The sequence below is a fragment of the Erythrolamprus reginae genome, chromosome 3, assembly GCF_031021105.1.
Source record: "Erythrolamprus reginae isolate rEryReg1 chromosome 3, rEryReg1.hap1, whole genome shotgun sequence".
NCBI lineage: Eukaryota > Metazoa > Chordata > Lepidosauria > Squamata > Dipsadidae > Erythrolamprus > Erythrolamprus reginae.
The window spans coordinates 104,488,595-104,560,683 of NC_091952.1; the positions used below are offsets into that span (position 1 = coordinate 104,488,595).

At 46.9% G+C, this 72,089-nt stretch overlaps 1 pseudogene; it reads right to left on the reverse strand.

Annotated features, from left to right (window-relative positions):
* Nucleotides 1–4,742: 4,742 nt before the first annotated feature.
* Nucleotides 4,743–46,352, reverse strand: LOC139165370 (mucolipin-3-like; annotated as a pseudogene).
* Between the last annotated feature and the right edge of the window lie 25,737 nt (nt 46,353–72,089).

Sequence of the window (72,089 nt, forward strand, 5' to 3'; positions counted from 1 at the left end):
ATAGACATAACCATCTGAAGCTGAGGATTCATCTTGTGGTGGCAACATTTACCTCCAGTCCTGACCAGGATTAGAAATCGGGACCATGGGGAGGAGTAGCAGCTTCACCTACTCACCATGGCCACACAATGACAAGTTCGCGGCAGCCCGAGCGGTGACCTTCCTGGGTGTAGATCAGAGGCGGCCTGCTATTGGTTCATCACTAATGATCGGGATGAATCCTAGAAGGTGATTGGTCAATGAGTGTTCCCTGTGCTTCCACTCTTCCTGTCGCTGATAGCTGGCAGGATTGTGAGGGGAATGTTTATGTTCGGATGGAGGCAGCTGGCCGGATAAATGGCCTACATGGGCTGTATCCGGCACGCGGGCTGTAGTTTGGGGACTCATGTTTAATTTCCCCACGGCACACCTGACCATGTTTCATGCATACTGGTTGAAAAACACTGGTCTAGGCCACTACTCACTCTCTCTCTCTCTCTCTCTCTCTCTCTCATACACACATACCACACACACACACACATATCATTTTTTTAATTACACAAAGATATTACTGGATAAAGAAATATTTATTTCTAGTGTTAATATTATGTACCATTCAATATAATATTCAGATGTACATTAGAAATAATATATTATTTTCTACAGTATCGATTTACAAATGAGAACAGCGAGCATGTTTCTACTTTCAAAAGTGTGTACACAGTACATTATAATACAGTGGAACCCCGACATAAGAGCTGCTCTACTTAAGAGCAACTCGAGATAAGAGCTGGGAGGGGAGAGATATTTTTGTTCTACTTACAAGCCCAAATTCGAGATACAAGCGCCAAGGAGCTGTCTCCTGAAGCCAAACGCTAACTTCCGCGTTTGGCTTCAGGAGACAGCTGCGAAGCGGCGCACGTGTTTTAAAAGGTTGCAGCCGGCCTGGGGGGCTCGGGGGGTGCTTGCAGCTTTCTTTCTTGCTCTTTTTCTTTCTCTCTTTTACCTTCCCTTCCTCTATTTCTTCTTTTCTTTCTCCTTCCCACCTTCTTCCCTCCCTCCCTCCCTTCACTCATTCCTCTCTTACTCTCCCCTTTCATAAGTTTCCTTGCTTCCTTCCTCTGTTCCTGTCCCTTCCCTCTTTCCTTCCTTCCTTCCCACCCTCTGTCCATTCATTCACCCATTCCTCTCTTGATCGCTTAAAGCCGGTCCCTGGTGCAAAAAGGGTTGGGGACCTCTGTCCTACAGGATTGGGTGGCAGAGAAGTTGAACATATGTAAATTTAAAAGTTTAAGAAAGTTTACAAGTTAAGTGAAAGAAACTTCATTATTCATTTATATGTACATGTACATTTCTTCATTAAAAACATGTCTTTCTGCATAATTTAGACTAACTTTGTGAGTTTTTTGAGGGCTGGAACCAATTAAAATTATTTACATTAATTCCTATGGGGAAAAGTCGTTCGAGATAAGAGCTGCTCGACTTAAGAGCCCAGGTCCGGAACGAATTAAACTCGTATCTCGAGGTACCACTGTATATTGTTTTGCCTTCTGCCAACAGTTTGTGCTGTAATTATTGCTTCTGCATCTGAAAATTTCAGTCTAAAAATAGAATTTATTTTTCAGATTTGCTTTTCAATATCACATGACAAATTAGACATCCATAAAAGTCAAGTTTCATTTCAAGATTTTTATGCAATTATTTAACAGTTCTAAGACAGAAAGTTAAAAACTATAATTAAGCATATTTCATGTTATGCCCATTCTTGCTCTACTGCAAGCAGATAGCATTTACTTAATATAAAGATTTGAGAAACACATTGCACTGATGATACATTTATTATATACTGTAATAAAATATTCAGTTCTCTATTACTGAATGATCTCTTTTTATCTAAGAATAGACCAAAGAATTCAAATGTGTCAATCCAATTATTTCCATCTACTGTAATTGGAAAAGCATCAAATAAAGTCAGTACTGAACTTTAATGACTGATGTGGTAGAAAACCTGTGGATCACAGGTGGTCTCCACTTTGTTTTTTCCCTCTAAGCCCTGGAGCTCTCTAAAATTACTATGCTAAATCAAGAAGTAAACCACTAAATGACAGCCCTAAAAGTTTCCAGGGGAGGCATGAGAAGCAATAATTAAAAGAGTATGTTTGTCTTCAATAGTTTGATGTATCATTTTTACTTTTTTGAAAAAAAAAATACTTCAGAAAGCTTCTTGAAAGGATGAAAACCCAAGCTTGGTCCCTCTAGTAACAACCTCTCCTGTGGCCTTTGCCAAAACTAGGACAACAAGACAATAGCCATTAAAATTGGCGTCACACGCTGACCACGTCCACCCATGGTTTAGTGAAGGGGAGAAAAGTTGTAATACATCACGTGATGATGTGTCATTGTGAGTTTGACACCCCTGATCTAGGACAACTATAGGATTTCCACTCTAATGCGAAGAATCTGGCCTTGATGTGAGTACTCTTCAAGATCCAGTCAGATTCTGATGTCAATGAACCTTGACTTCAGAAAGAACCAGAAGGGGGCTGGCTCATGGAAGGGCCATGGATCCAATGCTGTGTTGATTCACTAACATTTTCACTATTAACATTAACTTGTAATGTATCTATACAGGCAGTCCTCAACTTACAACAGTTCACTTAGTGACTGTTCGAAATTGAAAAAAGTGACTTATTTTCGCACTTAAAACCACTGTAGCATCCCCATGGATCACATAACATCAACGATCACGTGATCCTCTTTTGCGAACTTCTGACAAGCAAAGTCAACAGGGAAACCAGATTCCACTTAACAAGTGTGCTGCCAATTTAACAGCTGCAGAGATTCACTTAAGAAATGCTACTAGCTAACATTTAAAACATGTCTGTGCATTTCGTAAAATAGAAATATATTAAGTTAAGAATGTTTTTCTGGTACAAAGTACCCAGGGCATTAATAGTGGTTAAGGCACCAGGCTAGAAACCAGGGGCCTTTGAATTTTAGTCTTGCCTTAGACATGTAAGCGATGGATAAGAGACTGTTTAAGTTCCAAAAAAGGCAGTTTTTCATAAAATAATTAGAATAAATAACAAAGCCAACCATCTTTATGTTGGCTGAAGAACTAACAGATTCACAAATTCAACAGATTTGACAAACAATAAACAATTGGGACTCAAAAGTTCTTTAGTGATCTGTCTCAAATCACAGAGAGAAGATACTGAAACCATTTGCTCTCTTTTACTTTTAAGGTAATTTAGATACCTATAAAAAACAGAGAAAATCTTGTATGATTACCGTATTTTTGGAGTATAATATGCATACTTTTCCACCCTAAAAGAGGCTGAAAATTTGGGTGCATCTTATACTCCAAATGTAGCTTTTTCCAAAGCTTTTTTTTCAGCCCTAACAAGATGCTAATTATCTTCCCAGGTCTGACCTTGCCGGCTTTTTCATTGTTACTTTCTCCGAAGAATGTTTTTTCTAGCCCTAAGGCTTTGCAGGCTTTTTTTCACTGCTCTACTTGCTCCAAGTAAGTTTCTTTCCAGCACTAACGAGGCACTAATAATGTTCCGAGCTCTGACCAGCTTGCAGGTTCTTTCATTGTTACTCTTTCCGAATAAGGGTTTTTTAAGCCCTAACCAGGGGATAAAATAATGTGTGAAACCGACCAGATTAAGGACGCTAGCCAGATGAATATCTAGTAGTCAGATTTCCCTCCCTTATTTTCCTCTCCAAAAACTAAGGTACATATTATACTCCGAAAAATACAGTAATTTAATTGCCTGTAACATAACATAGTAAGAGTAATGATAGTACATCACAATATGTTTTTCATAAAAAGTTTAAGCTGTGCATTATATGGTAATTAGGACTCAGAATTAACATAATTACCAGCACATATTTCAAAAACATTTATGACAATTTTGTGCCTCTTATATTTGAATTTCCTCTTTGATGATTTCTTACTGAATCTGTGATGATTGTCCAGCTCCAGAATCTCCAACTACTTTCAGCAATTTTTGCCAATGTTTTTATTAAGACCTAAAAAAGGAGAAAAGGTACAGAGATGTTATCCAGCTGCACAAAATATATAATACAGAGGAAGAAATCAAAATGGTCCCATTTTATAAATCAAACAAGATCTATTGATTTAAAGAACATAATTTTAATAAAAATAAGTCACCCTGAATAAGAAATGCAAGATTAGAAAATGTATTGTTATATAAAAAAACAAAGAATTAGTGGGGATAATCACAATTGCTCACTTTAGAAAAGTATAACTAATACCAAAGTTATCTTATGCACCATAATTTAAAAGGTTCACTGATATCTTTATTCCTCAATCCTCAGAAAGTTTAAAATAAATCAGTAATTGCTTTCACTTTTAACCATTTGCAATTCTGAAAAATGGGTATCTATCTATCTATCTATCTATCTATCTATCTATCTATCTATCTATCTATCTATCTATCTATCTATCTATCCATCCATCCACCCACCCACCCACCCACCCACCCACCCACCCACCCACCCACCCACCCACCCACCCACCCATCTATTTATCTATCTATCTATCTATCTATCTATCTATCTATCTATGACATTGGGGGATCATGGGAATCCAGAGCAGCTTTCAAACCAGTGTAGGGTCACTAGGCTTATGAGGAAGTGCCTACAGTTTCACTAGATTCAAGATTGTTGTTCTGTTAACCTGCTTTCTGTTCTCATAGCAGTCAACTTAATTAAATATTGAAGAAACAAAACTGTCAGATGATGCATCTGTCACCCAGGCCTTTAGTCACCAACCTTTTACAACAACAGAAAATATTTATAGGGCTCTCCTCTTCTAATCTGTATCTTCCAGAGTTTGGCAGGTCTTTGCACTGGGCTATGAATGAATGAAGTTCTGTCTCTGGAAAGCCTTCACGCTGGTAATGCTAAAAAAAAGAGAGTTGTTATGTAGTACAACTTCAGTGGATATTATATGGCTATGAAAAACACAATTTTTAAAGAGGGGTGAGTAAAAATAGGAAAGGTTAGACAGGGTTTCTCCTGGTGAGTTAGAAGCCATTAAATAAGTAGAAAAGTGACGTTCTTGCACCCTATTTCTCATCCACCTTCCCCCAAGTTTCCACATGAGATTGGGAAATTATAATGAGCCGGGGTAGCACAGCAGGTAGAGTGCTGTACAGCAGGCCACTGAAGCTGACTTGTAGATCTGAAGGTCAGCGGTTCAGATCTCATCACCGGCTCAAGGTTGACTCAGCTTTCCATCCTTCCGAGGTGGGTAAAATGAGGACCCGGATTGTTGGAGCAATAGCCTAGCTCTGTTAAAAAAGTGCTATTGCTAACATGTTGTAAGCCGCCCTGAGTCTAAGGAGAAGGGCGGCATAAAAAATCAAATCAATCAATCAATAAAATAAATTAGGGTGGACTTGTAATCTGCATTTTATCTGTATTGAAACCCTGGTAGAAATGACAGGGGAACACAACTTTGAGTCTCAGGCAGACTCTAGTAGCCTTGGAGGAAATATTCAGATGTCTTCCAAATGATGCTGCCAAATTATACTTTTTCATATGAGAGAAGAGGAAAATTCTGAAATCAAAGAGCAAAGCCATCTTCTCTGGACCCTTGTGATTTACATAGATACATCCATTCAGTTTTATTGCCCAGGAATGGTAAGAAAGTGATATGGTTCTGCCATCTTCCAGGATGAGCTTTCAACCTCCCACAGCACTAGATTTTTTTCAACTTCCGATATGAAAGCTAACCAGAGCCAAATCTGCTTTGTCAAATCGTACGTTAACTACTTGAAGATGCTGACGGCTGCTAAGGCGCCTTTGAAATATGGTGCTGGAGAAGACTTCTGCGAGTCCCTTGGACTGCAAGGCGATTAAATCGGTCAGTCCTAGATATCAACCCTGACTGCCCTTTAAAAGGCCAGATGCTGGAGATAAAACTCAAATACTTTAGCCACCTAATGAGAAGGAAGGACTCACTGGAGAAGAACCTAATGCTGGCAGAGATTGAGGGCAAAGGAATAAGGGGATGATAGAGAATGAGGTGGCTGGATGGAGTCACTGAAGCAGTCAGCGTGAGATTTAATGGACTTCAGGGGATGGTAGAGGGCAGGAAGGTTTGAAGGAATGTTGTCCATGGGGTCACGATGGAGACACAACTTTGCATCTAACAACAACAAAAATCATAGGAATTGTGTTGAATTAAATATCCTTGTAATTCAATATAAACATAACATTAACTTAAAATCTTGTCTTGCTCCTGGGTTCTTCTCATGTCAGTATTGCAAGAAGAGTGCTTGAGGGCTTTTCATATTTTTTTTTGTCTTTAGGGCCTACAGAGGACATTAGGAAGTTGGAGCACCCAAACTATCTTCTGAAGAGATTCCCTGATATTATAGACAATGGGAAGGGAAAAACAACTGTTATCATAGTACATGTCCTCTTGCCCAAGGGAAATTAAGCATAGTAGTTCAGATTAAAGTAGAGTTGGGAAATTAAGCAATAGGTTATAGCCTTAAACTTCAGTCTTGGTTGCTCTAAAGAACTTGCTCAGTTCTTTAGAACCAGATAAACCTTGCTAACAAAAAAAAATTAAACACAAAAAACCTATCATTCAGCTATGGAATAAATCAAACAGATGCCCTGTAATTTGGATGCATTATGCACAGGCCAAGCCCACCCCAGTTCCACAAAGGAGGGAAACATTGCAATACATCATATGATGGTAACATGACTCTGTGAGTTTGACATAGACCGAATAAATGATGACACTGCATCATGATGTCATCATGCAAATGGCCCTTTGCTGGAGAGACGGAGTAACGACACGGACACAAGAGCTGGATTTAAACTGGGTCATTTTTATTAACATAAATTTGCATAATTTATTCAATAAATTTGCATACATTAGCATAATCAACTATGACCCGGAAATGGACCTGCAGGGTCAAACAAATACTTCCGGGGCGGAAATGACGTTAGGGCAAAAACTTCCTGCGCAACTCATGGGCGTATCTCGATGCAAGTCCAGGTGAGGGACCACTCCATCACCTGCGACCCTGCCATGCTTTGCATGAGGGGGGTCCCACCGGCTAACCCGAATCCGGGAATTTAAAGGTGCAGGACCCAAAGACAGGTTCCCCCCAGCTGCTCAGGCAGTCGCTCCCTCCATGAGCTTGCAGAGAACCTGTCAATCATCCCCAAAGATGCCCAAGGGAGAACGCGCGGTTGCTAAACCACCCCCCAGTTTTCTTCCCCTAACCTGGCACGGAGCGGGGGTCAGATCTCTATCTTGGCCCCCCGACTCCCCCCTCTAGCTGCGCCAGCTCACGCAGAGACCGCTGCAGGTCCTGTAAGAAAATGGCATTCCCCTGTACTGACAGGTGAACGCCATCGGCCCGGTAAAGCCACGGCCGATCTACAGTGATGAGGGGATGGGCCACTACAACCCCACCTAAATTCCCTGACTACCCTTCCCAGGGCCTTATTGCCTCTACACCTGACCAGGTGAATGGCCCTAAGGGAAATGGCGACCCACAAAGATCCCCAGGGGATCGAAGACCGCACCACATACATGGCGGGCCACACAGCGTGAAGCCACCGCAGGCTTCCGCAAGCCTGGCGGGTCCCCAACCGACCCCCAAGCAGGACCGGTCCTTGCCCAAAGAGCAAGACCAGCGACCGGGGCGCAGCAATGGGATGCCGCCCTCCCCGAACAACTGGGCGTAGCTATGGGAATGCCACCCGCCCAGCACCGCCTGGGCGCAGCAATGGTATGCCGCCCTCCCAGCACCACCTGGGCACAGCAACAGGATGCCGCCCTCCCAGCACCACCTGGGCGCAGCAATGGGATGCCGCCCTCCCAGCACCAACTGGGCGCAGCAAAGGGATGCCGCCCTCCCAGCACACATCCCGGCGCAGCAATGGGATGCCGCCCCTGGCACCAACTGGGCGCAACAATGGGATGCCGCCCTCCCAGCACACATCCAGGCGCAGCAATGGGATGCCGCCCCTGGCACCAACTGGGCGCAGCAATGAGATGCCGCCCTCCCAGCACACATCCAGGCGCAGCAATGGAATGCCGCCCCTGGCACCAACTGGGCGCAGCAATGGGATGCCGCCCTCCCAGCACACATCCAGGTGCAGCAATGGAATGCCGCCCTGGCACCAACTGGGCGCAGCAATGGAATGCCGCCCTCCCAGCACCAACTGGGCGCAGCAATGGGATGCCGCCCTCCCAGCACCAACTGGGCGCAGCAATGGGATGCCGCCCTCCCAGCACACATCCAGGCGCAGCAAGGAATGCCGCCCCTGGCACCAACTGGGCGCAGCAATGGGATGCCGCCCTCCCAGCACACATCCAGGCGCAGCAATGGAATGCCGCCCCGGCACCAACTGGGCGCAGCAATGGGATGCCGCCCTCCCAGCACCAACTGGGCGCAGCAATGGGATGCCGCCCTCCCAGCACCAACTGGGCGCAGCAATGGGATGCCGCCCTCCCAGCACACATCCAGGCGCAGCAAGGAATGCCGCCCCTGGCACCAACTGGGCGCAGCAATGGGATGCCGCCCTCCCAGCACACATCCAGGCGCAGCAATGGAATGCCGCCCCGGCACCAACTGGGTGCAGCAATGGGATGCCGCCCTCCCAGCACCAACTGGGCGCAGCAATGGGATGCCGCCCTCCCAGCACCAACTGGGCGCAGCAATGGGATGCCGCCCTCCCAGCACACATCCCGGCGCAGCAATGGGATGCCGCCCCTGGCACCGACTGGGCGCAGAAATGGGATGCCGCCCTCCCAGCACACATCCAGGCGCAGCAATGGAATGCCGCCCCGGCACCAACTGGGCGCAGCAATGGGATGCCGCCCTCCCAGCACCAACTGGGCGCAGCAATGGGATGCCGCCCTCCCAGCACCAACTGGGCGCAGCAATGGGATGCCGCCCTCCCAGCACACATCCAGGCGCAGCAAGGAATGCCGCCCCTGGCACCAACTGGGCGCAGCAATGGGATGCCGCCCTCCCAGCACACATCCAGGCGCAGCAATGGAATGCCGCCCCGGCACCAACTGGGTGCAGCAATGGGATGCCGCCCTCCCAGCACCAACTGGGCGCAGCAATGGGATGCCGCCCTCCCAGCACCAACTGGGCGCAGCAATGGGATGCCGCCCTCCCAGCACACATCCAGGCGCAGCAAGGAATGCCGCCCCTGGCACCAACTGGGCGCAGCAATGGGATGCCGCCCTCCCAGCACACATCCAGGCGCAGCAATGGAATGCCGCCCCGGCACCAACTGGGTGCAGCAATGGGATGCCGCCCTCCCAGCACCAACTGGGCGCAGCAATGGGATGCCGCCCTCCCAGCACCAACTGGGCGCAGCAATGGGATGCCGCCCTCCCAGCACACATCCCGGCGCAGCAATGGGATGCCGCCCCTGGCACCGACTGGGCGCAGAAATGGGATGCCGCCCTCCCAGCACACATCCAGGCGCAGCAATGGAATGCCGCCCCGGCACCAACTGGGCGCAGCAATGGGATGCCGCCCTCCCAGCACCAACTGGGCGCAGCAATGGGATGCCGCCCTCCCAGCACCAACTGGGCGCAGCAATGGGATGCCGCCCTCCCAGCACACATCCAGGCACAGCAATGGAATGCCGCCCCTGGCACCAACTGGGCACAGCAATGGGATGCTGCCCTCCCAGGACCACCTGGGCGCAGCAATGGGATGCCGCCCTCCCAGCAATAGTGGTAGAAACACCCGTCCCACCGCACACCCCGTCTCCCCTGCCAACCAACAAGGACCCAGCCGCCACGATGGCAGGGTCCCCACCCCCGACGGTACCTTGTTGCTGAGTGGTCGGAGAAGCACAATGACCCAAAGCAACACCATCGGTCGTGTCCTGGCGGGGTTGAAAGAAGGGGACCAAAGGGAGCCCTGGCCTAAGATCTTACCCCGGACCCTCAACTGGCCGTTCGTAACCTAAAACAGGCCACCGACCGCCGGCGGACGGCATCCCCGAATCCTCAGTATCAAGAATGCCGTCACCGCACTAGAGGCGGCGCCACTGCGGAACGAGCGTTCACACAAGCGGTGGGATCCAGGCTTGGCCTAGCCAAACCCTGTACTCCAAAACCCGCCCGACTAAGGCAATGAGATGGAAGGCCGAAAGGACCTAGCAACCAGCGATAAGGCCCTAGCCAGCCGTCCCGCATCTTCACTATGCGGAACTCACCATAAATCCACAAACCAGCCCCCGCCTTAGACAAAAGGCGAGGCCGGCCACCTGGACCTCAAAGTCCTAACTGAAATGCCACACTGCCTAAACTGGACACAATATGGCCAGGTACACAACTGGGGCAGGCCAGCTATAGGGGTAACCCGTATCTTGCCTGAACTCCCCGAACTCTGCACCCGTCTGCTGCTAATCCCCCAGAGTGCCAGGCACCACAGAGAGGGCCATAGCCCAGCAGACCTTTACTCTCCTACGCCCGGGAGCCCCCCCAGACTCCAAAGGTGGCCGGGGAACGCCTCTGGCAACTCTCGGGCCCACGGGGCCAGGGTCCGAAACCTGGACAACTGACCACGGGACAAGGCATCAGCGACCCCGGTATCCAACCCGGGGACATGCCTAGCCCAAAACAACGCATTTAGGGACAAGGACCTGTGCCCAAAATGGCGGACAAGCCGCATGACCCTGTTGCTCTTAGAGGACAGGGCATTCACCCCATGGACAACCGCTAGGTTGTCACACCAAAAGTGCACGGTCTTGTCCCTAAACTGCTCCCCCCAAAGCTCTAAGGCCACTACTAAGGGGAAGAGCTCTAAGAACGTAAGGTCCTGAACCAACGAAAAGGCACTCCATTCCGGAGGCCATGCCGACCAGCACCACTGGTCACCTAAAACTACCCCGAAACCACAAGTCCCGACCAAGAAATCCCGCCACACGCCGAGGTCAGCCCTGACCCCAGCGCAAAGGCGGGTACGATGATGGGGCAAACGGAGCCCCTCCATCGCGTCGTACAACCTCCTGGAAAAAGCCCTCCCAGGAACAACCACCCGACAGGCAAAATTAAGAATGCCTGCCAATTCCTGAAGCCGCCGTAGGGTAACCTTCTGGCAGCCCAGCACCTCATCGAGCTTTCTTCTGATCCTAAGCAACTTCTCTAGGGGCAATCTGGAAGATTGCACCTCCGAGTCCAATTCAATACCGAGAAAGGTAATCCTGGTGGCGGGGCCCTCGGTCCCCTCAGAGGCTAAAGGCCCCCCCAACAGAGCGCAAAGGGCTTCGAAGACCAGCATTAGAGCAAAGCATTGCTCTAAACGTGCAGGCCCCGCCAACAAGAATCCATCAAGGTAGTGAACGACCGATCCCAGACCGTTGCGCCTCCTGAGCGCCCACTCCAAGAAGGTGCTAAAACTCTCAAAAAGAGAGCATGAGACAGAGCAGCCCATTGGCAGTGCCCTGTCCACAAAAACCCCACCTTCGAAATGGAAGCCAAGAAGCCCGAATCCGTCTGGGTGTATGGGGAGGAGCTGGAATGCCGACTCACTGTCGCATTTTCGCATAAGGGCTCCAACCCCACACTTCCTAACCATGGTCATGGCCGCATCAAAGGATGCGTACCGCACCGAACAAAGTTCGTCAGGAATGAAATCATTCACTGACTCCCCTTTAGGAAAAGACAAGTGGTGAATCAACCTAAATTCACCACTCGCCTTTCAGGGGACCACCCTTAAAGGGGACCCCAAGATACGGGAAGGGCGGCTCCGGGAAGGGCCCAAGGGCCCTCCCCTCAGCCACCTCCTCCGCCATTCTGGACCGAACAATGCCTTCATGTCCCACAACCGACCTGAGGTTGTCGGACCTGAAGGCTTGCCCAAACCCCCATGCAAGGGATCCTGAATCCCTGTGAGAAACCTAGCCAGAGAGCAGCCGCTCTCGAGCGAGGGTGGTAGTCCCTCAACCAACCCTCGAGCGTGCTTACAACCCCATTGCAGCAAAGCCCCGACATGCAGCGAACGGGTCCCACACTGTGGTGGCCCCCGTACCTAATACCCCTGGCCCCGACGGGTAAGCCGTCAAAAGGGGTGGAGGCACTACGGCCTGCGTTGGCGGGGTCCGAACCCCCCGCCCCTGACACACCAGGCCATAGCAAAAAACTGCCCCAGGGGCCAGTGCCCCCGCAGTAGGAGCCGGCGGGGGGCCAAACCCGGTTACAGGTGCCCCCCCCGAAAACCCCCAAGAAACCAGGACCGGGTGGCCACCAACCGTAGTCCCCCCCCAGCAGGACCCACCGGGGGGGGGGGCTTCCTAGCTACCCTGGCCGAGGGCCTCATCACCTTCCTAGGCACAGCTACCGTGGGGCTACCAAATATTTAAATAATTAATGTTTGACTATAACTGTTTTACTGAAGTTTGACTATGACTTTACTGAAAGAGTAGTAGATCCTTGGAACAAACTTCCAGCAGACTTGGTATACAAATCCACAGTAACAGAATTTAAACATGTCTGGGATAAACATATATCCATCCTGAGATAAAATACAGTAAATATTATAAGGGCAGACTAGAGGGACCAATAGGTCTTTCCCTGACTGCTGTGTTTCCATATAAATCTATGAAATAATATTAACCATAATTATCAGTATTATTATGATTATGTATGTTTTGTTTTACACCATGTTCTTATTTTCACCTGAATGAAACCGGGGCCGCCCAGGCCCCAAAAGAGGGCAGCAAATGGCCGCTGCCCAAACAGGCAGCGCAGCAGCAGGAAGCTGCCGCCAAGGGCCTAACTGCCCTCTGACCAATGGCCACGAATGGGGGGGGAGGCGCACATGCAAGCCCTCTGCCTGATCCCCCCGTTCCCGAGGGGGCGACCGGAACGATCCCGCCCGGACGAAATGGAGGGGCCAACAGCCGAAGACGGCACAGGCCCAGCCTCCCCGCCGGCCTGAAGCCCCGGACCACTCCACGAGCCTCCGATGAGGCTCTCAAGATGGCGGCCGCAACACGCGGCCCCCTTTTACGAAGGGGGGGGGCTCACGCCGGACTCCAGCCTAGCCAAGAGAAGACCGCAGGCCTCGGAAGGGCTGCTCCAGCGGCTCACGACGAGCTGCAGCCTCCTCAAGCCTCAGACTAGGCTTCTAAAAGCGGCGGCCGCCCACGCGGCTGCCAAAAGGACTCCAAGAGCAGACAGCCATGTGTCTGCTCGAGGCTGCTGTCTGGGCGAGAAGGCTGAGCCTCGGGCCTGCTCGCCCTTATATAGGGCGAGCAGGCCCCGCCCGGACCAATCAGCAGCCGGGCCAATCAGGCCCAAAATCCCGAGCGAAGTCTCGCCTCGCGAGACTTCCCTCGGGATCCAAAATGGCGGCCGCCATGAGGGTCCGGTGTCTCCCGGTCCCTTCAGCAAAGCCTGCTGCCAGGTAAGTCCGGCGCCGACATTTTTGCTTACTTGCAGTAAATATGAACTTATCAGAGCTCTGTGTCATTTGTATGATGATGTCATGATGTTATGCTGAATTCTTGCAAAGGTGTAGAATATCTCTGTTTGCACAAGGAGACTAATGAAATGAACAAAATCATTTGATATTCAGAAAACTATTTCAGAACTTTTGGAAATTCACATTTCAAAAATTAAATGTAACATCCTATAGGGATGTTTATGTACCTTCACTGTTTCATACGTGTCTGTAATTAAGGCAATGAAGAGACTCAGGACCATGTAGATAAAGAGGCTAATGAAAGAGTAGAGGTAGATCCGGCTGAACAGCCACACCAGGTAGCTTTTCTGTTGCATTTTTGCAAAAGTAGCAAACATGTCATCTCCATTTATCAAAGAGAAAAGACATTCAGAAACCATATTCAAGGTATGGAACTAGAAGAGAACAAATATTCAGGAACAAACAGACAAAAGAAAAGAAAATTATTTCCATTTTTTCTCAAGTTGTTTAAAAAATACTGGTCAAATACAGTAAACTGCAAATAAATGTTACATGTTTTACTCAATACCAGCCCTTGAAAATCTCTGGATATTACAATATTTTATTAATGTTTGCATCAATGCCTCAGATAATGCAGAATATATACCTATACGTGACAACTCCATATTCTGGTGATCATGTATAGTTACATAACTAAAGTGATAAACTGGCCCTTTCAGATATCTTGGCAGCGTGCTCATTTTGTTAACATTTGCGCAAGACCCTTCAGATACAATACTAGATGACAAACATCCAACTCACAATACCTTAGCATGATATGGGCCCAGCACAATCCAGCCACAGAAACAATAACCCAGATAGATCATAGCCGCACAGGAGCAAAATTGAATGACATTGGGCAATGCTGCACGGAGAGTCAAAATAAGCAGCTGAAAAACAAGGCCGAAGAAAAACCCAGAGATGCTCATTAGACTTTCCAAAGACATTCAGCATTGCCAGGTAATAACAGAAAAGAATACCAAGAGCATGAGTGTTCCAGAAGATCCTTACATTATATTTCTTAAAGAAGCTGAGGTAGCGGATCACTCCAAGCCACACAAGCATGGTGGAAGTTCCTAACAGGATACTGCAGACGTCATAGCTTGTCAGACTCTATATGAAGATTAAGATGATGTTCAATAAATTACACTAACGGAATTTCAGGTGGGATGCCCATAAAAAAAGGACCTTTTATATTCATTTTAACTCTTGGGGATACCATATTTTCTTTTCTTTTGACACTGAGATGGGAGACATAAAGTTCTGCTAGATTAGGAGACCGTTCTTGGGAGGTGAGTAAACCTTATTCCATTAAAAAGAAATCGGCTAAAAATGTCAGGGCTGTTTCCTGGTGGACAAAGAGCACAAATGCATTGCACAGCAAATTAATAGACTTTTGATGATATGCACAGATACTGCTCATTTCTAATTTCTAATGATATTACCATGGATAGGTAAAATATACAGCTATAAAAATGCCTTCTCTGGAGCAGCAGTTTTCTCAATGTGACCATTTTCCCCAGTCGAAGACTCAAGTGAACTATAAAAATAACAAAATTCAGGTTGGTCAATAAGATTTCAATTGGGACTTCCAAAACTGGAACACAAGCCATCTAATCAGCATTCAAGTCACTTACCTTAACTTGTATCTCCATCTTTAATGTAGAACCAACTATGGTAAGAAGGTCACTAACGATGATCATGATATACCATCCATTGACAAATTCCATTAGATCAGAGAAAGATACTTCTTTCTTATAGTGATGTTGGAAAAAAGTCACAAATTCCTAGGATAAGTGAGAGGGCAAGAAAAGAGAAATTGCTATTGAAAAGCTGCAATTAAATTTATTAAGAGATACTGACAAACATAAGCTTACCCTTTGTAGATAAATTCCTTTAATTACAGATCATGTGCAGAGAATCAGTGATGCAAGACATGTCAGTATGACAAAACCATCAAAGATCATCATATAAATGCCCAGCCGGCAGTTTTTTAAAGCCGCCGGCTGAAATTGCCACAGGGCGGGGGCGACGCTGAGCCAGCTCTTCTCAGGGCTCAGTACTTCCGGGTTCATTCGGAACCCGGAAGTTCGGCTTCTGGCAGCGCGCCAATGAAAGCGCGCTGCCGGCTTGCTCTGCCGGGTCCCTGATCGCCCCATTTAAAGGGCGATCCGGATGGGACCTCCATTGCGCTTTGCAGCGAACAGCAGGAGAGCGTCCAGAGGCTGGCTGCTCGATCTTCGGACCACGTGGTGGGGGCCTATCGAGGCCTCCTTTTCAGACTTGTCTGGGTCAGGGGCTTGCGGGCCTCTGACTCTTTTCGACTATTTATTTCTTTTACTTTGGGAATGAGAGGGTAGGGCAGCCTACCCCCTCGACGGGTGTGGGGGTGTAGATCATAGCGGGGCCTCAGAGGCCTCGCCCGGTAGGCATTTTGGGGAGTCAGAGGCCTTTTGGCCTCTGATTCTTTAATTTATTCATTTATTTTGTAATTAATTTAATTTTAAAAAAATTTCATTGAGGAACGGGATTTTGTTTGCATCAGGGGTTAGCAAGACAGCCTCCCCCCCACGCGTTTAAGGGGAGTTTAACACCCCCCCTCATTTTCCCAAAGGTATAGGGTATAGCGAGGCCCAAGGGGCTTCACCCAGTAGGCATTTTGCGGAGTTATTGCTTTAATTAATCGATTAATTATTTAATTAATATTTAATTAATAATTAATATTTAATATTAATATTAATATTAATTTTGGACATTTTGTGGAGTTAATTCTCGATTGATTAATTATTTAATTAATATTTAATTAATAATTATTATTTAATTGAGTCTTTAATTGATTGGCTCAGCTAAATTAAATTAGCTAAATTAGCTCAGCTAATTTAATTTAGTCTTGGCCTGGGTTGTGGGGGCATCCAGGTTTTTTCCCTGTTAACAGTGTCCCAGGGTTTCCTGAACCCCAAGACCTCCCTTCCGGGTGGCTGGGGGTGAGCAGGCCTGGTTTGGGCCTACGATCTTAACTTTACCCCTGGGATTTTAGAGGGATTGTCTACATGGCTCCCAAGAGGCGTGCCCCTACCCAGGCCCCCCTGAGTCCTTGCCCTCGGAGGGCGAGGGTCCCTTCATTACGGGCTAGGGAGGCGGGGGAGATAGTTCCTACCCCTCGTGCGCAACCCTCTCCTGTCAGCCAAGCCACCCCAGGCCCCGAACCCATTATCTCGGCTCAATCTTTTTCCGCTTTACTAGATTGCCTGGACCGGATGGACGCCCGCTGGGAAGCCACCTTTGGGGCACACAACGGATCCAGGCCCTCGGCAGCGTTGGGAGCCCCTCCTGTCAGCAGGGATGCGCAAGATCCAGCTCCGGACCAGAGCGACCCGAGGGTACAGGATGCCAGTTCGGCGGCCGGGGCCCTCGGGGCCCCATTGGATGGCAGGGGTGAGTCAGTATCCATTGCACCCACACCGGTTGTACGGGGGTTATCCACCGTAACCCCCCTGGCGGGGCCAGCCGGCATGGCTCCCCCTTTGGGGTCCAGCACGCCTACGGTATGCTCCCAAGTTTGGGGTGCGACCGTGCAACCGGCTTTGGTCCCGGCCGGGGCGCCAATGGTGAACACGGGGTCCACCGCGGGGGGGAGCCAGGGTAGTATTTCTAGTACACAGTGGCTCCAACCATTGCCCGGATCTTCGGGGCTAACCGGGTCATCGCTCAACATGACTGGCAGTGGAGGGCCCCAGGTAGCTCCTGTTGGGGTAGCTGGGTCGGTGACAGTGCCGGGTTTTTCTTCCCTTGCGGCGGCCTTTTCTGTGGCAGGGACGGCCAGTAACAGTGTGGCCACCTCAACCGACCCCATGGCTGCTGCCATGGGGGCGGTGCCTGTAGGCCTTCCATCAACCCCCTTGGGATATCATTTGCACCCCTCAATTAGGGATAAGATTTGGAGGGGAGAATATATCGACCTCTATACCCTGTTAAATAGGGAGGTTCCCAAGAAGGAGAGGGATGAGGAAGCTCGGACCGATCGGGCCAAAAAGGTCAAGGTCCCCAGAAGTTTCAGGTCTTGGCTGTACGCCTTTTTGACCTATGCCACCGTCATAATAAGTAGCTACGGCGCTACTTAAATACATCGACCTCATTGCCATGGCATACTTTGAGGTCAAGGGGGATGCCTGGCCGAACTATGACGAGGCATTCCGGATGAGGGTGGCTTTTGACCCTTCTCTCCCCTGGGATCGGGAAGTGCCCGACCTATGGTTTCAGGCGACCCGTAAGAGCGGGTCGGGTCAGCGGACCGATAGCGGTCATCTAATGGAGGAGGAGCCGGCTGCACCCCGCGCTGCTGCGGGGCAGGGTGGTCGAACCACCCAGCTTTGTTTTGAGTACAGTGCCAAGGGCTCTTGTGCACGCTCCTCTTGTAAGTTCCGGCATGCTTGCGGTAAGTGTGGGGGTTCCCATGCCACCCATATGTGCACACGTCCCGGTGGAAACAGGGACAAAAGTAAGCCAGCCGTTCCTGCGATGCAAGGGCCCCAGTCCGGTCAAGCTTGAGTGCTTGGCCGAACTCCTGTAAGGGTACCACCCGCCAGAGAGGGCGGCTGCTATCCTTTGGGGCTTTTGTGAAGGCTTTAGTATCCCTTATCGGGGTCCACGTAAGGCCTTTATGTCAAAGAATTTGAAGTCAGTTTTGGGTAATGACGATTTAGTTAGAGCTAAGATTAAAAAAGAGGTAGACAAAGGGAGGGTCCCGGGCCCCTTCCCCCCCCTGTGCCTAATAACAGGGTCCGCCCCCTGGGTGGTGCCCAAGAAAGCCCTAGGGGAATATCGGCCTATTCACCCCATAAAAAGGTAACCCTCAAACAGCTTCAGGAGCTCACAGGGCTGCTTAACTTCGCATGCCGGGTAATTGCTCCAGGTAGGGCGTTTTTACGCAGACGGTATTCCTCCATGCAGGGATTAAGCTCGCCCCATCATCGTGTGCATCAATGCAGGGGCCAGAGAAGACTTGCGGGTATGGCAGACATTCCTGGCCCGATTTAACGGGATTTCCTTCTGGCAGCAAGATTTGCTTCTCCAAGCAGACTTGCCATAGCACTCCGATGCCTCAGGTTTCCTTGGCTTTGGGGTGATGCTAGGAGGAAGGTGGCGCCATTCACCATGGCCAGCCGAATGGGAGGCAGCAGGAATTTGTAGGGATCTTAGGGAGCCTGGCGGGGCTGCAGAACCAGGGAGGCAGGAGGCAGATCGGGCCATTAGGCTGTCAATAGCTCCAAGCACCCGGGCTGCATACCGCAGGACAGGTAAGGAATTTTGGAGTTCAGGGCTACCAAGGGTTACAGGCAGGCTTGGCCATACCAGTTGACCAGTTGTTGGAGCACTGGGTGCTGTTACACCAGCGTGGTCTGACTGTCAAAACCATTAAGGGTAAGTTGGCGGGTCTAGCATTCATCGCCAAGGTTCAAGGCTTTTCCGACACGTGTAGTGATTTCCGGGTTAGGAGAGGTTAGAAGGGGCTCCCTTGACTAAATACCAACTCTGGGCCGTTACAACCCGGGCCCTTGAACAAGTTGGTGCTGACCCCTCCAGGTTTGGCACACATTCGTTTCGGATAGATGCTGCTACCGCGGCCGCCACTGCTGGTTTTGCAGATCACCACATTATGGCCATCGGCCGTTGGAGGTCTGCGGCCTTCCGTTCATACGTTAGGCTTCCCCGATAGGGACCCGGGTATTGGCCGTTTTAATTGTTTGGTTTGTTGTTTCAGCCGTTGCTGTTTTCCGGCCCGTGGTTTGGCTTTTGGGCCGGCTGTTTTGCTGCGAGGTCTCCTGTCGGATCGCAGCTTTCCCTGGGCGCCAGGATGGACATCGTCTGGATGGGCCACAGGGGAATGCGCTGGGAGGGGCTCTGTCCCCTGTTTTTTGAGCAGTGTCGGTCCGGGAGAGCCCCCGAGTTCCTGGTGATCCACCTTGGGCGCAATGACCTCGGTGTTTTGAGTGGCTTGGCGGTGAGCATCCAGGCTCGCAAAGATCTGCAGGCCATCACCACTGCATATCCAGGCACACGCATAGTGTGGTCTGAGATTCTCCCCAGACAGGTCTGGTGGAATGTTATTTCACCTAAAGCTGTGAACAAGGCCAGGTTAAGGGTCAACCAGGCCATTGGGAGGGTGGTGGGAGAGTTGAGGGGGGGTGTAGTGAAGCATCCCCTGATAAAATTTGGAACCCCCTGGCTCTACCGGGCCGACGGCGTTCACCTCTCAGATGAGGGGAATGCCATTTTCCTGTCGGACCTGCAGAGGTGCCTCCAGAAACTAGTTTAGGAGGCTGGGTGGGGGTCGGGGGGGCAAAATTGAGATCTGACCCCCCTCCGTGGCAGGTTGGGAGCAGAAATGGGCAATTAGAAGCAACTGCGCATGCTCCTTTCGGGCATCATTTAAGGGTGATGGACCGCCTCTCTCCAGGAACTAGAGGTTTGAGCAACGTCAGGGATTGGAGAGAGGATGTCCATGGGAATCATCGGATCCAATCTCCCCCGGGGATTGGAGGGTGAATTCCTCCCACACGTAGGAGCGTGGTTTGATCCAGGTGAAGGTGGTACCTCCACCTGGTTCAGCAAGTAGTTCATTGCCCAATGTTGCCAAGGAATGTTATGGTAGGAATTTCCGCCCCGTTAGTTTGGCTCTGCAGGTCCTTAGTCTGTTTGAATTAAATATTCAAAGTTACGTATTTAAATTTATTTAAAGTCATTTAAATTTATGATAATTAATAAATGACCCTTAATCCACAATATATGTCTCAGCGTCTTTACTCCGCCTCTGGGGGGCAAATGCCCAGCCGGCAGTTTTTTAAAGCCGCCGGCTGAAATTGCCACAGGGCGGGGGCGACGCTGAGCCAGCTCTTCTCAGGGCTCAGTACTTCTGGGTTCATTCGGAACCCGGAAATTCGGCTTCTGGCAGCGCGCCAATGAAAGCGCGCTGCCGGCTTGCTCTGCCGGGTCCCTGATCGCCCCATTTAAAGGGCGATCCGGATGGGACCTCCATTGCGCTTTGCAGTGAACACCCGCCCACCCTCCGCTATCAACAGTGTGTCCTAAGAAGGTCGCCTTCGGGGACGAATAGGAATTTTTTGCGGCCTCCCCTTTAGAGGTGGCTGTTTTTTCGCCTATTCCACACTGACGGTGCGGACTGGATTGGTTAGGGGGAGCGGCGCTTTTATTTGTTTAAATAGCCCTTCCTTTGGTCACTGTGGGCTGGCAGGTTGGGGGCGGAAATGGGCAATTAGAAGCAACTGCGCATGCTCCTTTCGGGCATCATTTAAGGGTGATGGACCGCCTCTCTCCAGGAACTAGAGGTTTGAGCAACGTTGGGGATTGGAGAGAGGATGTCCATGGGAATCATCGGATCCAATCTCCCCCGGGGATTGGAGGGTGAATCTCTCCCACACGTAGGAGCGTGGTTTGATCCAGGTGAAGGTGGTACCTCCACCTGGTTCAGCAAGGAGTTCATTGCCCAATGTTGCCAAGGAATGTTATGGTAGGAATTTCCGCCCCGTTAGTTTGGCTCTGCAGGTCCTTAGTCTGTTTGAATTAAATATTCAAAGTTACGTATTTAAATTTATTTAAAGTCATTTAAATTTATGATAATTAATAAATGACCCTTAATCCACAATATATGTCTCAGCGTCTTTACTCCGCCTCTGGGGGGCAATGGGTATTCTTCTGTACTGGGGGAAAAAGATTGATTTACTTGTCTATGCATAATAGTTAACCTGATACACTCATAGAACACATACTCATTTGTTTCTGAGGGGAAATTTTCTGCGTGAAATTGCCTTGAGAGAGTGCTAATAATGGAGAAGAGGCCGCCATCTTACTTAATTTTTCAATACAGGGAGAGATGGATAATTAAAGGATTCAAAGCCATCAAAAAGAATGAATGCTTCACACTTTTGGTAGTCTAAAGAGGACCCCTCCTCCCTCAAGTTATGTAGTTATTTGCACTTGGGGCAAATTTCCCATTGTGGGGAATTCCCTTCTAATATACTGTAAATCAGAAGTGAAATTCAGCAGGTTCTGACAGATTCTGGAGAACCAGTAGCGGAAATTTTGACTAGTTAGGAGAACTGGCAAATACCATCTCTGGCTGGCCCCAGAGTGGGATGGGAATGAAGATTTTGCAGTATCCTTCCTTGCCACGCCCACCAAACCTCACCCACCAAACTGGTAGGGAAAAATTTTGGATTTCGCCAGTACTGTAAATATTAACCATATAGAAAGAGACTTTTTTCAGGACTATAGGTGAAATGATATAACACACATATTCAAATTGTGTGCTCAGTTGACAAACATACTTTAAAAAATATAGTTACTGCAGATTATAGCAAATACTGTATTTAACTTCATGCATCACTAAGCCTTCAATAAAACCTAATAAGCACTAAATAAGTAATAACAAAAGTATGTTTTTTAAGCTTACTTGATCCAGAAACATGCCAGTCTTTACATTCCTTGATGGCAATATCATTGTCTAGGCTTATTTTAATTCTTCCACTATGAGTTTTGTTATCAAAGAGTATCTGTAGATATTGTGGAGATAGAAAAGATGCTATTATTCTTATTTCTAAACACTCGTTAGTTCAGATAGAATCTGAATAGTTTATGCCTAATGCTTGGTAATAAAATCAAAATCTATATCTATCTATCTATCTATCTATCTATCTATCTATCTATCTATCTATCTATCTACCTACCTACCTACCTACCTACCTACCTATCATCCATCTATTTATCTATCTATCTATCTACTATTCTTCTCAAAAAAGCCATAAAGTCTTATAGTTAGCTTGAAGTATAACTTTGAAGCAGTGATGGCATATAAAAAGCGTGTTTTGTAGAAAACAGAAAATGCTTGGAGTTAGTTTAGTTCTGTCATTGTACCATTCTCCCCCAAATCTAAGCAGTTTAAAAATAAGGTGGAGAAATAGAATAAAGGAAGACTATATCTGAATAACCCTCGAACAAAACTTAACAAGAGAACATGACCCAATGTCTTCATCTTTTTAATATTGTTTCAGAAATATTGCTATTCTTATCACTATTTGGGTTTTATTGCACTTTTCCATCTGAGGAGTATTCAAGTTGACCGCCAGCCACAGTCCACCAAAAATAAATAGAATGCCGCTGGCGACTTACCAACCGGCGTGGGTTGCGGCGCGGCCGGGGAAGGTGGCCGCCATGTTGTGGGCGGAGCCTGCGGCCCCCACGTCGTCCCCGGGGGCCGCAGTGATGAGTTTGGGGTGCGCTGGGCACCATCGGCTGGGCGAGAGGGAGGCAGCCCTATAAAAGGGGCTGCCTCGTGGCGCAGTCCTCTTCGCCCGGCAGCGTGAGACATCTCTTGCCCCCGATCTCGCCACAGGACGAACCGGCGAGGGGGGACCAGCGAGCCTTTTCTCCCCGACGGGAGGAATGAGGAAGCGGAGGATGGTGCCCTTGCGAAGCCCCTGGGATCGATGGCGATCACCGGGGGCAGCTCGGGTTTGCGGGGGGCGGCAGCATCCAGCGCCCGGGAACATGCTGTTCGCCGGGCGCCCATCAGGATGGCGACGTCGCCTCTCCTTCTTTGTTGCCGGCAGCGCGCAGGACGGCGCAGGCGGGAACTTGGGGGGATTCGCCGTTTTTTGCCTGCCTGGTTTGCTTGCTTGGGAAAGGGGGGAGGGGGTCAGATGGCTGCCGCGGGCCGGGCCCCCCCAACCTTGTGTATATGGCGGCAGGGCTGCGACGGCTTGCTGGCTGGGTTTGTGTTTTCCGGGCCTGTGTGCCACCCGGGCAGGTGATCCAGGGCTCTCTCGGCCCTGCGGGCTAAGCGCCTGGAACGTTTCGGTGCGGGGAGGCCGGGGCGATCACTAGGGAGTGGGCGACAGCAGCGGAGAGGCCGTTCTCCCCTCCCCCACGTGGTTGTTTTTTGCAGCCGATTTCGGGGTCATGACTCTGCGTGGTGCCGGGGGGGGGTTTTCTTGCCTCCCGGCGGCCCCTCCCCCTTAGCACTAACCAGGCAGACACTGCTTGGGGCCCTGTTCCTCTGGTGTAGGAGAGGTTTACATGTTTGTTGCCTCTTGCCAATATACATTTAGTACACAGCATTTGCTGTGAGCCGCCCCGAGTCTTCAGAGAGGGGCGGCATACAAATCTAATAAATTATTATTATTATTATTATTATTATTATTATTATTATTATTATGTATAAATCATTTCATAATGATAGTGATCGGTAAGGAGAATAGTTCTAGCTGTGGGCAGAAGTGGTTTGGTTCACTGAAACCCACAGGATTACTTTGGTGGAGTCACGGCAGCCTGGATTGAGGGCGGGGGATTTATTAATTGGTCGTAAAATTACAATTGGATTGTCCCCCCCCCAATTTCATGACAAATGAGCAATTTATCGATTACAGTGCAATATTGAACTATTTATTCCCCGATCTATTCTTGCAGTGATAATATGGCGACCCCAGTTATTAGATATGATGCATTTCAATCTTGACTGATTTATTGAACAATGGATTAAAAAATAAATAAATAAATAAACTAATAATTATTATTAATCCACTAGAATCAGGAGGAACTTACACTGGAGATATGGATTAATACAGTGGTTGATGGAGGAGCTATTTACCTCACCTTTTAGGAAGCTTCATCTGATTAAGTGGTTGGATTGATTGAACCACTGGGTTCAGTTTTATTTAATCTACTATTAATTTATTCTATCAGTTTAATACTAACAGTGGGTTTAGTGTATACAAATGAGAGAAACAAGGCTCGTGTCTGCAAGCTAATGGTCTGGTATAGGCCAAATGCTGGGTTTCTCAGCTTACTGGATGCACAAAGAGTTAATCACCGCTACAATGATAGATATATTGTCGGCAGGGGGTGGCGACATACAAACTTAATGAATTGTTATTATGATTATTATTACTATTATTATAAAGGATATATTTTATTTTAATTTTATGGGATTTACGAGCTAGATACCAGTAATTTAGCCGGACAACAGCATTACTATGCCCTCATTGCGAGGAAGGGGATTACCCACATGGCAGTTACCACCCTTCTCCAGTTTAGGGCAAAGCCTGGAACACACACATACACCCCCTGGCAGTAAGCAGGCTAGGCACAGTCGCTCACTATAAAGGCTTACGTCTCTATCAGATTGGAGGGTGTCTGCGAGCACTGTCTGCTTGGGTGCCTTGTATGTTATCGATATCTTTATCATTTATTATTTTATGGTTTTATTGAAAGAGTGGTTGATCCTTGGAACAAACGTCCAGCAGACACGGGCAGTGGATACACAGTGGCTGAATTTAAACATGCCTGGGGTAAACATATCCATTGTAGGATAAAGTACGGGAAATAGTGTGGGGGCAGACTGGAGGGACCATGGGGTCTTTTTCCTGCCATCAGTCTTCTATGTTTCTATCATTGGCCAATTCGGCCAGGGCACATGGTCCATACGAGGTACCTGTTGACCTTATTACATGGGGAGATAGTAAAATGGGCAATGGCCATTTGGGCAATGGGGCAAATAATTCAGGATACTCTGAACCTGTTGTATGCTATGGCAGTTCCATTTGGGACAAGAACCATAAGGAGAACCAGACATTGGTAAGAGGGACATTTCACCAGGGAGGCATTTATTCCCTTATAGGATGTTTTAGGGGTAAAGCCCTAATATTGCCCTCGACACTGGGGTAGGTCTCTACCACTATAGGCATGACTGTTGGTTGCTCCTCACTACTAATATTCTGAATTGCCACGTGTCCAAATGTCAAGTTGTACTGACGACTATAACAGTACGGGTGCAGTTGGTAGCAGGCCTTTTTCAGTACCAACAAAACTGAAAGATACTATTAATATCATAACCAAAGACTGCAGACCCCCATGTCACTACCATGCTAAAGGTTGGGAAATCTCCTAATCTCTGGTTAATTCCCTCAGGAGTAAGCAATGAGGAACCGGATTGTGGGGGCAATAGCCGGGCTCTGTGTGAAAAGTGCTATGGCTGACATGTTGTGAGCCGCCAGGGGTCTAGGGAAAAGGGAGGCATAATAGTTGAATAAATAAATAAATAAATAAATAAATAAATAAATAAATAAGTTGGTTTCTCGCAGCCCCTTTAATTTGTTCAGAGAGATGGTGTAGTCATTTACTGGAATGGGGGGCTTGCACGAACGCTAAGTTTTGCGGTCATCTGAATCAAATTCACGCTTGAGTTGATTTTAACTTAAGATGAGTTATTAAACATTATATTAATTGTTTCAGTGAATAATAATTTATAAAAGGTTATTATCGGAAGCAATATTGAAGTCGGGGTGTCAGGATGTTACCATTAATATTATGGTTATATTGATTAAGTCATGTTGGTAAAGCTAATTCATGCGCTGACGGTAAAGACGGCATTTGCAGGGGCCTTTGCTTATCTGCATAAATTTCTTGCAACTATTCTACTCCCTGGGGGAGCGAGCAGGGCCATGGAGCATATTGGCTCATCTCCCTGGCATTTTAAGGCGGGAAGAAGAGTATTGTGACTTCCTGAGAGGAATACAGGAACATGGGTCTGCGACTGGGGTACAGCTGGTCCAGCGGGGGAGGGAAGCGGGACAGCAACAGGAGGCCCAGTCTGTTCACAGGGAGTATGTGGGCATGGTCAGGTGGTTGGCAGCCACATGGCATAGGCTGGGGCGCAGGGTACCCAGAATTGGTGGATGGCGCCATCGCTCCAGCAAAGGAGTGCAGGTTGGACCACACGGTTACATGCCATCGTATAGGGGCAACAGGGGGGCTTAGCTCTCCTAACAAAAGCCCCGGTGGCTAACTATTGGAGGATAGGGGGAATGATCAAGAGATGGTCCAAGGAAAGGACTCAGATTGGGGAGAAATTAGTAAGCCGCTATACATTACCCAGTCTCAGGGGCAGCGGCATTGGATGGGACCCAGATCCTCACCCAACGAGGCGAGGCCGTTTCACACGACAAGCAAAAAAAAAAAAAAAAGGCCTTTGGGATAGGGTATGTATGGCAATGTGCTGTCATGATCGCATAGTAGTGGATCATGCATAGGTTCCCTGGGCCAGCAAACCGTTGTTAAATTGGGGGCTGCGGGAGCCGCGTTGGTTGCGCACGGCGACTGAGCAGTAACACAGAGGGTGGATGGATCACTGGCCAGGTGTATCAAACAAGGACATATGCCTGGGTATCTTGGACTCAGTCCACTGTAAAGCGAGGGAGCTAGGGAATGGTCCCCTTTGTACCATAAGACGCCTCCACTGAGCAAATAACAGTTAGGGGCCGTTACAGGAGGATTGGCAGGATATCGGGTGGTATTCCCCAGCAATGCTGAATGCGGTTTTCAAGAAGTTCTCAGCAAAGTAATGAATCCGGTGGCGGATGGAAGTCAGTGGGTTTTCATGACGTAGATTCAGAGTACCTGAGTACAAGCGTTTTGGGAGCGGGTGGCTAACACTGTCTTGTTATTCTTATCGTTTCTCTAGGTCAGTGATGGGCAACCTTTTGAGCTCGGTGTGTCAAAATTCGCCAAAAAACTGAGCATAACTCGGGTGGTGTGTCACCTTGAGAAAAAAACTGGGCGGCATAGAAGTATATATATATATATATATATATATGTATGTATGTATGTATGTATGTAGGTAGGTAGGTAGGTAGGTAGGTAGGTAGGTAGGTAGGTAGATAGATAGATAGATAGATAGATAGATAGATAGATAGATAGATAGATAGGTAGGTAGATAGGTAGATAGGTAGATAGGTAGATAGGTAGGTAGGTAGATAGACAGATAAACAAACAAAAAATAAATATAAATATAAATAAATAATAAATCCCTTCTTTTTTATTAAAAGAAATTAATAATAAAACAAAACCAAACTCTATTACTATTAAAACTAAAACAACCAGCAAATTAAAAAACATAACTATTAATAAAAACAGGTGAGGGTTGGGGTTTTTTTTCTCTGTTATTATGTTTATGTTTATGTTATTATATGTTTTAAATCAAGAGTCGCTTCTCTCTCTCTTTCTCTCTCTTTCCTGTCATTCTCTGCCTCAATCATTTTCTCATTTCTCTTTTTTTTCTCCCCTTTATTTTATCATTTCTCTCTCTCTCTCTTCCAATCTTCTCTCTCTCACTCTTTCTCTCTCTCTCCCTTCCATTCTTTCCTTCTCTCTCCCTTCCACTTTTTTCTCTTTCTCTCTCTCTCCCTTCCTTTCTTTCTCTTCCTTCCACTTTTTTCTCTTTCTCTCTCTTTTCCTTCCTTCCCCTCTTCCCCTCCCTCTCTTTCTCCCTCTCTCCCTTTATATTTATCTCTTCCTTCCTTCCTCTCTTCCTCCCTTTCTCTCTCCCTCTCATTCACTTTTCTCTCTTTGGCGAACCCCCAAACTGTTCAGATTCAAGAAAAAGCTTATCAGGGGGGGGTGGGGGGTTGTAAAAATCTAGTTATGAGCCGCCAAAGGAGGAAGCAAATGGCGCGATGTCCACGCAGTGTTTTTTTTTAGGCACTCTTTTTTGCGAGCCTGGCATGATTTTTTTTAATTACAAATTAATAACCTGGTAAGGGTTAACCTTAGCACCGTCTCCTATAATACCGTTCTGGAAGGCGAGCAGGGAGCAGAGGGGCGAGGGCGAGGGGTGCAGACCCTGAAATAGGCCTGCAACCCCTCCCCTCGCTCCCAACGGCCCCTGCGAGTCAACCACCATTCGTGGTGGGCTCCAATGCTTGGCGCCGCGTCAATCAGCTGGGAGGCAGCGCCCCGCCCCCCCCAGCTGAAACTGACGTCCGGCCGGGGTGATTCTTCCCCCGGACGGACAGGCATGCTTGTGCTGCCAAAGGCAGCGTGTGGGCGAGCCTGCACTCTGCGCAGGCGCACCCAGCTGGGAGGCGGTGTTCTCGCCCCTCCCAGCCATCGCAAATATCGGCCGGGCGAAAATCGCCCGGCCTCTTAATTAAGGGGAGAGGAAAAATAATAAAAATAATAATAATTGCGGTTGCAATTGCACTCCCTAAAGATCCCTGTTTCTCCGGCGGCCGCGTGTCACCGAAAATGGCTACGTGTGTCAGTGCTGACACGCGTGTCATAGGTTCACCATCACTGCTCTAGGTCCTGGCCCTGCTCCACTTTATTACGCGTGAGGTGCGAAGGAGCTGCCCTTCCGTTGCCCACAGTAGCGAACTGCAGCCACAGCGTGGCATGGTGGCTGGATGTGCAGCTGCAACATGATCTTCAGGAATGTGGAGGATGCTGAGTCACTGGGGCTTCAGTGGAAAGGCTTGAGCTCGGAGGTCTCCATTTGACGGGCCTCTTCCGTTGTGAAGTTGGGAGCAGTGAGGGGCCGGACCCAGATTGTTTGGTGTGGCACACTGGTGGCAACCACCTGGCGCTGGTGAATTGGGAAAGGTGGCCTGACACACGTGTGTTGTGGTACAATATATTACCACGGAGGTGCTGGAGGCATGCCAAAGACCCCAAGGCGGGGGATGATGCCAGGAAGAGGGTCAACAGAGCAGCAAAGAAATGGGTACTCCAGACGGGGGTGGAGTGATAGATCACCCCAACTTCAGAGCATCCCAGTTAGCCTTATTCGGACAGGACGGGGTACATTTGACAGAAGAGGGGAATGACAAATTCATAGCGGACCTGCAGAGGTGCCTGCACATTCATGTGCAGGGGGGGGAGCAGGGGGAATAAATTTATAATTTCACCCCCTGCTGTGGCCGATAGGGGGCGGAAATGGGCGTAAGCAGCAACTGTGTGATCTCCTTTAGGGGCACCTCTACTGAGGTGAGGGGCGATCTCCTTCTCGGATTACAGGGCTCGACCGGCCTGGGTTCGGGGAGGGGGTCGCTCCTGTGGCTCGCTGCCTGGGGATTATCAGAGACCAGTGGCGAGCCATCCCACACGCCGTGGGGGCGTGGCAAGGGGCAGGGGGCAGGTTTAATTTTACCATGACCCTGCACCCAGGCAAGGAGCTTTCGCCCTAGAGTTGCTCAGTTGAGGTTGTTGGAAAGTTAACTCCGCCCCCATTTGATTTATGCACCCCTGCAGGTCACGTGGGTTTATTTGGTTAAATAGTTAATTTGAGTTGGTTTAATAAAAGTGACCCTATTTATACCCATACCTTGTGTCTGACTGTTACTCCGCCTGCGCCGCAATGCCGCTGGTGACTTACCAGCCGGCGTGGGTTGCGGCGCGGCCGGGGAAGGAGGCCGCCCTGTTGTGGGTGGAGCCTGCGGCCCCCACGTCATCCCCGGGGACCGCAGTGATGAGTTTGGGGTGCGCTGGGCACCATCGGCCGGGCGAGAGGGAGGCAGCCCTATAAAAGGGGCTGCCTCGTGGCGCAGTCCTCTTCTCCCGGCAGCGTGAGACACCCGCCCACCCTCCCTCTGTTACAGGGTGCATATGATGGGTCGCCCTTCGGGGGGCCGAGTAGGAATTCTTTGCAGCCACAGTGAATTGGCCAAGCTGTGGTTGTTTTTTCGCCTACTCCACTCTGTGCGTGGGAGTGCGGTTAGGGGGTGGACTCACCAACTAGTGCCCCCCCCTCAAGGTCACTGGGGGGGGACGGCCGATAGGGGGCGGAAATGGGCATAAGCAGCAACTGTGTGATCTCCTTTAGGGGCACCTCTACTGAGGTGAGGGGCAATCTCCTTCTCGGATTACAGGGCTCGATCGGCCTGGGTTCGGGGAGGGGGTCGCTCCTGTGGCTCGCTGCCTGGGGATTATCAGAGACCAGTGGTGAGCCATCCCACACGCCGTGGGGGCGTGGCAAGGGGCAGGGGGCAGGTGTAATTTTACCATGACCCTGCACCCAGGCAAGGAGCTTTCGCCCTAGAGTTGCTCAGTTGAGGTTGTTGGAAAGTTAACTCCGCCCCCATTTGATTTATGCACCCCTGCAGGTCACGTGGGTTTATTTGGTTAAATAGTTAATTTGAGTTGGTTTAATAAAAGTGACCCTATTTATACCCATACCTTGTGTCCGACTCTTACTCCGCCTGCGCCGCAAACAAATTTTAAAATGTACAATACAGTTATGTATAAGCAAAAGTATTAATATTATTGTTAATATTATTGTCAAAAAGCTAATACTATACAGAATTATGTTTTGAACTTAACTAAAAGGAAAATAGGTGAGTTACCGCGAGAATTAATGTGAATTGCAGGACAAACACACACACACAAAGAATAACTGATTTACCAAATGGGTATTTGCAGCTGTGGGCAGGCAAATCTCTGGTAGCAATAAATCATTGGTGCCTGCCTCGTGATTAGCTTCAGCGTTATCATTTCACTTCATTCTCTACTTCTAAGTTGCTAATGTATATACTGCAATAGTCCACTTTAAGAAGACGCTAACACAATCTAGGCCCATTTCTCCCATCCCAAACCTGCCCTTCAGAAAATGACTAATTACAAGTCTTCATCAGTTCAATTTTTTTTACTTGCTTCCTAGTTTATCTGTACATAAACAACCAAGCTCAGAAAGTTCCAAGGACTCCATCTCTGTACTTACTGTTAGTGTGAAATCATAGCAGTCTGGGAGTTCATGTTGTTGAACGGTCTGGAGATTAATGGCCTTCAGTTTGAACGTGAGTGTCAGAGTTACAAGTCTAGAACAGAGACCGGAGCTTTATTTCACCATTACCAAAAATATTCAAGAATGCCAGCAACTTTTATTTCTCCTCACCTCTGGAAGTCTAAAGTAAAATTGAAAGGAGTCTTCCTCAGTGTCCCATTTTCCAGAGGTAGTATTGGCTCCACATAAAGACACTCTGTGGGAAGACAGATGCTTTACGGCATATAGAAAATACTCAATATTTAATAAAAGAGTCTTCGGAGAGGGGCGGCATACAAATCTAAGTAATAAATAAATAAATAAATAAAGATGAGGAAGACAGAAAATCAGTAATAAGGAAATTATATCCAATCTGGTCACTAGTAGTCTTATCTAAATAACACAAGATGTAAAATCTTTCTTCATAATTGCAAGAAAAAAGCAGCTATGTTTTTTCATTAATTTAATGCATGTACTTACTGAACTTCTGCCTTATGGGAATTCTTATTTGATAAAGAATCTCTGAAAATATCTGCTTGTTAAAAATAAACCCAAAAAGGAAATTTTATACTTGATCCACAGATCAGTACCCTAATACCCTAATTTCTATGGTTACAGGCCCTTCTACTTATGACTGTAGAATGATGTTTCAATGCAGTTATGAATTACTTCCATCTGAATAAAATGAAGAAACAGTAATTCAGAAAGTTCTTGTACTGTAATTATTTGTATATGTTACACATTGGTTCATGTAATTGCACACATATATCAAGAAAAGACCCTCAATCTTTCAACAGTCCTTTAATATCTTTCATACCCAAGAGGTTTAAGCTAAGATATCCTTACAGAATTCAGCTTTTGGTATTGTTTGGAAATGTTGTGCACATATGTTTACTACATTAGTTCGCTAAGAGATTATTATTTATGTCACTATTTCCAAACTCCAAAAATAAGTCACAATGCTTCTGAATTCTCATAACAGACACTACCAATAATTCTATATGTTCAGTAATCAATATTCATGTTGAACAGTTAAGACTGTCCACTCAAATTTATTCACAAAGTTTCAGAGGCCAGTAGAGTCAGCCAATATATTTCGGTATTTGCCTAAAGCACATAAACATGAATGGCTCAGGCAGGTAAGCTAACTGGATTTGTAAGTGCATTGTAAGGTGACATTTTCTTCAATACTTCAGGGCAAAAGTAAGAGCGCAAAATAATCCACACAGCAAACATTTATGTCATCCAACAGGTTACTAATGCTTTCTATCACATGTCTACAGTCTGAGGGCACTGCCTCACTTTTCCTAATAGTAAAGTTCATGATGAACCTGAATCACCAATTAGTGTTGGTGATGTTTGCAATGTTGAGTTGGCAAGACACTTTTGTGGATGAGGGACATCAATTGCTTCAATTTTGATTATACTACAGTATCTTGCAAGTAGATGCACCCTTAACTCTGTTCAATAATTACCAGTATGAAGAACCTGCTTCAGATACAATAAAGTCAACACACTGGGCTATGAGTCAGCCATTTTTATCAGCAGGGTATCAGACCACTTGGAAACTAAACCACATACACCCTAAAGGTGCTTTTTCAAGAGGCACCTGGACTTTCTGGTTTTTCTTTCAAGATGTTCTGTTTCTCATCCATGAAGCTTCTTCAGCTCAGAGTTGAAGAAGCTTATTGGATGAGAAGCAAAACATCTTCAAAGAAAAACCAGAAAGTCCAGTTACTTCTTGAAAAAGCACCTTCAGGACAACCATAACCTGGATGACTGAGAATCTCCATAGATATAAACAATGTACATCTATATGGAATATACTAGGTCTGACTGAAGCTGACATCATTTGAGTGAAATGGGGCAAGGAATTAAATGAAGCACCACTACTGCAGTTTTCATGACTTAAACAAGACTCTAATGTACAAGTAGTCCTCACTTACTAATCACAGTTACTAAGTGATATAGTCATAAAGTGAAACATCCCATGACAGTTCCACTGCAGTCATTAACCAAATCACCTCAGGTTGTTAAGCAAAATGGCATATGACTTTTGTGACTTCCTGCCATTTTCCACAATGATTCTGCTTGTTGGAAACAAGCTGAGAAGGTGACAATGGATGTTGCAATAGCTGCAAGTTCAGGGATTGGTCTTAAATATACCTTTTCACTGTTGTCGTAACTGTGAACTGTTACTGAATGAAGCAATTGCTAAGTGAGGACTATCTGCAGTAGTTGAATTTCTTCCTGTACAAATAAAACATCTGAAGTGTCTACCCATTATATTGTAATGATACTGGAAATTACTATGTGTTTGCTTTTAAACTCTATGAGTTTGCTCAAGTTGTCTCTCTTTCTGACCTCCGCCCACCCCACTCTCATTCTCCTTTCTCTCACACACACAGAAACAATCTATCTGATTTGAGTAGTTCAGTATATCACCAGTTTCAATTTCTGGGTCAATATCGAAAGTGTCATTTCCAGGGCTGATAATTCCTCTCTTGTAGAAGTACTGACATATTGCCATGGGCGTCTCTTCTGATCCTTTCTTTTCGTAGGCGTGATTTCCAACCGAATTAGCACGCAGCTGTAAGAACTAAGCGACAAGGTACAACCAGTTAATGGAGTTGCCTGATAATTAAAACTGAACTAATTGGAGACGCAAGAGAATGTCTGCGATGGAACATACTGCTTTTCAGATTTATTGATCTCATGAATAGAATTACAAAGACTAAGGTTCAAATAAAACTCGGTGAAATGGATTCAGTCATAGAAAACCTCATTTTTATGGGCCAATTGCCTGTGTTACCTTTATCTCATGAGGTTACTATGGAATTAAAAGGTCTGCATCTCTTGCCTCATTAGAGCCAATGCAAGCTCTATGGTATAGGAAACCAATGTGATTTTCCTTCCATTCATATCTGTTTACATATAATGACTTGGCTTTGCAGAAGAGACGGAGTAATGACACGGACACAAGAGCTGGATTTAAACTGGGTCATTTTTATTAATAATAAATTAGCATAATTGATTTAATTAAATTAGCATAAATTAGCATAAATCAACATGCGTAACTATGACCCAAACAGTGGACCTGCAGGGTCAAACAAATACTTCCGGGGCGGAAATGACGTAGCAATAAACATTCCTGGGCAACTATGGGCGTAGCTCGAAGCTAGTCCAGGTGAGGGACCTCTCCCTCACCTGAGACCCTGCCATGCACTTGCATGAGGGGGGTCCCGCCGGCTCACCCCTACCCGGGGACTTCAATGTGCGGGACCCAAAGACAGGTTCCCCCCAACTGCTCAGGTAGCCCCCCACCATGAGCTTGGAGAGAACCTGTCAATCAACCCCAAAGATGCCCAAGGGAGAACGCGCAGTTGCTAAACCACCACCCAGATTTCCGCCCCTAAACTGCCACGGAGCGGGGGTCAGATCTCTATCTTGGCCCCCCGACTCCCCCCTCTAGCTGCGCCAGCTCACGCAGAGACCGCTGCAGGTCCTGTAAGAAAATGGTGTTCCCCTGCTCTGACAGGTGAACGCCGTCGGCCCGGTAAAGCCATGGCCGATCTACAGTGATGAGGGGATGGGCCACTACAACCCCACCTAATTCCCTAACTGTTTTGCCCAGGGCCTTATTTACTCTACGCCTGACCCGGTGAATGGCCCTAAGGGAAATGGCGTCCCTCCACACGATCCTCGGGAGGATCTCTGACCACACCACTTGCATGGTTGGCCACACCGTGCGAAGCCACCGCAGGTCTTCGCGCGCCTGGATGATCAGCGGTAGACCACCAAGCAGGCATAGGTCATTGCCACCGAGGTGCAAGACCAGCCATCTGGGTGCAGCAATGGGATGCCGCCCATCCAGTCCCATCTGAGCGTGACCCTGGGTAGCCGCCCGCCCAGTAGCGCCGGGTACAGCCCTGGGATGCTGCCCGCCCAGCAACGTCGGTAGGAGCCCCTCCCACCGCATACCTCTTCGGCCCATCCAAACCACATTGACCCACCGTCCCAATGACAACTGGGTCCCGATGGTGCTTCTGGCTGCTGAGCGGCAAGCCCAAAATACCATGCTGTGGCCACACAGCAGCGCCGTCGGTTTCTGATTGGCATGGGGACCTGGAAGAGGACACACACAGAGAGGTTACCTAGCCTAAGCCCTGCCTAGAATCCTCAGCGGGCCTAACATAACCCAAATATGCCGCTGACCGCCAGCGGCCGATCTCCCGAATCCGATGGGCCGGGAAACCAGAAAGTGCTGCGCTAGTGGCGGCGGCGATATGGAACGAATGCGTTCCATAGCCGGCGGGATCCATGCCTACCTGAGCCATTGCGGGGTTAGTTTTATGGGGTCACCTGCAGGCACATGTGGTCAGGTGTGGTCCCCGGTTTCCTCGGCAGCGGCGCCGGCCCATGGGCCGGCTCTGCTGCTGGGGCCTGGGGTGCCCGGGGTAGGGGGTTGGACCCCTCAAGCTCCCGCTATTATGCCCCCGCCCCCGTTGTTTGCCTACCCCCAAGGGTTGGGGGTGTTAGGCATGGGGAACAACACCGTGTGGGACCCGTTCGCCAGTATAAAGGCCGGGGCCATTCCCTGCGGGTTACCTGCCACTCCCCTGGGATATCACCTCCACCCGTCCATGAAGGACGCTATTTGGAAGGGGGAGTATGTGGACCTCTTCTATTTACTAAACAGAGAGGTCCCTAAGCAAGACAAAGATGTAGTCCCTGGGGAGAAGCCTAAAAAGACCAAAGTCACCAAGTGTTTCAGCTCGTGGCTGTACGCTTTCCTGACTTATGCGTCAGTAGTGATACAAAGGCAGCCTGCTAGGGCCTCTTCTATGCTTAAATATATTGATTTAATTGCCAGGGCGAATTTTGAGTACAAAGGTACTATATGGCGTCACTAAGACAAGGGCTTTAGGATGCGTATTGCTCACGATGCCTCCCTTCCCTGGGATATGGTGGTGCCGGACCTATGGTTCCAGGCCACGCATATGTCCGGCAAGGAAGGGTGTGATCGGACCGATAGCGGTCATTTTACGGAGGAGGAACCCGCAGCAGCCACGCCGGCCAAGGCGGCTGCTGGGGCAGTGGGGAAGGGTGCCTCCCCCACTTGTCATGAGTTTGCTGTGAAGGGGGCGTGTTTTCGTCCCTTTTGCAAGTATAAACATGCATGTGGGGATTGTGGGGGGTCCCATGCCTCCTCCGTGTGCCCCCGCCCCAAGAAGGGGGCGGAAAAGAAGGGTGGGGGTCCAGGAAAACCTCCCCCAGCGGTTGGGGGAAAAGGGGCCCAGCCCAATTAACCTAAAAGCACTTGAGGGTTGGTTGGTTGACTACCATCCTCGCTCGAGAGCGGCTGCTCTCTTGCTAGGTTTTTCCAAGGGATTTAGGATCCCTTATGTGAGGGTTAGGAAGACCTTCATGTCCGACAACCTTAGATCGGTTGTAGGGCATGAAGACATTGTTAGGGATAAGATTCGGAAGGAGGTAGCCGAGGGCAGGGTCCTTGGGCCTTTCCCAGAGCCTCCCTTTCTGAATCTTCGGGTATCCTCATTGGGGGTGGTCCCCAAAAAGGCGAGTGGTGAATTTAGGTTGATTCACCATTTGTCTTTTCCAAAAGGGGAGTCAGTGAATGACTTCATTCCTGACGAGCTTTGTTCAGTCCGGTACGCATCCTTTGATGCGGCTGTGGCCATAGTTAGGAAGTGTGGGGTTGGAGCTCTTATGGGTAAATGCGACATTAAGTCGGCATTCCGGCTCCTCCCCATACACCCAGATGACTTCGAGCTGTTGGGCTTCCATTTCGAAGGTGGCTTTTATGTGGACAGGGCATTGCCCATGGGCTGCTCTGTCTCATGCTCTCTTTTTGAGAGTTTTAGCACCTTTTTGGAGTGGGCGCTCAGGAGGCGCAGTGGTCTGGGCTCGGTCGTTCACTACCTTGATGATTTCTTGATGGTGGGGCCTGCGCATTCAGAGCAATGTTTTGCTCTAATGCGGGACTTCGAAGCCCTTTGTGCTCAGTTGGGGGTGCCTTTAGCCTCTGAGAAGACCGAAGGCCCCGCCACCAAGATTACCTTCCTCGGTATTGAATTGGACTCAGAGGAGCAATCTTCCAGATTGCCCCTGGACAAGTTGGCTAAAATCAGGGATAAGCTTGATGCGGTTCTGGGCTGCAGGAAGGTCACTCTGCGGCAGCTCCAGGAACTAGCCGGGATACTTAATTTCACCTGCCGGGTTAATGTGCCGGGCAGGGCCTTTTCTAGGAGGCTGTATATTGCGATGAAGGGGCTTTGTTTGCCCCATCATCGTACCCGCTTATGTGCAGGGGTCAGGGCTGACCTCTGCGTGTGGCGGGAGTTTTTAGACCACTTTAATGGGTTGTCTTTTTGGAGGCACGAGCTTCTTTTGGAAGCTGAGTTGCAGTTCTGCTCTGATCCTGCGGGGACTTGTGGTTTTGGGGTAGTGCTAGGTGACCAGTGGTGCTGGTCGGTGTGGCCTCCGGAATGGAGTGCCTCTTCATTGGTTAAGGATTTGACCTTTTTGGAGCTCTTCCCCTTGATAGTGGCCCTAGAGCTTTGGGGTGAGCAGTTTAGGGACAAGACTGTGCATTTTTGGTGTGACAACCTAGCGGTTGTCCATGTTGTGAATGCCCTGTCCTCCAAGAGTGACAGGGTCATGCGGCTTGTCCGCCATTTTGTGCACATGTCCTTGTCCCTAAACACATTGTTTTTGGCTAGGCATGTCCACGAGCTAGATAACGGGGTAGCTGATGTTTTGTCCCGTGGTCAGTTGTCCAGGTTTTGGACCCTGGCCCCATGGGCCCGAGAGTCGCCGGAGGCATTCCCAGACCACCTTTGGAGCCTGGACGGGCTCCCGAGCGGTGGAGAGACGAGGCCTCCATGGCTATCGCCCTCTCGGTAGCACCGGGCACCCTGCGGGCTTACCAGCGTGCAGGTAAGGAGTTTGGGGATTTAAGGCAGGGTAAGGGTTACCCCCATAGTTGGCCTGCCCCAGTTGAGCACCTGGCTGAATTTTGTGTCCTGCTTAGGCAGCGTGGCCTGTCAGTTAGGACTATTAGATCCAGGTTAGCCGGCCTCGCCTTTCTGTCCAAGGCGGGGGGTTTTTAGTGATTTTTCTGGTGACTTCCACATTCGGAAGATGCTGGAAGGCTGGGTGAGGGAGCGACAGGGGATTCCTTCCGACACTCATCAGGCTCTGACGGTTCAGCAGCTGTCACTGATTAATCAGGCCTTGGACAGTCTGTGTGCCTCTCTGTACGAGGCCCGTCTTTTTAGGGCAGCGACTTGTGTCATGTTTTTTGGGGCCCTTAGGGTCAATGAGGCAATGGCCTCCTCGCAGGCTGACACGTCGCTCCGTGCCTTCCAGTACACTGATCTAGCCTTTAGGCAGGGGGGTGTCTCACTTTTGGTGAGACATTCCAAGACAGATCAGTCACACAGAGGGGTTAGGATAGAGCTCAGCGCAGCCGCCGACCAGTCTGTGTGCCCAGTGGCTGCTTTACAGCAATTTTGTGGCTTGCGGGGGTCAGGGCAAGGGTACCTTTTTAAGCATCAGACGGTACCCCCCTGATCCGTTATCAATTCTGGGCACTAACCCCGCTCCCCAAACCTGGCGGGGGAAAGCCCGCACCGGACAAGGGGAAAAGTGAAGGAGATGTGGCATGTGGTGCGGCCTCACCTGCCCCATACGGGGTCGAAGACATCCAGGAGGGCCCCATCGACACGGGGCCCGGAAATGCCGCCATCTGCCCGGACTGGGCCATCTGCCCGGTATGGGTCATCTGCCCGGTATGGGCCATCTGCCCGGCCTGGGCTGTTGCTTCTGCCGGATCCCTTCCCAAGGCCGCAGCTGCAGGCGAGAGGGGTCCACCAGGGCCCGCGCCGGACCGCCACTGCTCCAGCTCGTCAAGTCTCTCCAGGACCCTGGCCCAAGAGAGAGCAGGAGAAACATCGGGGTGAGGGGCTGTGGGCATGACTCCCACCCCCCCTTCTGAAGGGACCACCCCTAGGGGCCCCACCATGTTGGCCCGCGCCCGGGCCGAAGGCCTAAGGGCCCTCCTGGGCCGTACAGCAGGCTGGGCCAAAGGGGCCCTGGCTTGCCTCTTCTTTGGGGCCATCCTACCCGTTAGCCAGGAAAATTGACAGAAGGGTACACCAACCTCCACCAAACCCCAATCCCAAGGCCAAGCACCAAGGCCCAGGCCCTACCGGGGATAAGCCCCTAAAGCGCCCCCCCCACCCAGCCAGGTAAGAAAAAGGGGGCGAGTTCACCACTCCCCCTCGGGCCCGAGGGGGATGAGGAGACCACCAGCGTTGCTCTCCACGCTCTCCGCCGCCGAAACCGCGGATCCAGGCCTCTCCGCCGGACCAGAAGCACCCCAAAATGGCGGCCGCACACGAGGCCGCTCCAAAATGGCGTCTGAGCAGAACGCAACCGAGTGTCTGCTCAGGCTGCAAGTCTGGGCGAAAAGGCTTGGCCCAGGGCCTGCAAGCCCTTAAATAGGGCCAGCAAGCCCCGCCCGGACCATGCAGCATGTCAGGCCACGTAGGCCTGACTCTCGGCCGAAATCTCGTCTTGCGAGATTTCGGCCGAAAACAAAATGGCGGCCGCCATGAGGAGTCCGATGTCTCCCCGGCCCTTCTGCAAATGCTGCCGGCGGGTAAGTCCGCCGGCGCTATTTTCAAGCTTAGTTTAGGTTCAGTGTACAATATTTTATAAAATACTAGCTGAAAACCCAGCGCTACACGGGCATTTATAGACCTCAAAGCATTTGTCTGACAGGGAGCCATTGAGAAGGGTCTTTTGCCCCCTACTCCCATGCCTATCACCCCTGCCCTCCCCTTCCCATGTGATCTTCTTTCCGCTCTTTCTACAATCTTGGCACTTTGGCCCAAATCCACCAGGGGGCGTCGTCTGCCTCTAACAGGGAGTCATTGAGAGGGGCCTTTCTTCCCCCTACCCCCATGCCCATCACCCCTGCCCTGTCCCTCCCCCCTCCAACGCACTCCTCTTTCCCACCTTTTCTACAATCATGGCACTTTGGCCCACCTTCTGTCAAGAGAAGGGAATATCAAGTGCTTTCCCATTGGTCCAGTGGAGGGCAAATGTCATGGCTGGCTTTCTAGAGGAAGCTGTGACAGAAGTGAATCATAGACAATGTCCACTCTAGGACGCTGCACTCGCTCTCATTAGTGGCCCAGATGTTTCAGAGTTATGCTGGAACACACACACACACTAAGGGGTACTAGGGTGTCTTACTCCCACAGTATTTGTTTCCAGAGGGTAAATCATCTGTGTACCAAGTTTGTTTAAAATTGCTTCAGTCATTCCAGACTTATGCTGGAACATACAGCCGATAGATAGATGGTTGGATGGATGGATGGATGGATGGATGGATGGATGGATGGATAGATAGATAGATAGATAAATATTACCTGGTTTATTGCGAAAGAGATCTGGTCATAGACCTCTGTTTGCGTGTACACTACATAGGTGTCATCCATGTTGTCCATATAGCCTTTCAGGAATAGATGCTTAAAGGATACCGTGTTTTCTTCTTTAAATGTAACCACCATTTGATTGCTTAAACCAAAAACAACAAGCTGAAAATATCAATAGAAGGAATTCGTCAGCTAAAATACTCAAAAAGTCCATTCTGACCACAAGTACATTAAATTTTTTAATTGATGGAGCATTCGTAGCTACCGTATCTTTCAGAGAATAAGACACACTGGAGTATAAGACGCACCTTAGTTTTGGGGGAGTAAAATAGAGGGGGGGAATCTACCTATCAGGTATTCATCTGGTTAGTGTTCTTAGTCAGTTCAGCTCAAACACATTATTTTATCCTCTGGTTAGGGCTGAAAAAGCCTTTTTCAGAGGGGGTAGGAATGAAAGCAAGCCTGCAAAGACTTAGGGCTGGAAAAAACCTTCTTCGGAGGGCATAGGAAGCAGAGAAGATTGTCAGCACCTTGCTAGGGCTGGGGAAAAAAACTTTGAAAAAGTAACATTCAAAATATAAGTCACACCCAAATGTTCAGCCTCTTTTAGGGAGGAAAAGGGTGCCTCTTATCTGTATATTCCGAAAAATACAGTAGTTCTACCACCATTCCCTACTCATTCTCTTGGTAGTTTCATTTTACCCTGAGAGTGTGAAAGGTAAATAAATCAGGAATTGAACATATAGGAAAAAAGAGCTGGGTACCATCCCTCCGATTTACAACTTTTATTTTCATTCAGTGGTCAAAGACTCCTCCTATATTTATGTAACTATATTCTTGTTACACTTATAATTTAGCCCAGTTCAATATCATGACTATTTTATTCTTTTTGATCTTGGATCTGTTTTGCTGAATAAAAACCTAATATAATATTAGTATAGTTCATATTGGACATTTTCATACTATATTCTGAACACACAGATTTCCTTATAGTTGGTGAACAATGAGCATTTAATTAGTAGAAGGCTGAACAGTGACATATATAATAATGAAATGAAACTGCAACTATAATCTTGATTTTGTTCATTGTCTCCACTTGACTAATAGCCTATTCTGTTCATTACCCCAATCCAGCATCCATCAAATATTTGGACTAAAAGTTCTATAATTCCTAAACGAGATAGCTATGTTAGCTGGCACTTATGAAAGTTCTTTTGCAACACAGATGGAGAACATATGATGAAGATACATATAATATTATTAAATTTGTCAATACTAAATACTTGACAAAAATATTTTCTTCCAAAATATTCAGTGTGTAAGAACACAGGTCATTTCAATTCAATTTCAATTTAATTCAATTTATTGGATTTATATGCCGCGCCTCTCCGAAAACTCGGGGCGGCTAACAACAGTCATGAACAATATACATGAACAATATACAGTAAAAATCCAATACTAAAAACTAACTTAAAACCCCTTAATGTATAAAACCAGCATACGTACAAACATACCATACATACAGTTGTATCAGCGTAGGTGGAGAAGAAGTCTTAATTCCCCCATGCCTGGCGGCAGAGGTGGGTTTTGAGTAGCTTACGAAAGGCAAGGAGGGTAGGGGCAGTTCTAATCTCTGGGGGAAGTTGGTTCCAGAGGGCTGGGGCCGCCACAGAGAAGGCTCTTCTCCTGGGTCCCGCCAAGTGGCATTGTTTCGTTGACGGGACCCGGAGAAGACCCACTCTGTGGGACCTAACAGGCCGCTGGGATTCGTGCGGCAGAAGGCGGTCTCGGAGATATTCTGGTCCGATGCCATGAAGGGCTTTTAAGGTCATAACCAACACTTTGAATTGTGACCGGAAACTGATCGGCAACCAATGCAGACTGCGGAGTGTTGGTGTGACATGGGCATATTTAGGAAAGCCCATGATTGCTCTCGCAGCTGCATTCTGCACGATCTGAAGTTTCCGAACACTTTTCAAAGGTAGCCCCATGTAGAGAGCGTTACAGTAGTCGAACCTCGAGGTGATGAGGGCATGAGTGACTGTGAGCAGTGACTCCCGGTCCAAATAGGGTCACAACTGATGCACCAGGCGAACCTGGGTGAACGCCCCCCTCGCCACAGCTGAAAGATGTTTCTCTAATGTGAGCTGTGGATCAAGGAGGACGCCCAAGTTGCGAACCCTCTCTGAGGGGGTCAATGTTTCTCCCCCCAGGGTAATGGACGGACAGATGGAATTGTCCTTGGGAGGCAAGACCCACAGCCACTCCATCTTGTCTGGATTGAGTTTGAGTTTGTTGACACCCATCCAGGCCCCAACAGCCTCCAGGCACCGGCACATCACTTCCACTGCTTCGCTGACTGGACATTGTGTGGAGATGTATAACTGGGTATCATCGGCATATTGATGATATCTCACCCCATGCCCTTGGATGATCTCACCCAGCGGTTTCATGTAGATGTTAAATAGCAGGGGGGAGAGGACCGACCCCTGAGGCACCCCACAAGGGAGAAACCTAGAGGTCGACCTCTGACCCCCCACTAACACCGACTGCGACCGACCGGAGAGGTAGGAGGAGAACCACTGAAGGACAGTGCCCCTCACTCCCAACCCCTCCAGCCGGTGCAGAAGGATACCATGGTCGATGGTATCGAAAGCCGCTGAGAGGTCAAGAAGCACCAGGACAGAGGACAAGCCCCTGTCCCGGGCCCGCCAGAGATCATCCATCAACGCGACCAAAGCAGTTTCCGTGCTGTAGCCGGGCCTGAATCCAGACTGCTGAGGACCTAGATAATCGGCTTCTTCCAAGGACCACTGGAGTTGGAGTGCCACCACCTTCTCAACAACCTTCCCCATAAAGGGAAGGTTGGAGACTGGACGGTAGTTATTAAGCATGGCTGGGTCCAGGGAAGGCTTCTTGAGGAGGGGGCGCACAAGTGCCTCCTTATAAAGGGCCGGAAAGGACCCCCTCCCCAAGGAGACGTTGACAATCTCCTGGGCCCAGCTCCGTGTCACCTCTCGACTGGTCGAAACCAACCAAGAGGGACACGGATCCAGTGAACAGGTGGCGGAACTCACAGCTCCAATGGCCTTGTCCACTTCATCAGGTGTCACCAAGTCAAACTCCTCCCAGACAGATGGACAAAGACGTTTAGCCCCAGTCACCTCGTCTGACTCGTTGTCAGTCGACTCTGTTTTACAATTGGAGTCGAGGTCCGCCCGGATCCGAGCGATTTTATTAGCGAAAAATGTGTTAAAGTCCTCGGCACTACTCTGTAAGGGCTCCCCAACTCCCCCCTGATTAAGAAGGGAGCGGGTTACCCTAAACAGAGCGGCCGGGCGGGATTCCGCTGATGCAATCAAGGCGGCATGATACGCGCATCTTGCCGCCTTGAGAGCCACTTTGTAAGTCTTAACATGTGCTCTTACAAGTGTTCGATCGGATTCGGACTTACTCTTCCTCCATCGCTTCTCTAGACGTCTCTTCTGGCGCTTCAACTCCCGGAGCTCCTCGTTGAACCATGGAGCTCTACGGGGTCTAGTGCCACGGAGAGGTCGCAGCTGCGCAATTTGGTCAAGGGCCTCCGCTGCAGCCTTGTTCCAGGCCTCAGCCAGAGACTCTGCCAAACTGTGGACGAGTGTATCTGGAAGAACCCCAAGCGCCTTCTGAAAACCATCTGGATCCATCAGGCGTCTGGGGTGGAACATCTTAATTGGTTCCGCCTCCCTGCGGGGGAGGATTGGAGCCAGGAAGTCAAGCCGCAGTAGAAAATGGCAACACTTCTAAGCCCCTTAGTCTCAGACCATTACTCAGTTGCTCAGAGAGGAATACCATGTCGGGTGAGTGCCCCCCCTCATGAGTTGGACCCTGAACTACTTGGGTCAGGTCCATGGCTGCCATGGTGGCCATGAACTCCTGTGCCAGTCCAGAGGATTCGCCAAGTGACGGCAGGTTGAGGTCCCCCAAGACAATAAGTCTAGGGAACCCCACCGCCAGCCCGGCTACCTCCTCGAGCAGCACAGGCAGGGCTTGTGCCACGCAGCTGGGAGGCAGGTACGTGAGAAACAAGCCCACCTGAAACCCTAAGTCCAACTTCACCAGGAGGGACTCGCAACCCGCAATCTCCGGAGCAACGAGTCTATGCAGGCAAAGGCTCTCCCTGGCTATAATAGCCACTCCTCCCCCCCTTCCCCGGGGTCGAGGTTGGTGCCATATCTGAAACCCGGCTGGGCAAATTTCAGAGAGAGGAACTCCTCCCTCTGGGCCCAGCCAGGTTTCAGTTACACATGCCAGGTCGGCCTCCTCATCCAGGATCAGATCCCGGATGAGGAGAGCTTTATTTACCACTGACCTGGCATTGAGTAGCAGCAACCTGAGCCCAGGGCCAGACTTACACTCATCACCAGTATTCTGGGTTGAGCTCACGGAGCCGGAACAAGGGATCGTTATTAAGCAACGATCCCTCCTTCCCCTGGAATGGCTAGCTCCGTGGCTCCCGCCATATCTGCCTCTCCCCAGCAGCACTGAGATATCCTGACCCTCTGTCACCCCAGAGATAGCTGCCCCCCCCCCTCCTGCCTCTCCGGCGCCAGGTTGGCCAAGTGTATTATTTACATCACTCCCATTCATCTCACCCATACTATGACCCCACCCATCCCATCCGTCCCATCCATACCAATCATTTGCTCCATACACCCTATGCCCACCCCAGTTATCCATCACTAAACCCCCACCCCAATAATTTAGTTAAAATATGAATCAATTTATAATTAAAATACTGAAGGTTAAAATACTAATAAAAAGAAATAAATACAAATAGAAAATATAGAATATATAAAATATAGGTAATAGTGTAGCAATTCAGTTGATTAAAGTGAACCCAGTCAGCAGCAAATAACAACAGCACCAAGGTCTCAGGTGGTAAAGTCACAATTTGCTCAGAGTCAAGAGTCATTCTATATCTCCCCCACTCCTCAGAGAAGGGGCGGTAGAATGTCCTTATCCCGAGTATGCTGGTTATTAAATTAATTTCCCATTTCAATACTTACAGATGGTCCTTGATTTACAATCACAATTATGACCAACATTTCTGTTGCTAAGCAAGGCAATTATTACATGAGTTGTACCTGATTTTATTTTAAAAAATGGGGGGGGGGCATGGTTTTTAAATGAATCACTGCAGTAATTGATTGAATTATGCGGTTGCTAAATAAATCCAGCTTTCCCTATTGACTTTGCTTGTTGGAAGCCAACTGGGAAGATTGCAAATGCAGGTCACAAGTTTCTAGGATGCTGCAACCATCATTAGTATATGCTGGCTGTCAAGCGCCCAAATTCTAATCATACGACCATGCCCTTGTAACTTTAGACAGTTGCTAAACAAATGGTTATAAGTCGAGGACAGCCTGTATTAAGGTCTGAAAGTTTCAAATACCAACCGTACAGATGGTTCTAAAAACACAAGTCTCTAAAGAAGCAGTAAATCAGAGGTTGTCACTCAACTGGTTATAATTTCTTGAATTTATATAGCAGTAGCTAAAAATGTGTAAGTAATAATTGTACTGCAGCTTTGTATCTCACCTGGATAGTGACCATAGCTATTTTCAGAATTTGTATGCCCAGCTTCCACGGTTTCCTTCCTCGGGCCCAGAATTTTTCACAGGGATTCATAAAGAAAAAATTAAGTTTTCTTCTTAACTGATCTTCCAGAAGTTGGCACATTGATGCATGATGTTTTACACTGTATAAATGTTCATCATCCTGAGTACTGCAGCTGCCTACAAGCACTTCAGGATTTTCCATTGCTGGAACAGAAAAAAACATTAGCAATATTGGAATGATTAACCAAAAATGCTATGCATGTATTTGTGAGCATATCTAAAACTCAAGGTGTGATTGTCTCCTTTAACAACGAGAGTTTCAACTCTAAACTACAAGTATTACAGCACCTTCCATGCCAACTTATAGCCCCATCGATGTTATTTCATCAACTAATCACAGCAGTGAAAAAGATATTAACAGTGAAGAAAAATGAGTTCTGCCACAGTTCTCATGTTCCTATCATAGAAAGCACTATTTTTGGAACCAAACATAAGGAGGTTTTTTCCATAAACACATTATTTTGTTTATCAGTTTTCCTGTTAAGATTTTACAGGATATTGTTTCACGAGTTATTTCTCAAAAAAATCTTCCACATTTCTCCCATCCTCCCCATCTCTTACGTGCACATTTATCCTTGGCTCTTGCTTGATTTCTGCACCATCATAAAATGACTGAGAATCACGGCTTCTGAATGGTCTAGAAGTCCAATAATGAATAACTGGGTTCTTTAAGACATGTATATTATATGGAACTCCATTCTATGTCTTACCGTCATACAGATCACACTTTCAGAGAAAAGTCACAGAACAAACCAATTTTTAAATCCAATTCCTTGAGCTAAGAAACTTTAGCACATTGAGGAAGTTCCATAAACAACTTCCTGGGCTTTTTAGTATTAGGAACCCTAGAAATTACAATATATTCTGTTTGCTCTTAGAGTACAGATGTCACAGAATCTACTTAAACTTCCTTCTAGTTCTATTGACTCTCTCAGAGAAGGCATGTGAATTATTTAGTTCTGTATTTGCAACATTGGCCTTAATGTATTACAAATTGTTGGTAGAGGATAACAACAATGTTAAAAGCCGGTGTGGCTCCTTTCCAAAATAAGTGTGCTCAGAGGCAGGTCTCTCATCTGAAAAATGGAGCTTTCTTCCATTCATGTCTGGGTAGAAAGACAATAGATAGGAAGTAGATCTACTGTGAGAATGAAGACAAGATATTATCAGCATCTTCAATACTGAAGATACCAGAAAACCAGGTTAACTAAATTCAAAGAATTTATTATTGAGAATTGTATGGTGCTCAAGAAATATAATTGCATTATTGGTATTGCTATGAAAAACAAAAGAAGCAATATTTGGGGAACAGATTCCTGCGCATATGAAGGACAAAGAAGTTAATCTATAAAGCAGAAGCTCACTTCCCTTCTCTTTCCCTCCTCTTCCCTGGTCCAGGATCTATATTATATTAAGATAAATGGGAGGAAAATCATTGTTATCTCATTTGACACTGGCATTTAAACGGGAAGTGATTTTGTGCTCATTCTAAAGCAGTACAAAAATATTTTCATATATTAAATTATTTTGTGGGATCTATCATATTTGTGCAAGGTGACTGTCTATTCCATAGGATTATTAATGTCATATCGATCCTGTAATACTGCCAACCCAACAGTGATGCTCATAATCTCATAAGATACAGTAAAACCCATGCAAAACTGGGGCTAATTTGGGCCAATCCCAAATTATTTATATAAATGTTGCAGTCCACTTATCAAATATAATGCTAAACATTCTCTTTATTGATTTCAATTGCCAAATCAGAGCCAGAGTAAGTAACTGTATGCAGAGTTAATTAGTGAATATACAGTCCATTTTTTATATCATCATTTGAAAGTAATACGCCACCTCCGAACTGATTTAACTGTTGCTCATAAAATCATACATCACAATGTACTCCCTATTGGCGACTACTTCACCTTTAACAACAACACCACAAGAGCATGCAATAGATACAAACTAAATGTAAATTGCTCCAAACTAGATTGCAGAAAATACGATTTCAGCAATAGAGTGGTCAAAGCCTGCAATTCACTACCGGACTCTGTTGTTTGTTCCCCCAATCCGAAAATCTTCAACCTTACATTATCTACAATAGACCTCTCCCCTTTTCTAAGAGGCCTGTAAGGGGCGTGCATAAGTGCACCTTTGTGCCTACCGTTCCTGTCCTAATGTCTTTTTATCTTTTCTATCTCTACTTTATACTTATATTATGTTAATATATACTACAATACAATACAATACTACTGTACATTTGTATGACAAATGAAGTAAATAAATAAATAAATAAATGATGAACAAACAAACAAACAAACAAATAAATAAAATAATCAGAATTCAGAAAAATCTTCAAAGAACGGGAAGGCAATAATGTACCGGTAATCAAATCCTTGAGATGAATTTTATTCCTGATGACAACATAGGTAGATTTATAAAGTGGGGTTTTTGGGGGGGTGGGGGGCTACAATCAGTGAAGGGCTACCAAACATTTTAATACCACACTGTGGGCATGGTTTATGCAGGATGCCCTGCATTTTCTTTCATCATCTTTCAGTGCAAAATGTGTGCTCTGGGGTGGAGCTCCATTTTTGCTACCCCACTGCATCCCTCCCGCCCCGGTCCGGGCAGTAGCCCACCCCTGGCTACAATATGGAAATGGTCTTGCCATTGCATTCTAGGATTTTTTTCACCTAGTCTATACATGAGATCCTTCACAGTGCTAAGTGCTAAATACCAAGTAGACCCTACTCCACTGTTCAACTAGACAAGATTTGTTGAAATTTTGATTTAGTTGGCCATATTTTTCCATTCAATACTATTAGTATATTTTTCACATATTTATTAGGTTTGTATTTAGGAAGTTCAGAGTAGCATTATAAATTAAATTAGAGTGGTAGATTTAGCTGGCCATCTATGGTTCGTCAACACTACTATATGAGTGTCTCATAAAAGCAAAATCTAAATTTCTGACACTAAGTCTCAATTCTAGCCACTGATGATTATTATACCATACCCTATAACTAAAATCCATTTCAAAAAACTGAACTGTTCCAAGCTAAAATTAAAAAGCCAGATGAATTTGAAAAAGGGGCTATGATTAACTGTACAAAGAAAGGGCATATAGATTTAATATTACCTCCACAATAAAACATACAACAGCAATACATTCATATAACTTTCATATAATTTATTTGAATGGGAAGAAAGGGATTTGATTATAATCCAGAAGACTTCCAATTGAAGAAACTTTTTAAAATGTTCATTTATCTAAGGAGGAATCGAAAGCAATGCCCATCTATCTAAGAACTTAACCTTAATTAGAATAATGAATATTTCCATTAAGTCAACATAGGCTTCCACTGATGAATTACCGTATTTTTCGCTCCATAAGTCGCAGTTTTTTTCCTCCCAAAGTAGGATGAAAAATCAGCCACGTCTTATGGAGCGAAGATGCAGGCAGGGAGGGGGGGAGGCGCTGGAGCAGAGGGGGGGCGGCGATATACTCATCTGGAGACCGCCGCCTCTGTCGCCGCCTCTCCTCTTCCCAACCCCGAAGAGAGCCGCGCCTTTTGGCCTCCGGAAGTGCTGGGCCGGGGGACGCCTCCACCCCGCAGGTTTAGGAGGCGGAGCGGCACCGGAGGAGCGTTGGCGGCTCCGAGCCTTTGGGAAGGCTACGGGAATCGCTTCAGGAGGCAGGGAGGTCTCGAAGACCCAAAACCCAGCCAGTCGCTCGCAGCCGGCCGCCGCCTGTGCAAAGTTTGGCTGCGAACTCGGCTGGCTAGCTGCTGCCTGGCCCCCTCCCTCCCGGAGGAGGGTCTCCCTTCGCACCACCAGCGGCGCTCCCCCCGCCAGCCAGCCAGCCAAGCCCCGTGCCCGCCGGAGCCGGCTCCTCGCTCTCCCCCCGCCGCCCGCCGCGTTTGCAGGAGGTTGGGAGGGTCAGGCGGCCCACCAAGGCCAGGAGGGATGCCGCTGCCCCCCCTTCCCTCTCTCCGCCCGCCGCTGTGCCTCCTGCTGAGCCCCCTTGGCCCCGCGCGGCGCCTGTCAGAGGAAGCTGCCCTGTCCCGGCCAGGATCCGGGGGCGAGGTCGTCGGGGTTTGAGGGGCCCTAAACCGCCCACAGCAGAAAAACAGAAAAAATAAGGGAGAGAGAAAGAGAAAGAGAGAGAAAGGAAGAGGAGAGAGAGAAAGGGGGAGAGAGAAAGAGGGAGAGATAGAGAAGGAGAGAGAGAAAGAGAGAGATACAAAGAGAGTGAGTGAGAGAAGGAGAGATAAGAGAGAGAAAGAAAGAGGGACAGAGAGAAAGAAAGAGAGGGACAGAGAGAAAGAAAGAGAGGGACAGAGAGAAAGAAAGAGAGGGACAGAGAGAAAGAAAGAGGGACAGAGAGAAAGAAAGAGAGGGACAGAGAGAAAGAAAGAGAGGGACAGAGAGAAAGAAAGAGGGACAGAGAGAAAGAAAGAGAAGAACAGAGAGAAAGAGAGGGTCAGAGAAAGGGAGAGGAGAGATAGAAAGGGGGAGAGAGAAAGAGGGAGAGATAGAGAAGGAGAGAAAGAGAGAGATACAAAGAGAGTGAGTGAGAGAAGGAGAGATAAGAGAGAGAAAGAAAGAGGGACAGAGAGAAAGAAAGAGAGGGACAGAGAGAAAGAAAGAGAGGGACAGAGAGAAAGAAAGAGAGGGACAGAGAGAAAGAAAGAGGGACAGAGAGAAAGAAAGAGAGGGATAGAGAGAAAGAAAGAGAGGGACAGAGAGAAAGAAAGAGGGACAGAGAGAAAGAAAGAGAAGAACAGAGAGAAAGAAAGAGAGGGTCAGAGAAAGGGAGAGGAGAGATAGAAAGGGGGAGAGAGAAAGAGGGAGAGATAGAGAAGGAGAGAAAGAGAGAGATACAAAGAGAGTGAGTGAGAGAAGGAGAGATAAGAGAGAGAAAGAAAGATGGACAGAGAGAAAGAAAGAGAGGGACAGAGAGAAAGAAAGAGGGACAGAGAGAAAGAAAGAGAAGAACAGAGAGAAAGAAATAGAGGGACAGAGAAAGGGAGAGGAGAGATAGAAAGGGGGAGAGAGAAAGAGGGAGAGATAGAGAAGGAGAGAGAGAAAGAGAGAGATACAAAGAGAGTGAGTGAGAGAAGGAGAGATAAGAGAGAGAAAGAAAGAGGGACAGAGAGAAAGAAAGAGGGACAGAGAGAAAGAAAGAGAGGGACAGAGAGAAAGAGGGACAGAGAGAAAGAAAGAGAGGGACAGAGAGAAAGAAAGAGAGGGACAGAGAGAAAGAAAGAGAGGGACAGAGAGAAAGAAAGAGAGACCGAAAGAAGGAAAGAGAGGGACAGAGAGAAAGAGGGACAGAGAGAAAGAAAGAGAGGGACAGAGAGAAAGAGGGACAGAGAGAAAGAAAGAGAGGGACAGAGAGAAAGAAAGAGAGGGACAGAGAGAAAGAAAGAGAGGGACAGAGAGAAAGAAAGAGAGGGACAGAGAGAAAGAAAGAGAGACCGAGAGAAAGAAAGAGAGGGACAAAGAGAAAGAAAGAGAGGGACAGAGAAAGGGAGAGAGAGAAAGAGAAAGAAAGGTAGAGAGAAAGAGGGAGAGATAGAAAGAAAGAGAGAGGGGGGCTTGTTTGTATATTTTCCCAATTCCCCTAGGGCAGTGTTATTGTAATAAATATTTTAGCCTACTTTTTGGCTCAAAGTATTTTTTTTCTATTTTCCTCCTCTAAAAAGTAGGTGCGTCTTATCAGCAAGTGCGTCTTATAGAGCGAAAAATACGGTAAATTAGTTTTTAACAGTCGATCGCTTCTATACACATTGCTATTGGAGTGAAAGTATAATTTCTGAAGAAAAAAAGGATGCCACCTTCATGTTTAGATGGCATATGCATTTACGCCCAGAGTCCTTCAGGAGTTGGGCATCATATCATTTAATTCTTATTTATTAATTGGACTTTTATGCCACCCCTCTCCGAGGACTCAGGGTGGCTCACAACACATAATGGAACAATATATAACGTCCCAAATCCAGTTAATTTAAATTATAATCTTAAAAAAAACCCAAACCATAAAAAGTCAGTCAGTCAGTCTGTTAATCAATCAATGCAATTTTAGAGAAATCATTCCCTTCACGTAGCAGCAAAAGTGGGAGGATGCAAACTTAAGAGTTTGTCCCAAATAAAGCATCCCTTTTGAGAAAAATGAACAAACATGATATTAAATAAATATTAAATTATTCTTATTCTTATTTTAAAAATACTCAAAAAATCACCCAATTAAGAGGGAGAAGAGCTTTTTTAGTTCAGCAGAAAAGGCTTAGAAAATTTAAATTCAATTCAATATGTTTCTCTCTTCCTCCTTCCAGCCACAGCTCTCAGTCCTGGAATTTTACCGCTTCGTCCTTTATCGGTCCTTCGTCGAAAGATTATCGGGGCCACCACAAAAAAGCAAGCTCCGTCGCCGGGAAGGGTCTGCCTTAAAAACATGGCCAGACCCTCTCGATGGCCTAGAATGAATGATAATGAAAGACACATTATATTATAATTACTATTATTTTCTTTGGATTATCACATTAAACCAAACCAATATGTGTGCCAAAGAGCTTATAAACGTTCAATCTTGAATCTTGGCAGAGTTAAAAATTGTACAAAGATTCACTTCAAATAAATCCAATAACTCATCAACAACTTGACCCAGAACTGGGCATATCATCTGCTCGGATTAGGATTGATTGATAGATGCCAAAAATACAGCAACCAAGCTCAGAGAACACCAAAGACCCACAGTTCAAATATTGAACTGACCAACAAATATTCTCTTCTGAGTGGAGAATCACTGGATGCTCCGTTTACCTTAATAGAAATACCTGTTCCTTGAAACTGTTTTCCAGGTATCTAATATAGGCACCAGGAAGATGTGTGTTTGTGTGTGTGTGTGAGAGAGCGAGCGAGCAAGCGAGTGAGTGAGTAAGTGAGAGAGAGAGAGAGAGAGAGAGAGAGAGAGAGAGAGAGAGAGAGAGATCTGTGCATGTGCAAAGTGTTATGTTCATGTGCAGAGGATAATAGAACCCAAATTATAGTGTCTGGGTGGGTAGGTGGATCCTTGCACTCCCTCTGCTAATGGTTCTCTGATGATTCACAGGCATGAGCGAACTGGGAGCATTTCACCCCTGATACACACACACACACACACACACACACAGATACACACAAATACCCACAAACACACAAACACACACATTCTTTTTTTAAAATTCCAGTTAGGCCAAATAACAACCAAATTTAAATTAGAAAATAGAAATACGTTGAAATTTTAAATATTTTATAGTATACAACACTTTCCTTTCACTCTTTACATTCACCTCTAGGAGTCTGAAGACTGTCTTCATGAGGATAAATTTGGGGACTGTTAAAAAGTACACCTAGCAATAGGGCGTTGTAGCAGATTTCATGTGCAAAAATTTGAAGTGCATAGCAATGATAGCAGGGGTATCATTACAATTCTGTTGTTGCTGTTCCTTGGCCATGGATTGGCTAAATAGACACAATCACTTTAAAAAAGCTAGCCATACCCTTACTGGGGATTGATCCTGGGGCTCCTGCCTTGTAAGGCAAAGAATTAACCTCTAGGCCACCAGATCTGATCCTTCAGCTTTGTACCAGGGAGGGGCTATATGTTTTTTCTGTTGGATCACCCTGGTGTGTGTGTGTGTGTGTGTGTGTGTGTGTGTGTGTGTGTGTGTGTGTGTATATATATATATATATATATATATATATATATATATATATATATATATATATATATATATATATTTACGCATACCCTGAAGGCAAATAAGCCTGAGATGCATCTATCGTAGTCTCTCTTCCTTCCCACAATGCTGAAGTATTGGAAAGTATGCCATAATGAAATCAGGGATTTCAAACATAAAGGCTCATTTATATATAAAGAGCGCACACACACATACACACACGCACACCCCGTTGAGGGTCCCAAGCCAATCAGAAAAATAAAGTTTTCATAACTCTCCGAGAAGCCAAAAACGTTCCAAGGGTTGGAGACCATAGCAGAAAACACTCTTCTTTTTGAACCCAGCCACTGGAATTCCTTAGCAGACAGAATCCAAAGCAGACCTCTTCCACTGACACAAATGGGATGGGCTAGTCCCATTTGGGTAAAATAATTCCTCAGATGCCATGGATCAAGGAGTGGGGGGTGCAGCAGGGTAGCTAAAATGAAGCTTCACCCCAGGGCACCCAATTTGCACTGAAAGATGTGGAAAGAAAATGCAGGGCGTCCTGCATAAGCCACGCCCACAGTTTGGTAGTAAAAATTTTGGTAGCCCTTCACTGCATGGACCCATACCATTTGTGGCATTATAGTTATTCAGTTTATTCCAGAAATTCCGAAATCTACAATATGACTTTCTGAGATTCAGAGACCACTTCTTGTTTCCTAGTTGTTTTACATTTGCTATACGTAGGAGGAAAGGTAATGTTGTGAGGACATAATTGACCGCAATCAGAGGTCAGTGTTCCCTCTAATTTTTTTTTGGGGTGTGTGGAAAAGTGTAGTGTCTGAGCGGCAGTCCCTTCGGGACTGGGCGGCACAGAAAAAATAAACAAACAAACAAACAAACAAACAAACAAAAACCCCACCCTGTTTTGCCTCAGAAAATTTCAAAATAAAATAATGTACTGTGTGTCTATAAGAGTGAGCTCATAATAGGGCAACTCTATCAATATCAAAATGCCACTTAAATAGTTGAGCTAGTTTCAAACTAGATTTTGATTTTCTTTCTCTCTTCCTTACTCCCATTCTTTTTCTTTTTCTTTTCCTTCCTCTCTTTTTTCTATCTGTTTCTCTCTCTTCCTCTCTTCCTCTCTCTCTCCTTCCCTCTCACTCTTTCCCTCTCGGCTTCTGGGCAGGTTTGGAAAACTCTGAGTTGATGATGATTTTTAAGTGAGTGATTGCTCACTGCTCAGCTTAGAGGGAACTATGCCAGAGTTAGCCCTTTTTTGTTCAAGTGGATTGATATTCTCATAACAAAATAATCAACAACAGCAATTCTACCCACAAACACACAATTCACAGTCCATTGTATGTATATCAGAGACTGTCTTTATCCTACAGTTGGATCCCATTTAAAAGTAAATTTAAATGGGAAATTTTCATTTGTTTTTTTTTTAATTTCTCTTTCTCTCCAAAATAATAATCAACGTTACCACAACCTATCTAGAAGCTATTTTTTTCCTTTCAGAAAAAGCATTCAAAACAACTTGCATATCAAATTTACAAATGTCAAGCCTGCAAGCAAATGCTAATTAATGTATAACAGCAAAAGAAAGAAAAAACTCTTAAATTCACTATCTGACAAAGAGATGATTCAAAGTAAAGTATTTGTCACAATCCTATTATGAATCCTACTTCTGACGAAAATAGTGCCAAAAATCTGTCTAATGAAGGCAAATGATTTATAAGCAATATAATAAACCAATTAGATGATTAGGAAATGATCAAACTGCTTTCATAGAAAAGTAGGCAGACATCATGCCAGTGATATTTTTTCCAAAGCTTGAACCAATTTATGTTATTCAAAATCAAAGTTAAGCGCTGTAATCTACTTAGACCTGAAAACAGATTGAAGTTGTCACATGGTGCACATTTAATTTTCCTCTCCCAACAATTAACACAGTGAATGAGGGTGGCTGACTGAACTTTTCTGAACAGTATCCTTATATTTTTAAAGCTTAAAATAAAAGTATGACATGGAAAAGACAAAGCTTAGCTCATTTATTTGAAGGAATAGCAGAAATCTTTACAGCTCCGACAGATTAAAATTGATGGGAAAAATGCTAATATATAATGTTTGCAACCTTGCATTTATCAGCGAAGACACTATGGGTTTATTTTTATTTTTTTACATTCTGATATTTTTGTTAAGCAATTAGAGCAACTACATTGCTTTACTTGCATGTCTCTTTCTCTTCTCAAAAAAATGTCATTTTCAGATATCAGTTTTCACTTATGTATCAACTTTCTCAGTTGTCAAATGTAAGTGGGGAAAAACACATTAGTTAGATGTTTAACATATTATTTTTGTCTCTTTTCTTATTTTACTTCTTGTAATTAGCAAATGAAATGTACAAAGCCTTGCATAAATCTAATATGAGTAGCCAATGTCAAATTGCTTTAAATTATACTTAGATGAAAGGAGTCCTGTGATCTGATGGACTGTGCACAGAGCCAAATAATGAACATGACTCCTGAAAGATAGAAGAAGAAGGTTGGAAGACATGAAGACTTGAAGTGACTTATGTATTCTTATCTGATTTGGGGTGGTCCTATATATCATTGTGTTTAAGGACACTGTGAGGTTAGGTATACAATGATTTACATGAAATACAGGTCTTATTTTAATTGTTCTGAAATATGGAAAATTATTTTTTGAACTCTTTTGTCCTTCAGGATTTGAATTTCATTTAATAAGTGAAAAGTTAATGAGGGAAAGATAGAGAGATGAAAGTAGGGAGAGGGAGGGCCAGTGAGAGACACAATTATAATACCCCATTTTCTCCAAAATAAGACATCCCCTGATAATAAGTCCAAACAGGCTTTTGAGTGCCTGGCAATAAGGCCAAGCACTTATTTCAGGATCTTATATTCAGGGAAATACAGGTATATGTTTGAGGTTTACCTGGAATGGAAAATATTGAACTATCAGAGGCTAAGTATAGCAATGGAAAGGTGTGAAGGGGTAAATTCTTTCCTTAGCAGGCAAAGGAATGTGAATATTAAAGCAGAAATAGGCAAACATATTGAGGGACTAGGACAGGACTAGAACCTATTGAGACACTAGGATAGGGATCACCAAACTTTCAGACCTCAGGGACTACTACATTCATAATATTGAATCCCACGGACCACTAATATGCCTAATGACCAGCTGGGTGGGCATGGCTCGGTGATCATGTGGCTGGGTGGGTATATGGCCAATTCATTGTCACATTTTGGAGTCCCTGGACAGCCTCTACTCGCCCATCCCCTCCTAGCCACTCCTTGCCTGCCCGCCCAGGCTTCTTAGGGCTCCAACAGCCACCATGAGAAAGAGTTGGCAAAACAGCTGCCTCAGTTCAAATTGGATCTGACCAAGAAGGAGGCTCAGCAGAGAAACTTCACTGAGAACTACAAGCATAGGCTTTCCAAGCAAAGGGAAGACCTGTGGGAGTACAAGGCCTGGAGGCTCAGTGGGCAGAAATGGTCAGCCAATTCCAGGCCATGATGCAGTCCCACTGGAACAAGGTCCTCCAGCTGTTTGTCATCAGTTGCAGTTTCCTCCAGCCTTAACTCAAAGCCCCACACCAGGAGGCCAAAGCAGACCCCCAAATAGGAATTTCTGCCCTACTCTGACCCACACAAAAAGACCCTAAAGAGGGAGACACTTTGCAGCAACACAAACGTTCATTGAACATATCTGGCTCAGGGGCCAGATTAAGGGTTTAAGGACCCTTAATTTAGTGCAATATAAAAATGCAAATAATTTTTCATCAGACCACCAGCATTTTCTTGTGGACCACCAATGATCCATGGATCACCAGTTGGTAACCACTGGGTTAGTGCATACACAAATTCTTTCTCCACTTATAATCACAGACACATCCATATATAAATGTCCATTCTCTCTCTCCCCCTCTTCTAATCTATCTAGACATCCATCCATCCATCCATCCATCCGGTCAGCAGGAAAAGAACCAAAATGAGAAAGTTTGAATGTGGAAATAACTCTATGCACTGATTACTTTACTGATGTTATCTACACGCTATCTGTCAATCTATGAATTACTGGCATGGTATTAAAGTCCAATTTCAGAACCACTGGGAAGCAGACTGCAATTGAACTTCGTATATATTACTTTTTCTCCAACTGTTGCCTTCTGAATATGCTACACTCACCAAAACTTCTATCTAGCATGCTGAAATGGTAAGGAAAATAGTCCTACACATTTATTATCCCACCTTCTCTGAACTTGTTTTGTGTGAGAAGAGAGTTTACATTAATTTAAAATAGATTTATAAAATATGTTCAAAAAGGTAGTATTTCCAATTACCTGACCTTTCTTGATAATATCATGAAACCTTTGTTAAAATATTTTTTGACTGAACAGATTTTAATCAGTTGGGTTATTTAATAAAGGGCAAGAAAAGATCCAATTTAACTTTTGATATTAGAATGGAACAGATAATGTCAAAATGACAAATATTCACCCCGCCTTTAGATATTTTCTCTCTTCCTGTTAAAGGTTACAATTTTAGGTAATACACATCAACAGAGGCATCACCAGTAGCGACAGTCTAACAATAGAAACCAAATAAGGAAGCCTGAAATAAATTTGACAGAAGATCAGTACAAAACTTAAGGGAAGAGAAAAAGAAATCCAGGTTCTGGGCCTAAGTTGAGTAAGCATATTGGGCAACATGATAGAAGACATGGATGAGATCTGTTGATTTTTCATGTTGAAAAATCCACTGCTTCACCCACAAGCCCAGGCCTTCTGTTTTCTGCTATCAGTACTTTTATGGAAAGCCAAACAAGCAAGGTGTTGAATGAAAGAGGCAGACAGAAGTGGCTTCAAAACAGCAGCACTTTATTTGCCAATTATTTACAACTCAGCAAGGACTCTGTCTGACAGCCAGCCCTTTTATAGGAAGCTGCCAGACGCTCTAGCCAATCAGCAATAAGTATTTTCCCTCCAGAATGTGCTTCTAGTCTGAGAATGTAACACAAGGTGTGTAGGAAATATGATGGGGTATAGGAATTTATCCCACTGTATCCCTACTGAAGGGATAGTTATTTTGTGTGAATGGTTTCTCATTAAATTTTGCCATGCTGACGAGCAGCGGGTTGCACTAACCTTCAAACTATGTATGCACTACATGTGCAACCTCTTTATTCAGGAATGCCTGTGCATGCACCCATGCATGAATGCACAGGAAGCAAAAATATGCCAAAATCTCAAGAGAGGATGCATGCACAGAAGCAAAAAGTCACCAAAATCTTGTGCATGCAAGATTTTGTTTCTGCGCATGAGCAGAACGCAGAAAAGCAAAACAAAAAACAAAACAAAACCAAGAAAAAAGATGGCTCTACCCAACAGACTGGCCCCAGTGCAGTCATGAGCAAATTGTGCATTCTGGCAGCTGCTGTGTGTGGAGTCACCTACCACACCGGTAGGAACCCGCCACTTATGCTGACAGTACAGACATACAGATAATTGTAAACTCTGTTGGTTTGCAGGATTGATTTCTATCCTAGCAGTTCTTCATCCAGATTTCACAAATTCGCTGGTCTGTGTAGAAGCAGGGAGGGGGGACTTTTCCTTATAAACCTTTCAGCATCTCTCCCTCTTCCTCCTCTTCTCTCTCTCCCTCCCTGCCTTTCTCTCCCTCCCTCCCTAGTTTCTAAGAGCATTTCAAATCTTACCACCTATCACCTTTGTATTACAGAGAAAGTGGATCTTACTAAAGTACTGTATGAAAAAAATGCCTTACATAACATTATGAAAGCCGGTATGTGAATCTTTCTTCATTATTAATAATTAAGATCAATGACTTGCTCAGTAATGTCTGCTAGTGCCTCTGGATATTGCATATCATATTTGCAAAATGATTCTTTAATTCTTCCATTCCCTTAAGTACAACCCTAGGTGAAATATCCAGAATAAAGACTGTTTCAAAGAAGGATATTATAAGAGTAGTACCTCCCCAATGTAGAAAGTGCAGTCAATTAATAAAGATAAAATTAAAGATAAAAAGTTACAGGAATCTATAGAAACCCAAATATGTTTCTCTTTTCCCTCTTCATTTTAATGGGGAAGCTAGTATCTTTCCTTACAGGTTACTTTATATATAATAGTTAGATGTGATCTTATGCCTTATCTGTAAAAATTTGTTGTCAACACTGTTAATTAGTGAATGTATGGAATCCTTTCTGTAAAATCTTCCTGTGAAAGGCTTTAGTTTCAATGGTAAGTGGTAGGATGATAATGAACCCATGGGGAAAACATCAAGTTTAATTTATTTATATAGCCACAGATAAAATTACCCTGTGTAGTGTACAATAAAAAATACACATAATTAAAACTATCAATTAAAAAAAATACATGGAAAAGCATCAGTCAGTATTACTAGTAACAGAATAGCCAAGGAAGTTATTATTGCAGGCATTTCACTATCTATTTAATTCATGAGAACCGCAAGCCTGATGGAACAATGTTGTTTTGAGGATGTTCTGGAATGATGCCAGGTGTGGGACCAGTCTCACTTTGGAGAGAATGATGTTCCACATAGTGGTGCCACTGCAGGAAAGGATCCTATTAGATGTAACTCCTTTGTGGATAGCATAGCCTTCTGGCAGACCTAATGAGATGGGATGTAACTAAGTCAGGGTGGATCCTCAAATATTGTTTGTTCCATTCACATACATACAGAAGAGAAAGTGACATAGAAACAGTGTATCAGAGAGCATCATAAACAACTCCTTCATACTCTATGGACTCTTCAAATTCCACCATAAGAATGATTAGCTACTGAAGGAATAGCTTATCAAAGGCTACCTGCACCATCCCAATATTTCAGATGTTGGAAAGATGATTTTCAAAGTGCTCTCGGAAAGATTGTCCCATATGGTAGATAGGGTGGTTTGTGCTCCATTTGGCACATGCATTCCATTCCACCCCGAGTCCTCCGAGAGGGCGGTATACAAATCCAATAAATAAATAAATAATAAATAAAAGAGTATCATATGGCAGAACTCAATGCTATCTTTTAGGAAACATGAGGTAGAACAGGTTGGTTTATTTACAATGGTACCACTTAATAATATATCATTTACAATGGTGAATGTGGATATATACAATTCTCCATTCTAGATTGATCCCACCTACCATATTTTTGGAGTATAAGATGCACCAGAGTGTAAGATGCACCTTAGTTTTGGGGGAGGAAAATAGGGGGGGGATCTACCTATCAGGTATTCATCTGGCTAGTATTCTTAGTCTGTTCAGCTTCAGCACATTATTTTATTTCTTGGTTAGGCCTGAAAAAAGTCTTCTTTGAAGGGAGTAGGAATTAAACAAGCTTGCAAAGACTTAGGGCTGGAAAAAAACTACTTCGGAGGAGGTAGGAAGCTGGGAAGATCCTTGTTCCCTTGTTAGGACTGGGAGAAAAAAAGCTTTGAAAGCTACATTTAGAGTGTAAGACACACCCAAATCTTCAGCCTCTTTTAGGGAGGAAAAAGGTGAGTTTTATACTCCAAAAAGTGTGGTAAGTGCTGGACCTCATCCATAACAATGCTAATTGCTTTTTCTGGAAGACTAATTTCCAGAAAACAATGAAAGTCCTTGCCTTGCCTTTGAATGTCTGAAATGGCATATTAGGAAGAAAAATGAAGTGTTCCCATCTTCTTAGAATATTCTGTTTCTGGATAATTGAGGCTTGCACACAGCTAATTATATTATACAAACATTACATTTCATAAATTGCTTTATCGTTTACACCTTCTTCAAGATGGCTTATACCATTGCAACTTCATGAGTTACATTAGACAACATGTTGCTAGCTCAACAAAATTGCAGAACTTGTATTTGTCTCTTTCTAAATCATTCTTATCCTTACTAAATAGAAAATGAAAGTTTGCTTTAATTGGAAGACTTTTCTGGAACCCAACTGTGTGATTCATAAAACACTCTGATTTGATTCAGACCAATTTGGAAGTAATCAGATTCCACTCAGTGGTAACTCCTAAAAGGAATTCAGAAAACTAAAGCATTTTTCCCCTCAGAAGTAGAAATTCACTGAACTGGAAATCCAAAAGAGCTATTGATGCCACTCCCCCAACCCAATGGACAAAAAAAAAATAAGTTACAATATATCATGCTGAGAGCACAAAGACTGTCAAATTATCAACATGTAATTGCAGGAACACATTTATTGCGGCGCAGGCGGAGTAACAGTCGGACACAAGGTGTGGGTATAATGGGGTCACTTTTATTCAAACAAACTCAACTTAACTTATTTAACCGCTTAACTTATTTAACCAATTTAACCCCACATGACCTGCAGGGTGCATAAATCAAATGGGGGCGGAATTAACTTTTTTAACCAACTCAACAGAGCAACTCTCGGGCGAAAGCTCCTTGACTGGGTGCAGGGTCATGGTAAACTTACACCTGCCCCCTGCACCATAACCGCGCCCCCCATGGCGCGTGGGATGGCTCGCTACTGGTCTATGTTAATCCCCAGCCAGCAAGCCACAGGAGCGACCCCCTCCCCAAACCCAAGCCGGTCGAGCCCTGTAATCCGAGAAGGAGCTCGCCCCTCACCTCAGTAGAGGTGCCCCTAAAGGAGATCACACAGTTGCTGTTTACTTCATTTTCCGCCCCCTATCGGCCACCCCCCCCAGTGACCCTAAGGGGGGGGCGCTAGTTGGTGGGGCCACCCCCTATCCACACTCCCACGCACAGAGTGGAGTAGGCGAAAAAACAATCGCAGCTTGGCCAATTCTGCTGCGACTGCAAAAAATTCCTACTCGGCCCCCGAGGGCGACCCATCATATGCACCCTGTAACAGAGGGAGGGTGGGCGGGTGTCCCATGACGATCCGGGCGAGAGGAACTGCGCCACGAGGCATCCCCCTTTTATAGGGCCGCCTCCCTCTCGCCCGGCCAATCGGTGCCCAGCGCACCCAAATGACATCCTCGCGGCCCCCTGATGACGTGGGGGCTGCGGCTCCGCCCCAGACATGGCAGCCTCCTCTCCCCGCCGATCGCCGCAAATTCCATCAGCCGGTAAGTCGGCCGTGGGCATTGCGGCGCAGGCGGAGTAACAGTCGGACACAAGGTGTGGGTATAATGGGGTCACTTTTATTCAAACAAACTCAACTTAACTTATTTAACCAATTTAACCCCACATGACCTGCAGGGTGCATAAATCAAATGGGGGCGGAATTAACTTTTTTAACCAACTCAACAGAGCAACTCTCGGGCAAAAGCTCCTTGACTGGGTGCAGGGTCATGGTAAACTTACACCTGCCCCCTGCACCATAACCGCGCCCCCCATGGCGCGTGGGATGGCTCGCTAATGGTCTATGTTAATCCCCAGCCAGCGAGCCACAGGAGCGACCCCCTCCCCGAACCCAAGCCGGTCGAGCCCTGTAATCCGAGAAGGAGCTCGCCCCTCACCTCAGTAGAGGTGCCCCTAAAGGAGATCACACAGTTGCTGTTTACTTCATTTTCCGCCCCCTATCGGCCACAGCAGGGGGTGAAATTTTAATTTATTCCCCCTGCTCCCCCCCCTGCACATAGATGTGCAGGCACCTCTGCAGGTCTGCTATAAATTTGTCGTTCCCCTTGTCCGTCAAGTGTACCCCGTCCTGTCTATACAAGTCTATCTGGGATGCCCTGATATCCGGGTGGTCTATCACTCCACCCCCCGCCTGAAATACCCACTTCTTAACTGCTCTGTTTACTCTCTTCCTGGCCCCATCTATTGCCCTAGGAATTCTGGCATGCCTCCAGCACCTTCGTGGCAGGATATTGGACCACAACACGTGTGTGTCTGGCCACCGCTCCCAAATCACCTGCAAGCCGTCCCAAATGTGCCACAGCAGATCGACCCCTGTCATTGCCCCAAGATCGTTACCGCCCACGTGCAAAACCAACCATCCCGGCACCCCCTGCACCTTCCCGCTATTGAATAACAGGGGAAGCACATCACACCACCGCAGGCCTCTACGGCCCAGCCATTGAACAATCACTTGCTGGTCCATCTCCAACTGCGTGCCGGGCGTCGTCTCGCGGGCCCTCTTTTCGGCCCAGTACACCATGCTGTGGCCACAGATCAGAATTCTGTGGCGCTCAACCTGTACTTTATCTAAAGGAAGGGAGGAAACAAAACAGCGTCAGAAGTGGCGGCGCAGACTGCACCCATCCCTTCCCCACTCACCTAAGAGCGGATGTACGTTTGGAAGGCCGCGGATCTCCAGCGGCCCACTGTCCGTATGTCCGGCCTGCTGAAACCTTCCTCCGCTGCGAAAGAAGCTGCACCTATCCTAAAGGAATGAGTCCCGTAACGTCTGGGGTCCAAGCCCAGCCGGGACAGTGCCTTGGACGTTACTGCCCAAAACTGGTACCTGGTGAGAGGTTCCCCGGAAACATGACAAAAAAGGAGGCCTGGCTCTCCGCCCCTAAGGGCCCAGTACGCCGCTAGAGCTTCCACCGGGCACACCCTCCTATTGTTAGTCCGGGAAAGTCTGACCGTCACGCCCCGACCTCTTTGGTCGGTCTTGGACCGTCTCAGCCTCAGGGCCACCGAGCCCCGCCGCAACTTGATATCCCTTGTCGTCAATGCCCGACCGGAGCTATCGGATCGGGAAGCTGCAAGAACTTCACTGACCCGAAAAGCCCCAAAAAACAAAGTCACCGCAGCCGCGTGGTACAGTGCTGCCTCATACTCCGAGCGACAAAGCCGGCCCCACAGTTCGTGCAGCCCCATCAGGTGGGCTAGCTTTAGGGGATGCCTGAAGTCACCCTGGACATGACCTCTCTCCCTGATCCATCCCTCCAGTGTCTTTCTAATCCTGAAATCCCCTGTGGTGTCTGAAAAACCCCTCGTCTTGGCTATAAAGGCCAAGCCTGCAAGCTTGCCCCTAATTGTACGGTCTGACAACCCCCGGCGTTTTTTAAGCGCGCAGAACTCAAGCAGGTGCTCCACCGGGGCCGGCCAAAGCTGATCGTATCTCCTATTGTGACGAAAAGCCCAAAATTCCCTACCTGCCCGCTGGTATGACCTCCTGGTGCTGGCGGCTATGGACATATCCAGTGCCCTGTTTACCTCGGCCTTCCAATCAGCCACAGGTGCTGTGGGGCTGCTTCCGGGTGCTCCTCGGCCTGTGGGGCAAGCAGCCGGAACCTAGCCAACTGCCCCCTCGATAATGCATCCGCCACCCCGTTTCTCACCCCTGGAACATGGTGAGCCCGGAAAAGCATGTTATTAGCCAGGCACCTCATCACCATATGCCTAACCAAACCCATCACCCGCTCATTCCTAGAGGAAAGTGTGTTAACCACGTGTACTACCGCCATGTTGTCACACCAAAAGTGGACCGTCTTCCCGGCGAAGATAGGGGACCACAGCTCAATGGCCACGACAATCGGGAATAACTCTAAAAAGGTCAGATCCCTGCAAATAGCGGTGCCGCGCCACTCTTGCGGCCAGTCCGCCCGAAACCACTTGTCCCGCCATACCATGCCAAAACCAGTCGTCCCAGCCGCGTCGGACTTCACCTGAAAGTCCCCCTTCAGCAGCATATCCTGTCTCCAAAACGACACCCCGTTGTACGTGTCCAGAAAACGTTGCCACACCCCAAGGTCCTCCCTAACGCTCCTCGACAACCGTATCCTGTGGTGTGGCTTAATCAGGCCTACCGTAGCCTGGTAAAGTCTAAACATAAATGCCCTACCTGGCGCTATCACTCGACAAGCAAAATTTAACAGGCCAGCTAGCTCCTGAACCTGCCTAAGAGTCACTTTCCTGGCGGCTCGGGCTACACTAACTGCGTCCTTGAGTCTAGTCAGTTTATCATCGGGAAGCCTACACGTTTGCGCAACGGAGTCCACCTCGATGCCTAAAAATGTCAGTCTGGTCGAAGGCCCCTCAGTTTTTTCGTGAGCCAAAGGTACGCCAAGATCCAAGCATAACTCTTGAAATCCTGACATCCCCCGCTGACAGTCGTCGGAACCCGCCGGTCCGGCAAAGAGAAAGTCATCCAAATAGTGCACCACCGATTTAATCCCTGTGCCTTTAACATGTGCCCACTCCAGAAATGAACTAAACTTCTCGAACAGGGAGCAGGACACTGAACAACCCATCGGCAGGGCCCTATCAACAAAAAACCCGCCATCGAACTGAAAACCCAAGAGGTTGAAATCCTCCGGGTGAATCGGTAAAAGCCGAAAGGCCGATTTGATATCACATTTGCCCATCAGCGCCCCTACACCGCACGCTCGAACCATCGAGACGGCCGTCTCGAAAGGTTTGTAGCGTACTGAACATAGTTCCTCGGGGATGTGATCGTTTACCGATTCGCCCGGAGGGAAAGACAGATGATGGATGAGCCTGAACTCTCCCGCGGCTCTCTTGGGCACCACCCCAAGTGGGGACACCTGAAATAAGGGCAGGGGCGGCTCCACAAAGGGGCCCAACACCCGGCCCTCGCGCACCTCCTTCATAATTTTGTCACGCACTACGTGCCCCATACCTGCCACCGACCTCAAATTATCCGCCAGGCAGGCCTTCCTAAGCCCCCTGTACGGAATCCTGAAGCCCTCGGAAAAACCTGCAATCAGAAAATCAGCACCTTTCTTGGGTCGATAGCCGGTAAGCCAGTCCCTCAATCTGTCCAACCTAACGGGGGTTGGGCCCCTTACTCTGAGCCCCTCCCTGCTGGGGTTTGGATGGGGCCCCGGCGTCTTTGTTGCCGGCCCCTCCCCTTCCCCTGTAACATGCTGAAGTTGGGTGCCGGCCGTTGCACAAAGCGCAGGCGTGGCGAAAATGGCAAAATGACCTTGAACAGGCCCCCCTGGCGCCGTACTCGTAACAGTACGGCGGGCTCCGAAAGGACGACCCTGATCCACTATGCTGGCCCGAGGCCGGGGTCCCCGTATCCACCGCCGGGCGGGGGAGAGTAGCCTCCTTGCCCTGCGTCAGCAGCAAATGGCCAGTGGGAGTCCGCCCGCTGGCCGGGGTCGCCGCTTGCTGCGTAGCCTGAAGCCACAGATCATTATGTCTCATATCCCAAGGCCAATGCCTATTGTGGGCGGCGAACCTGCGAAAAGTCTCATCATATTGCTTCCAAGCCTCGCCCCCAAACTCCTGATAAGCCTTTAGGATCATGTTCATATACAAAATGAGCTCATGGGTCTTATGGACATCATCTTCCACCACCACGGAGTGGTAGGCCAAAAATGCATATGCCCACGCCAGTATCCTTTTATCCATTTTGGCGTTTTTTTGGGTCATCCGACCCCTTCTTACCCTCCTTATCCTTGTCCTTTTTAGACTTCTCCGGTAATAAAATATTAAAAATGTCAACATAAGCGCCGCACCAAATCTTTCGCTTAAGGGCCTGTGACATGTGCATGCTAAGCGGGGTGTCCGGAAGGCCAGGGGCGAAAGGGTTATCGCTGTCGCCAGCAGAGGAGCTGGTGGACCCGGAGGTGGTCGATTCTGAGCTGTCCTTTGAGGTATCCCTCTTTCTCTTGCCCCTCCTGGCCAAATCCCTTCTACGCCCCCTCCTCCAGACCTGTGCTGCCGTGCGCGAGCGCCAGGTCCTGTGAGCCCTACGCGTCGTGCGTTTGGCCACCTGTAGCCTGCCCCGTGGCCCCCTTGGACGGGACCACCGGTGCTTAGGCACAGGGCACTCACCCCAGTGAGAAGAATCATCATCAGCGTCCTCGGAGTCGGATGCCGTCCTCCTAGCCGTCCTCCTTCGGCGCTTCTTCTTTGCGCGTCGCTCCACTCGTGCCCTCTGTGGGCTCTCCGCTGACTCCGATGAGCTTCTAGACCCCTCTGCGCTGGTAGCGCCCGTGGCTCGGCCCTGCCGGGGCCGGCCCCGCTTCTTCGGCCTCCCTTCAAGTTTCTCGAGCAAAGTAGACAGTATTTGTGAGGAAACCGAAAGTGAATCCTCCCCTGCCCTCTCCCTCCTGGCCGGCCTCGCGGCGGGGGCCTCTGCCTCAGACAGGCCTGTTTCCGAGCCGCTGGGGGCTCCATCCTCTGCAACCGCAGCCTCCACTAACCCCCCATGTGAATCTCCAGGAAGGGCCCGGCCCTGTCGGCGGCCTCTCGCCCCTGCGGAGGCACCCCTGCGGCCTGCTGCACGCCCCCGGGGGCACCCCTCCCCCCTGGGGCTGCCTTCATCCACCGGCCTCCTGGCCGGCCTTGCCCCCGGGGCCTCGCTCCAAGTTCGCTTGGGGGCCCGCTTCCTCCCGGTGCGGCGGGGCTCGATGGGGGGGTACCCTGCCCACCGGCCTGCCCCCCCGCTGCCCGCCGCCGGGCCCCCGAATGGCTTCTCCCTCCCCCGCCATGTGCTGCCGCCTCCCCGGATCGATAAGCCTCCAAACACTCGGCAGGGGATGTCGCCGAAGCGAACTGCGCCTCCAGCCGCCACTCGCGGCTCTTCGGGCCTCCCGGCCTTGGCGCGGAGGAAGAGGGCGCCGCCGCTTGTCCCACGTCACTCGCAGGCTTCGCCGGCCTTCAGGCCTCTTGCGCAATGGCCCGAGCCGGCAGGAGCTGCGTTTGTGTCCCACGACGATCCGGGCGAGAGGAACTGCGCCACGAGGCATCCCCTTTTATAGGGCCACCTCCCTCTCGCCCGGCCAATCGGTGCCCAGCGCACCCAAATGACATCCTCGCGGCCCCCTGATGATGTGGGGGCCGCGGCTCTGACCCAGACATGGCAGCCTCCTCTCCCCGCCGATCGCTGCAAATTCCATCGGCCGGTAAGTCGGCCGTGGGCATAGTGGCATAGTGCTGTATTTTCATCCTGTTGGAAGACATTTGCAGTGCAGCCAAATCATATCACTATGATTATGCTCCATTTCGGAATTGCTTTGTACCATGCCTTCCTTTTTTCTGGAATATTCTACAATCAATAGAACTTAATATTTGATTTTGTTTGTTGCTGCCTATGAAACTACATTGCACCCCATCCTTATCCTATAACTCTTCTCTTTTTTAATTATTTGATTTAGCTTTCTTAGTATACATATTTAACATAATGATTATTAACTTGAGAAATACCAGAATCTTATAAAATCATATATTTTATATTTATGAATAGTCACCAGTTTACTATTACAGTGGTATCTCTACTTATGAACTTAATTCATTCCGTGACCAGGTTCTTAAGTAGAAAAGTTTGTAAGAAGAAGCAATTTTTCCCATAGGAATCAATGTAAAAGCAAATAATGCATGCAATTGGGAAAACCACAGGGAGGGTGGAGGCAGGATATAATAAGATGGGAAAATCCATATTTGTCTATATGCAGCACCAAAATTTCAGTCTATAAACCTTCACAATATCTCATGAAAATACTCTTTTTTAAAAGAGGCATTAAAAATCATCCATGATTGAAAGAGTGGCAAAATTGTCTCAAAGAATAAATATTCTACAAAGCTCATTTGTTCTTTCTATCTATATCAGTCCCTGAGCAAGCATTTATGAATTGTAAGATTTTTCTATTTATTTTGTTCTTTGGTTCTCCTCCACTGCCATTCTTTGTTTCAGAGCTGTTTTCTGAAATGATAGCAATAAAAACTTTTCTTTCTTTTCTTTTCGGCTGGAATGTTAAGAATCCCATTATGAATCAATCACTGGAGTTATTTGGTTCATTAGCCTTATTTTCTTCATTATGGCTAATGTTTTTGCACCAGGTGATCAAAGAGCACAAACAAGAAATAGAGAAGGAACTGAAGCAGCAATCCATTTTGTACAATGTCATATTAAGTGTAAATGAAAAATATCTCATTATAATACTGATCTCTCCTCTTTGTCAAATCAGTCGGAGGTTAGAAAAAATAATCTAAGAAGATGGGGGGCATGAATTAATTTCTACTGGTGATTTTACCTGAATGCTTTTGACATTAAATTTGAAAAAAAAAAAACCCATAAGTTATAATGAGAAAGCATCAAGCACCTACAGAAGGATATAGAATGGTAGCAATGTTTCATTAACACAAGAAAATAACTAGATGGAATGTTATACTAAACTCTAAAAAGATCCACACTATAGAAATTGAAAGTTAGAATGTGAATGAAGCTCAATGCAATGTAAGTTTCAAAAGAGGAGTGATAGGCAGAGGTTTTAATGAGATGATAAATGTCATTTTCCATCTACCTAGGCCAGTGTTAAAGAGCTCATCATACTACCCATGTATCCTTGAATGTTTTTCAGTACAGAACTGAAATGACAGCACCCCATATGCATGTAACAATCCCGGAGCAGCAGGAAAGGCACTGAATCCACACAGCACTTTGAAAGGCTAGAAAGAATCAATTTGATAGGGAGCTTTTAAAGTTTGTCATTTGGGGATACAAAGTCACTGCTTCAATTTGTGAATCTGCTTGAATAGATGATAGGAATCTCATCCATATATATATATATATATATATATATATATATATATATATATATATATATATATATTTGACATTTTGGACAAGCCCTATTTTATGGGATGGGGAATAAAATCTCCCTGATTGTTTGAAATGTTTCAAAAGTTTTCATCTGTATTTTTACATTTTTGCTCCACTTTCAAAGGTTTTAAAGAATTTCACACTTCCATTTGTAGATTTTTTAAAAAAATTATATGGTCACTGAAATATTACCATTTGGGATATGTTTTTTCTCTCTCCCTATTATCCATTCCTCCAACACCCTGAAGTCTGTCCAGCTGATCACATGTTCTGAAAAATCCCTCTAGGTGTTGTCTTATTCTCTAGTTGCTTCAATAAGTATAGGAAACCAGGAGGATTGCTTTCATGGCCTAAATGATTCTTTTTGTCCATCATCTCAGGGGTAAAGTAAATGAAAAAAACTTCACATCAAACCTGCAAAGATGTCATTAAAACTTCTTCCTTCCTTCCTTCCTTCCTCCCTCCCTCCCTTCCTCTCTCTCTCCCTCCCATCCATGCAAATTGAAAGCCAGCAGGGAAATAAGTACCTGCTGCCATGTGGGGGAGAGTGGGTTAGACCGTAACCCCCCCAAAAACATTAAGTACTTAATGTTACACAAGGACAGCAGCTGTAATCACCTATCCCCCCTACCAGACATCTGGAAACCAGCCCTCATTTACAAACGTATCCCAGCCATACAAACTGAAACCAGACTCAGAACACATATTGCAAAACAACTAAGTAGCCTGCAAGCTCCAACTACTCAGGATATTACCCCTAATCCACAATCATTAACTAATCAGCATAGTTCAGCTACATCAACGACCCCAGATGTTACCCCACTGACTCACCAGGAAGTTTCTACACAGCAGGCAATTACTGAGCCATCAAACCACACCCAGCCACCATTATTTATAGAGGGAAGGCAGTTCAGGTCTCTCTGTGTTCGTCCTAGAACAAGGACAGAAGCACAGCCTGAAGATGATGAGTGGAACCTCATCGAAACGTTGCCAGAAATTTCTGAATCCTACACGGGAAGAAACCCGAATATGCCAAGATCGTCATATATATCCTATTTTCCCCTGCCATTTTTTCCAGATTTCCATAGTCCTTTTCATGGGACCTATTAATTTATCTAGATTGCTCCTATTCCACCTTATAAAAATTAATTCTCTATTCTTCATCCCATTTATCTCTTTTTCCAATTTCACCCATTTATTTTCAAGTAATTGCAACTCCATTAATCTTTCAATTTGAAATGCTTCTCTATACAACTCCAAACATGGAATTCCTCATCCGCCCTCTTTTTCATTAGCTATCAACCACTTTTTCCTTACTCTTGGTTCTTATCTTCTTCAACCCAATAATTAAGTTTCTTATCCCTAAATTTTGATGCTAATAAATCCCCTGGCAATATCTGAAACAGGTACATCATCTTGGGAGCTATCATCATGTTTACACCCATATTTGCTGGCGTGCCAGCTGTTGCCCTAGTTCAAATCCAATGTGTATATGTGCACTGGCCAGCTGATTTTTGGTTCTCACAGAGGCTCTGGGAGGGTGTTTTTGGCTTCCAGAGAGCCTCCAGGGGGATGGGGGAAAGTGTTTTTCCCCTACCCCAGCACCAGGGAAGACTTTGGAGCCTGGGGAGGGTGAAACATGAGCTTACTGGACCC